The 66,880-nt window shown below is 46.2% G+C and overlaps 2 protein-coding genes and 1 long non-coding RNA gene across 3 annotated transcripts; all 3 read right to left on the minus strand.

Annotated features, from left to right (window-relative positions):
• Positions 1 to 973: 973 nt before the first annotated feature.
• LOC140214031 (uncharacterized) lies at positions 974 to 9,704 on the minus strand. The gene is made up of 3 exons (XM_072285268.1): positions 9,562 to 9,704; positions 5,450 to 5,585; positions 974 to 2,654 (listed from the first exon to the last, which is right to left on the minus strand). The coding sequence occupies exons 2-3, from the start codon at positions 5,539 to 5,541 to the stop codon at positions 1,814 to 1,816; spliced, it is 933 nt and encodes a 310-aa protein (XP_072141369.1). The 5' UTR covers positions 5,542 to 5,585; positions 9,562 to 9,704; the 3' UTR covers positions 974 to 1,813.
• Positions 9,705 to 16,644: 6,940 nt separating this feature from the next.
• Positions 16,645 to 21,320, minus strand: LOC140214056 (uncharacterized). Its single transcript, XR_011890971.1, has 3 exons — positions 21,212 to 21,320; positions 18,368 to 18,441; positions 16,645 to 16,780 (listed from the first exon to the last, which is right to left on the minus strand). It is a non-coding gene; the product is annotated as an uncharacterized lncRNA (long non-coding RNA).
• Positions 21,321 to 23,288: 1,968 nt separating this feature from the next.
• On the minus strand, positions 23,289 to 43,850 carry LOC140213973 (uncharacterized). The gene is made up of 4 exons (XM_072285170.1): positions 43,637 to 43,850; positions 41,329 to 41,399; positions 32,276 to 32,402; positions 23,289 to 23,361 (listed from the first exon to the last, which is right to left on the minus strand). Exons 1-4 carry the CDS (start codon positions 43,756 to 43,758, stop codon positions 23,289 to 23,291), a joined length of 393 nt encoding a protein of 130 aa, XP_072141271.1. The 5' UTR covers positions 43,759 to 43,850.
• Between the last annotated feature and the right edge of the window lie 23,030 nt (positions 43,851 to 66,880).

The raw sequence follows: 66,880 nt of genomic DNA on the forward strand, positions 1-66,880 counted from the left end.
ACACGTGTCAATATCTTCCGTGAAGTTCACGATGTGCTTATTCGGTAGCTGCACACAAGCTTATTTCATGGCTTTCGCCGGCTCCTTGCACATGGCAATCGTGAATGTTTGTAGGAAGCCCCTGCAAACAGCTCCCATGCTCTTACGTCGGAGGCTCGTTTTTTAAACCACGTCCTAGCAGTGTCCTTTAATGAGAAATAGTCCTAACGCAGCTAGTCGCGCTTTAATTTTTTATATGTGGCGATTTATGCTTCGGTTTGCAGTCAGCTTTCCGGATCTTAAACGATGATCTGTGGAAGAACGGTGGCTCCATTGGCTGTGGCAGCGTGATCGTTGCTGGCAAGACAAGGATTGTCATTGGGACGGCTGATTGGGCCATGGTGTTCCTAGTATTTTCGGCGACGTGAGCGTACACGTGCGGAAGCTGTATGTTGTGGCAAGCTGGCTACCAATGACAATGTTCACGTTCTTTTAATGGCTCGCTTTGTGTATCCGGTCACAACAAGCACCTCTACAAGATGCCACGTTGTAGTGACGGTGAACAATGCACTAGCAAGAACCTTCAGTCACGCAACTAACTCTTATCGGGAAACGGGAAGGCACAAAACGAGTTACATTCAGGCAGGAAGATAGTTGCGAGCGTAGACGTGAATCGCCGAATCAGTAATTGGCGGCTAACGTTTGTCGGATATTCATACATCATTCGTTTAGGAATGTAGGCTAAGCGTTGGTGCTTGCAAGCCTTCAAGAATGCACATTTGTATTCGTATTGAGCATGCAGTTGGGTTACGAAAGGTTCGACCACAGCACAGAAAAAAAATGTATGATTGGTGAGAAAGATGGGGAATGTTCTGATACACGCAGGCGCGTAATGCGGTGAGTGGTAACGTAACATTTTTTAGCCGAAAAAATGCGTTCACAGGACAAATATATAAAAGTAAGCGGATAAACATATATGAATACTTACTTGTCATGTCACACATTTATTGTCATTTTTGCACAGAAAGTTCTGTCCCTTCAGGCTAAAAAGATTTGACAGCTGCTACTAGAGAGCAGTCCGAGTCAAAACAGACGAATTTTGAGTAGATGAAAAGCCGTCTATTAAACTTCAGAAGTCCTGCCACAATAAAACAACTAAAAATTTTCTTAAGGGGAGACCATGTCATATCATGAATTTCCACATGATTCGAGTCCAATACTGTCTCAATATCGTCATCAGCCTATTTTATGGTATAGAAAAAAAACATTTTCGGTATGCATACAGGCGCCAAAGAACGGTCAATGCATTGAAGAAACTTTCAAGCGGATACTTTTCATACGCCTACGATGTAGTTAAGCATTGTCGTAAAAGCATCTGCAAGTGCTTCTTCTCGAAAGCAACTTTGCCTCAGGACCTCGATTAATGGCAGAAATTACTGTTTAGTTGACAAGAATACAATACGCCCTTTCTTAAATGCTTCCTAGAGAGATATTCCATTCTGTTTACCCTGGAATATCAATACGATTATGGTTCATCAAAGCTTCTTCGCTGGTACACTGTAAAACGACCTTCACAAGAAGTTTGCCAAACCAAATGGGGGTCAAGGATCTTTGGGGACATTTCCCTCAACCCTCTAGTTACGCAAAACACAATCTTGCAGTTCATTAAGGTTTGTCTTGGAATCAGTTTGTTTAAGCGACGTTCACCAACAACGTAGTTCACGGAACAGTGAGCGCTGGCCAGGACCTACAGTGTTTTTTGATATTGAAGCACCCCAAATAGTTCTGGTGATGAGATCTTGTCGCGCAATCTCGAAAAACCAGACGGAATCATTCACATCTTGCGTTCCTCCTGGCACAGATGCCTATCGCGTGTTTCTTTGTCTGCAAAACGACAACCGCACTGCATACACTCAAAAGGAGTTTCATCCACGTGCTTTGTTCGGCGGTGACGAAGAAGAGTCGAATTCTTCATAAAGAATCGATCACAGATTTCGCAAACAAAAGCGCTGTTTCCACATTGGGAGTCTACATGTCTCTTGAGGTCATATTTCTTTTCAAATGATTTACCACATTTTTGGCATGCATGAGGTTTCTCCTCTGCGTGAGTGTGCTCATGTGTACGGAGAGTTGCCAACTGTGTGTATGATTTACCGCATGTTTTGCAAATATATGGTTTCTCACCTGTGTGCACGCGCTTATGGTTATCTAGATGATTAGACTGCCTGAAAGATTTATTACATATTTGGCATTTGTAGGGTCTCTCGTCTGTATGTGTGCGCCTATGGTTTTCTAGATGACTAGACTGCCGAAACGATTTAGCACATATTTGGCATTTGTGGGGTCTCTCGTCTGTATGAGTGCGGTTATGGATTTTTAGATGACAAGAATGCCGGAACGATTTTTCACATACTTGGCATTTGTAGGGTCTCTCGTCTGTATGCGTGCGGTGATGAGTTAGATCATAAGCCCGGTGGAACTGTTTACCACAGGTTTCGCATTTGTGTTTTTTGCCAGTGCGGTTGCGGAAATGTTCTACAGATTTAGACATCTTCACAGACGATTGATCACAGGCTCTACAAATCTGGGCTGTGTCATCCGTGGGTTCCTTGGCGTGTCCGTGTAAGACACCACACAACTCTCGTTGTTCCCTTCCTACGGTTCCAGGAGCATTCCTGCAAGGACACGGACAAAGAAGGTGAAAACGGCCGGCTCTTGTTACGAAAGGACAAAAACACATCTTGCCAATTGAGAGGTTAACAAACAATCCTGCGGCAATGATAAGCCGCCTTTCTAAACCTTAGCGGCAACTTGCGGTAGTTAATTTTGGCGCTCGTTTGAGGCTCTAGGTTGGCGTAAACTGAACACTGCTGCCTTTGATGGTATATCTGTGTGGCTAAACTTGAAAATCAGAAAGACCCGCACCTCTATCACATAGGCTACATATAATGTAATAAGTAAAGCGTGATTGTGGTATTTCTTCCTACTCGAACAGAGAAGAAATGTCTGGTAAGGGTGGTTAAATAAGGAATTAGCAGATCCAAACACGATGATATTTTTATCTCACTGCACTAGAGCCGCTTTCTTGCCTTTATCAGGCACTGCAATTAGCCATTCGAAGCTCCACCTTAGGAAATGAAAATGGCGCAAAGGCGAACTGTTCGCTTTAATTCTGACAAGTGTATGTGGAACTGAAGTCCTTCACATCGAATACAATGAACAACTTCCCGGTTAAAGATTACCTGCAATGTTTGTATGAAGTCATTTAATATTTGACTCGCATTCGAATTGCACACCGCTCCTACCGAAGGTATTGTGAGAACGACCCACACGCAATCATTTCCCCCATACTAGCGAGCACAGATACATCAAATGCTTCAGTGTTTTCATGTACAATGGATGAAGTATGCTGCCTAAGAAGTTAGTATTTTCTTTTGTTTTTCTGGGTAAGATAATGAACACTGCAAGCGTTCTGTTAAGGCATTGCTGGTACGACATCTTTTCTACCGGTTAGTGAAGAAAAATACAACGGGCAGAAGAGCAGAGACAGCGCGTATGGTGCATGTTTTTTGTGCAGCCTGCTACTCATTTAAATATCTGCGCTAATCACTAGATGAACATTGGTCACTATCCTTGCGTTAATGGCTTTTTACTTGTGTATTTTTATTTATTCTTGTAGCGGTTGTTTACATAACTCATGCAATGTTATGGTTTGGTTCGAGTCATGTGGTGTTACCTTGTACGTCGTTTGGAATCATGCTAGCTTGGCCGGCATCAAGACCGGATTATTTAATGAAGAAATTAGAACTTTCATACAATAAAATTTCGTTTGATAGAGTCAGTTAAATCACGGCAAATTATTCACTCTGACATTTACTCAGGCTTGGAAGGGGGAAACTTATGAAATCAGTAAATATCCATTTCAACACTGATGGCGATTTGCTTTAGTGTAACATAGATAACCTGTATGTTTCTTTATTTTGCTTTAGTGGCACATACTTGTATTTGTTCATTAGGATAATGAACATTTCTAGCTATTATTTCTACCTTCAATATATGATACATTAGTATATGAACAAGAGGAACTGTAGGGCGAGTTTATGAGGTACCATAATTGTAAATCTGCCCTTGAGAGGCAGCGCGCCATCCCGTTGTCTTTCTCTGTGTGCGCCGCGTGCACTGTTTCAGAATTAGGTTTGCGTAGTCGCATTTATTATGCTACTTTTCTTTCATTTTTTGTTCGTTATTAGGCCGCAGTTATGCTGTCGCCATCGTGTCGGTATTATGCCGTCGTTGTCATGCCATCTTTGTCATTGCGTTGTCTTCACACAGACGCTATCATGCATTCGTTGTCATACGGTATAGTCATCGTGTCACATTGGTGGTGCGGTTGTCGTCATTGTCGCTTTTTCATGCGGTTGTCTTACCGTCGTCGTCACGTCGTCCATTTTATGCCATGATCATGACTTAAGAATGCACCTGTCATTGTCGTCATGTCGTCGCCATTGTACGACTTGACCATTACATCAATATCATTCCTTAAAATTAAAATTAGGTTATGAGGTTTTACGTGCCAAAACCACGATCTGATTATGAGGTACGCCGTAGTGCAATTTTGACCACCTGGGATTCTTTAACGTGCACTTCAATCTGACTACACGGGTGTTTTTCATTTCGCCCCCATCGAAATGGGGCCGCCGTGGCTGGAATGCAATCCGGTGACCTCGTAATATCATTCCTTCTTATTCCATCATCATTGCGTTAGCGTCAAACAGTCATCATGCCTCCAGGGTCATAGGTCACCTTGGTAAGCGAAAGTCATAAAGCGGCACAATATTTGAGCATGTGGCATATAGTCGAATAATCGGAAGTCAACGCTGCATTCTGAAATGAACGTCACTTAAGCAATAGGCCTGTCACTGCATTGCTCGATTGCTTTAGACACCTGCCGTTTTCGCTCAGTGGCTCTGGTGTTAGGCTGCTGACCACAAGGTCGCGGGGTCAAATTCCGGACACGGCGGCCGCATTTAGTTGGGGGCGAAATGCGAAAACACCCGCGTCCTTAGATTTAGGTGCACGTTAAAGTTTCCCTGATGATCTAAATTTCAGGAGTCCTCCACTACGGCGTGCCTCATAATCAGAAAGAGGTTTCGGCACGACAAACTCCATAATTTAATTTAATTTTGTCATTAGACGGACGCCTTTCTATTTTCTATCTTTGCAAACGAATATGGCGTAGTACGTACGTATATGACAAACTTGCAAGAGCGCTGAGCACGAAAAGCATGTTAGCACCGCATCCACCATGCGGTGTGTTTTGAATAAAGGTTGATTTTGTGCGCGTTTCACAAATCAGAGCTCTCCTCCATAGCGAAAGTGCCACAGTGGAGGCATAGTTGTACCACGGGCAGCATTACGCACCGTCTGTGATTTGCTTTGTGCAAAGAAATTTTTCCAAACGTGGGCTCACCTAGCGATGTTTTCCGTAACGACCGATGCCTCCTCCATTCCAGCGCGGCTTGTACTGGGCTGTCCGTGATTGACACTGCTGCTGGACACCATAGGTAGGGAACTGGTGATTCCGCTTTCAGTGACATGTGTATGGCCTGAGAGAATAACAGAGGTGTTAGCTAGTCACTGTGCAAGGGTCATTCAACGAGCGTGAACATGTCGCTCTGAAATAAAAACACGAGGATTTAGTTGAGGTTTTTGTGATAGGGTAACCTGATTTGAGTGCTTCCTTATGAGGTGCTCTTTCTGGAAATATGCCTTCAATATATATGACGAAAGGGACGTGCGTGACGGAATTTTTGCACTGTTGAATTTCTCCAAAAATATGTGCTGTGTTTAGTACAACAGAATAGAACACGACAGTGTTCCATGCCGAGTAAGAAAATAGGCATGTTTAACGCGATAGCGCTAAGGGCCTCGTGTAGCAGATAATTCGATGTCTGCGTCCGGCGCCGGCCTTGACCGTGTTGTGAGCAAAACATCATTCCGAATCAGACATACCGAATCGCGCAGGCCTTCCGTGAAGCACCAATGCGTTACTGAACTAAATGAATTTAAGTAAAATGCGTCAGAAACATAGTAAAATACGACTTACACGCAACCAACAGATATGATAGCACCAGATTGTAATTTTAATGTAAGAGAAAACATTTTTTTACGCGGAAACTCAAGCACAAAGCAATTTTCCTGCGTTTCTACCACTCTTGTACCACGGCCAGTGGCGTGCCCACCACCGAGAATCCACGGCGCACGAAATAAGCGGGGTTTCATCCAGAAAGCTCGCTTTCATGCATAGCTTTTGCCGCCAGCGTTTCCCAGTAAACACTACGGTTACATAAACTGCAGTTACCGGGAACCGCGAGAAGCAGCCAGGGATATTTGAATGGTATGGCGTTCCACTCTTAAAGGGAAGCTGATGAGTCTGTAGAATTCAATAAGACACTCATATACGGATGCGGGAACCTTATAAACCGTGTAGGTAAAATTTGTTTTTTTTTTGTTTTCAATTAGGAGCAACGTAGTCGTCGGTTGAAATTGCGCTGTAGCTGCGCACCCCGTCGAATGCCGCGCGCTGCTGCTGACGCTGACGATGCGAGCTGAGACCGGAAACTGCGGTGTTGTGACGTCAACTCTAGTGTTTCGTTCCTTCGCAGCGTCCGCGACCTTGCCTGACCGCGCTTGTTTCTGCGTGCGTGCGATCGTAATATGCTTCGATCGACCCTGCATTCCTTTGTTGGTGCGTCTGCGTGTATGTAGAGTGGTAGTCAACGTGGGTGGTAGTCAAAGTGAGTGGTAATCAACGTAAGTGGTAGTCAACAGATGAAGGTCACTACACGTACTGCAAGAACCGGCAAGCTTTTCACGCGTTTCAACCGTCTTTGTAGATTGCCGACAGCTTTGGACAGCGCACAAATGCCGATGGTCGCATCCCCGCTTACGTTCCACGAGGAGGCATGCACGAACACAACACTACAGTTGTTTGACCGGAAACAAGCTCATTAGATCGGCGAAATATCGGCGAGATCACTAGATCGCTTTGCAAAAAATCATACTCACCAAAGAACATTTCCAACACGAGGAGTTCCCAAGACTTTGCTTTCGTTCGCGTCGAAAGCACTGCTCGCACCAGCATCGCTTGCTTCTTCGAGAAGCCGGCTCTTCGCAATCGGCTCGTACATGTAGGGAGTAACGCCGAACTCCTCAGAAAAACGCCGTCTCTCTAAATTTTCCATTACCGTGTCAGAAAAACAGCACCAGACTACCTGGCACCGCGCGTCATGTGTAGCGGCAGCGGTCGGTTACTAGAGTTGACTACTAGGTTACTAGGTTACTAGAGGCTGATGATGATGGTGAGTAGAACTTGAGCTTTTGTTAACTTACGGCGTTTCTGATTAGTGCTTTGTAGTTGGGTGCAGGTGTTCAGTTTTCAAATTGTCGTGGCGTTGACTCGTGGAGGAGAATCGCAATGATAATTTCCGAATAGGCACACCGCAAATTTTTTTTTATCTAATTGTTCTATAAAATAGGGTGAGGCTCAAAAGAAGCTGCGTGAACTCCTTGCGTGCTTTGATTCAAAGAAGCGCTGTAATAAAAAGAGATGCTCCTTCCGCGTCAGATTGGATTCAAAATCGTCGTGCTGGTATTAGGATTTTCACAGCAATTTAAATTATGACCAATCATGGATCCGTGCCATGAGGAATCTATCTTGTAAATAATTAGTATTACGAGCAACATGGCTTCCACAGAAGTAGTAGAGAACCGACAGTTGCCTCTTAGGGAAGACTCAGTTTGAACACTTGAGAAGAAAAGGACGCAGTCAGTTGAAGTTAAGCATATGTGACAATCTGTTCTTGCCAGTTTGCTTCACGTGTGACCCGTGCAGCTGCCTTTCCGAAAAATTAAGTTGAGTTACAGGCTATGAATAAGGCGCAATTGCAGACATAAGAATCAGTAAGAAAACGTAAATGAAGGGACGTGCATCTGCAGTTGAAAACCGCAAATCATTCTAACATGCGACTTCTTTACAGTGGCAGCAAAAAAAGTAGTCGAAGGTTTACTCTTTCAAACCTGCTTTAGAACTTAAATATACTTATAACTTTCGCTTCAGCTAACGAAGCAAGACATCATCAAGGTGAGAGCCGCACGATGATGAGCGGCACGTGTGGACAGTTCGGGAGTGTTTTTAGGTGAGGTGTTGGACAAACTCTCGTATAGCGGGCGCGTCGGTCGGCCGTGACAGTCACGCATCAGGAGATTGCATTTCAGGAATCACCCGACGTTTATGCAATGGCGCGAGTAAAAGCGGGTGCGAGAGGGAAAATACGGGGGCTTTCGCTCCTTGAATATCCGACTTTGCCAAGTGAGAAAGGTAGAGGGTCGTAGAGATGGAAGCAAAGTAGTGGCCGATCAGGAAGCCTGAGGTGGTGGGATGGCCGTTAGGCCATCCGTCTTTGTATAAATGTCCTATACTCTCGCCGAGAGCACTGACGACACTTAGGAAGGCTGGTAGCTGATTACGACAGGGGAAGAGGATATCTTCATGTCGTGAACATGGGAGGCCCAGGCGGTGGAACTCTTGAAGAAATCGACCACGGTGCTGCAGGTGAGCAGGGCAGGCGAGCAGGAGGCAGGCCGCATGAGTTGCAGAAAATAGCGCTAGCCATTTCTCCTTCCCCACAAGAACCACTTCTCTCTGCCAAGGTAGTGCGAACGAGTAAATGCTTGGCTCGTTTTGTGTGCGTTTGTCCCGGTTTTGCAGGCATTGCGGAATGAGGTTGCGGGCTGGACCTGCCCATGCACTAGCTTACTTATGCTCAGACACTAGCTGCCGGTGCGGTAAATCAGGTGAAGCAGTGGGCACTGACGGATCATGTGGTGATCGCTGTTTCTAAAGGTACATCGGACGCACGCGAATCCCAGAATCTAAAGATACGTCGGACGCACCTGGTTTGCTTTGGTTTCGCTGGCTCCGCGACTCCCGCCTACCGATATCTTGCACATATTTTTCCTAAGGACATTTATTTAGCTCAAAGAGCAGCATTAGAAAAATATGCTCTTGAAAGGTCGCGGCGAGCAGCATTCGAAAAGCCTGACACGAACCAAATGATGCTTCATCGCCGTGTTTTCTATAACAGGCACGTAGACCGGTGAGTATTTTTGCATTTCACCATCAGCGATGATAGGCCGTCGTTCCAGGAGCATCATAGGTGACCTCGAACTCGGCAGGCAAATGCTGTACCCACTGTGCCACCGGAACAGGTGTGCGACACGGTGACCAAACACGAGCGACGAACATGTTCTTCCATAGAAGAATTTGCTTCCCGCAGTGACATAACTTTGGACCTTAACAATAAACAGCCGCAGCTATGCTTCCCGTGAAGATATTTTGGCATCACCCGTGCATCGGCGCGCTAAAAAAGCTAAGAATGTCGCCAATGTATGCAGGCTGAAGTTGTCTGTCAAAAGCCCATTTTGAAGTAAGAATAAATCTATAGCTATCAACGCCTGCGTTCTGGGAAATACCTACGGGAACAATATTCAGCGAGAATTGTTACAAGCGGCAAGACTCACGTGGTGCTACAGTCGGGAGTGCCCGAAGCGCCCTCGAATAATTCCTGGATTGTTTTCGGAGTTTTTTCTTCGCGGAAGGTAAACGCAGGAGGCGTGTTTCCACTGTTACTGTCTTCGGCCGTGACTGCTTCGGTGCCTCTGGAGCATTAGTGTCTGTATCGTGGAAGAAGCAGGCGGAATCATAGTGCATGCGCAGTCAGTGCCGATGAGTAAAGGAAACAAACGAAACAATTGGCGCTTTGGAAACTAGAAGGCAGCCATAGTGCTCAAGTGAAAAAAAAAGAAAGACGATAAAGTGACGCCACTATCTCGATGCTACAATGTTAATCTTTTAACGGTAGAAGAGGCGTTCTAATAACTCGCGCTGTCTTGCCACCAAATGATCAAAACCGTGTAACCCCCTCTCCCAGTTAAAGCCGTTGAAACTTCTTTTTAAGGGGAAAGCCCTTCATGGGGGTCATGGGTCGAATATTTGAACGTCCGGCGTTATGGCATGAACATTCAAGCGCATGCGCTAGTATTTCTTTACCAATAAAAAAAAAAGAGTTCGATCAGCTTTGTTCGCGTTGAACGGACCCCCTCCTAAATAAGCAGTGTGGTCACAAAAGTCTGTGCGTGCGGTTTCTCCGGTTTTATTCCTGCCTGGCGAGCAACGTACACGTACGTGTCTTATGTTTTGAAAAGTCTCAGTACGCCTGCGTGAACTGGAAATGCATCTGTCGTTGAAAGTTAGCGCTGTCTGTTTGCCTAATTTGCCTTTCCGTGTCCCTCTTTCTGTGCTAAGAGAATATATAAAAGTCCCTGTAGCTACCTTCGTCGAATTAAGCGCTAAAAATCATTCAGGGAACCAGCGTGTGCCTCCCAATGGTCTTCATAGACTTGCCACGGCCGTTCTAGCGGGTCTTTACCCACGCAGAAACTGTGGCGATGCATAGGCGACCGAAAAAAAGCACAAGAGAAAAACGAGTTAAGCGAAAGCAAGTAATAATAGAAAGTAACAACGCATTGCAGTGACAATGTCAAAGTAATTTAAGGAATTTCTTGCGAGCGCGCAGGCTTTCGCCTTCATCCTCTTTACCGTATGCTAAAGGGAGACCAATTTCATTTCCAGAACTATCTCGTAAAGCGGGCGCAGTTTGTCACCGGTCTGTGAAGGGCCGCTTCTGCGGTCGAGGGTAGAGAGGTCGTGCTTTCTCGATGTTGGTGTTGACGAGCTCTTCTTTTACCCTTCTTGCGTGGACAGCGGGCGTCTTTTGTTTTGTCTGTTGATTCTGTGAACACGTGGTGACCATCGACAACTTGAGTGCATTTTTTTTTGTTTTTTTTGTGGAAATATTGGAAGGTGCTTCGCGCCCGGCTATAGCCGTGAAGCTTACGTGGCTTTCATTGGTGTTACGTGGCTTGTGGTGTTTCATTACTGTCGCTTCTACTGGATGCCTGACACGTGGATGCTACCAGTCTTTGTTCAGGCATGTCCTAAGATGCGAATGGAGAACAGATGCCAGGTCCGGGACCCTGCTGCCCATTTGGAGTTCTTTCCAGGGATGGCATCACTGTCGTAAACTTCTTTCACGCTCGCTACATGGAACGGTGATCTTATAAAAAATGCCGTGCTGCCTGCATCGCGAGTGCGAAAAAGTTCTGTTGCACGCACTTTCATGAAATACGGAATTTACAAAACGCTGCAATAATTTTGACTATTGTTTCGTAATGGGTAGCCGTTCTTTGGCTCTGCTACTAGTTCGCTTTTTTTTACTTGCTTTTCGTACCTTATGCAAGTCTTCCTACCGATCGCTTTTCTGATGTCTAAAAATGCTTGCTCATTAGTAGACAATTCTCAGGGTTTCGGTAGCGTTTTGTGTTCTTTATCATGTGTGTCCTGCATAGACCGCATCATGCTACATAGTGAAACTCTCGGAGTGGAACTGGTTCAGCAAGCCACATTTCACCCGCCGTGGTTGCTCAGTGGCTATGGTGTTAGGCTGCTGAGTACGAGATCGCGGGATCGAATCCCGGCCACGGCGGCCGCATTTCGATGGGGGCGAAATGCGAAAACACCCGTGTACTTAGATTTAGGTGCACGTTAAAGAACCCCAGCTGGTCGAAATTTGCGGAGTCCCCCACTACGGCGTGCCTCATAATCAGAAAGTGGTTTTGGCACGTAAAACCCCATAATTTAATTTTTTAAAGCCACATTTCGGAAATAGCCAATACTTGGTTGGTTACTTGGATGGATACATGACTGTAGAGTGAGCACTACGAGATACGATGTTGGAGGAAACCAGCGACAACTAACCATTTGCTTTGGCCGCAGCTATGCACTGGTTAGCCTCACTGTACATGGTCTGAACTCTACCTTTGTTTAAGCGTTGCCTTTCAGAAACGAGAATTCCGTCATTGCGCTTATCTTTGTGGGATGAAATGTGAAGACATCCTTGGCATTTGTGAGATGCAGGCCTTCCAAGCTGGTTATTGTTTAAGGCACGACGTAGACAAACTTCAGAGGAGGAAAATTTTTTAGGCTACCAATCATCTACAATTACGCTATTATCGCATTTACCAACCAGACATTCCATGATTATTCATACTCCGCACCCCAAAGCAGGCTTCCTTGCAATGGAATATCTAATGCGCAAAAGTAAGCTTTCAAGGGGACGACAATTACGGGTTTCCTTTTCTTTTTGTCGTTTTCCATTGCTTCTTTATCTATTCTAAAGCGACCAATCATCTACATTTACCCAATTTTAACAGTAGGATGTGCTAACTTCCCCTCTTATGCATTTATTTTGCAGACAAGAGGTTTTGCAGACAAAAGAGATTTCGTGTTAATTACCGATTTTGCTGGGGTACTCAACAGGGAATGCTTACGCATTAAAATTGAGGAGTGCGCTTAAGCGAATAAGGCAGAGTTTATTGCATCGCCTCGTCTAGTTATACACCAGACGTGTACGGTTTATTGCACCTCTTCTTTATCGGTTGAACTAAAAGAGTAGGATGGGTCACTGATGCACGCTTTCAGCTCTTTACGAAAGAAAAATGCACGCACAACATAAGTTCCTGCTACTGTGCACTTCATTGAATGGAGAGACCATTTGGAGGCGATTCGTCGGTTGTTTGAACTGAAATCGATTTCTTACAGGTGCCCGTAATTTTCGATTGCTTCAACAGGTACGCAGCTCCCACTATGAAAGGGCATTTTTGTTCCTCTTTTAGTCTTTCCCTTCCCCTTTTCTCATTACACTGAGTGTAGGGTAGGAAACCAGAAGCTCGTCTGGTTGACCTGCATGCCTTTCCTATCCTTGCTTTCTCTCTCTCTCTCTCTCTCTCTTTCTAAGAATTTAGGAGCCAGGACTCTTGTACCTTTTGCTTCGGGCCATGACTTCTGCCTCTTCAACGACGGCTGTCCGACATTCTTGAGAGGGTCGTCGTACAGAAGCTGGCTCTATGTCACATTGGTCCCGCGATGCCTTATTTCCAGCAGAACTTCTTGCTCTGCGAGTTGGTTGAGATCTAACGAATACATTGCTGCGCCAAATGGAACGTAAATTATTTTGAGGGAGAGTAAGAAACTACTATTGACCGCCATCACGGCTCTCAGCGCTCGACCTGTCGCTTCTTACTCTCCCTCCTAAGTCTTTTTTTTCCTTTTGGCACAGCAATGTATTCGTTAGATCTTATTTCGAGCGTCGGTTTCGTGCAGTACGTCGACACGCTGAGAACAGATATAGACGCACGAAGTCGATTCTATACCTGAGGGAGGCCAGGCGGACGCAGAAGAAAATACACACCCACATGGACCAAATATACAACAAACAGTGGAACTTATTCTGTAACTAGTTGGACCCCCGCAAAGCACTGTCTCGCGTAAGGCTTAATCTCCAGGGCGTACGCGTTTCTGCTCGGCAACGCAACCACTTTAAGGCATAGGCTCTCCGCCAAGGCTGTCGAGAAGTCAATGTTGGAGAAGAATTTTGTGAGAGAATTGCAGGTGACAGAGCGTTACGAAAGGATCTTTAATTGTACGAAGTTCCCTTCACGCAAGCTTCGGCAACGGACGAACCTTTCTGCATGGAAGAATTGGAGGCTGCTCTAGCCATTTGCAGGCGTTCGTATTCGCCCCTGACTAGATGATATAGCGCACTCTGCTGTATGCCTTCTTGAACATGAAGAACGAGAGATCCTGCTGTGCCATCCCAACGTTCCTTGGAGTGACGGAAAGAGTCCCCTTGAACTCAAATCAGATTTGCCTCTTGCTCTCGCCAGCTTTGTTGGCAAAGTAATTGAGAGGATGATCCCCACGTGCCTCGATTTGTTTTTTGAGCATTGCAATGCTTATGCAGACGCGATTACCGGCTTTTGACGTGGCCTTTCGCCGGTCGACAACGTCATTGATTTTGCCTATTCAACAACAGCATACACCCAAACGCCTCTCCTTAGCGCTATCGTAAGACGTGACTGGCGCTCATGGTAACGTTTCGCGTAAAGCCATCGTTGGCGCGCTCGTGTACGTTCAAATCAGAGGTCACGCTATTCGCTGAATTGGGAGCAACCTGACCCGAATGAGCTTTTTTTTGTATTCACCGAGGATGGTGAAATTACCGGCCACTGCACCACGTATTGTTCAACATAGCTCTGATTTGGCTAGCGGAATCCCTGCCATACTCGGTCAGAATATCAATTTATGTAGATGACATTTGCATCTGGGCTTCAGGAGTAGCTGGTCCGCAGGCTCACGCAAGATTACAAAAGGCTGCAACGCTGACGTATGCTTATGTTAAGAGACAGCGCCTCGGCATCTTAACAGCAGAATGCGCATTAGTCACCTTAATGCGAAAATGAATGGCCGGATGCGCGGTGGCTACTAATGGCCAGCCTATCATGCACAAGAGAACCCATCAATGTTTGGAAATCATCGCTGACCGCGACCTCTTGTGGACACCACCATGAAACCTATGTCACCATTTAAAAGCAATGGATGGAAAACATGGAGACCGTCGATGTGTTCCGTGCTTCAGCTGTACAAATCGCTCTTCGTGGATTTCTAGCGTTGCAGCACTCCGCTGTTGTTAAGGGCCCGGAAGACAAATTTCAGAGTGCTTGGGAGCATGGAAGTTCGTTCATTCATTCATTTGTTCGAATAAAGTCACATAAAGCATATAAAGGTACATAGGACGACGAGGAAAGAAGATTGCCTCGGGCTCCTCCGCGTTCGCTTTCGATAATATTTGAGACTATATTGTAGCAGTGCTGGGAAGTACTAGGTAAGGACAAGAAGCACAGCACAGTTTAATTCATCATGCAGTTAAACAGTTCAATCAACAATAAGCAGCCCTTAGAAAAGAAACGTTTCTTCTAATGGCAAAGGTGAAGGAGCCTTGTTGCTGTTTTTTAGCGACGTCGACATGATAGCAAACTGGGAATGGCTGCTTACTCTCCTAATTACTGGCTTACTAGTACTGTCCTCAGCAGGAGTACAGTACCGTACAGACGCGAGTAGTGTTATCGCCGCAGCGATTCACCCATCAGATCATCTCAACCATGAGCCTAAGTTCACGAGGCAACATTAGAAACTATGTAGATGTAGAGCACAGATTGACAGGTGTAGAACCGCGCGCCCGTGAACCAGCGGCGATGCTCTAGAAATGTGTCGTATACGACTGCAGACAGATTGCTGAGTCACGTGCAAGGTGAGTCTTCCCACACCTACCGGAGACTGCAGTTGTGCCACAAGCCGCGTAGTACTGCATACTCCATGGCTCAGCGCCGCTGACGTCAGGAATTCTAAAATGCAAGAAAGATACGCACATGAACAGTGCGGCCTGCGATGGTGAACAAAGGTAGCTGAAGACTTTAGCGGAAGCCAACGCTTCGACAAGGGGGCGGAACTCATGAGGATAAGTGCCCTTTCAGAGGGAGACGTTTGCTTGCAGAATCCTTAAGGCACACAGGCGTGTTTCTCGGGAGCATATTCACGCGCGCCCTCTGCATGTATGCTTTACTGTCTCTTGCTCTTTTGAAATATCTGCGCTAAGCTTTAGGTGAACATTGTTTGCTATTGTGTGGGTAATGGGCTATTTCTATACCTATATTCATTGCTATTGTTGTTACAGCCATGTCACATATACCATGAGAAATTCATTGTCTAATTCATTGCCTGCATCATTCACAATGAGCCGCTAACATTACCTTTGTCATTGCGCTCTTTGGCCATACCTGGCCCTTGCGCCATAAAACACTACACATCATCATTGCTATTGTTGTTCACATGGCTAGTGGAATTTTATGGTGCTGCTCAACTCTTCTGGTTTACATTGTAAATCATGTCAGCTTTGCCGGCCTCTAGACTGGCTTATGTCCTTATTAGGTCAGAGCTTCGTGGGCAAATGAATAATGAAAACCCGTCAAGGCAAAGGAACAATGTTCTTTATTATCTTCCGTGTGAATTCCGTTGAAAGATATTGCATTTGATTGACGCAGTTAAATTCCAAGAATTGCCTGAATAAAAATTTTTGTTTTGGTTTCCAACTTGAAAAATTCTGAAATCACGAATCCTAAAATAGACACGTAAAATAGTTGGCATTTATGTGAACATTTCCAAAGTATTTACTCATAAAATAGTTTTTTTAGTGCTGTGTAATACATCTATTTTGGGAACTTTAGATGTAATATTAGGGCAGTTTAAATCATCATTATATTTTTTAAAGCTTAATTATGTTGTAATTTCCATTCTTGAGTTTCGATTTTCTTAACATATCGAAAATGAAATTTCTTTAATTTCAATATTATGATATTTTTTAATACAACACAAGGTTTACCAATGTTGTTGTGGTGGTTGCAGAGCAAGATGGTTTATTCTCTCGCATTTATGATCTAGGTGGCAGATCCCCAGATAAAGCTTCCTGTTAAAGCCAGCACCATATTGTGAAAGGAAGAGCTGATACTTGGAGCTTCAGGCATCAGAACTTCAATCCATCGCACAAGTTCGTCAATTCAAGCATAACTGTGCCATATACGGCGTTCCATGACGTCCAAATTAGTTGCTCTATTGAAAGGAATTCCTCCTGAAGTTTGGCTCACCTAGCATCATTTCTCAGAATGCCCGATGCTTCCTCCGTGCCCGCGTGGCTTGTACTGGCCACTGCGTATTTGCCACCGACGCTGCTGCTGTAGACTGGAAGTGTGAAACTAGTGCTTCCGGTTTCTCTGTTGTGTGTATACCCTGAAATCAGTGGTGTTGCATCCACACTGTGTCACATTCCCTTCTAGGAACGCCAGGGGTCAATAAGTTTTCGTAAGAGTCTTGATGCTAATAAATCCTAACAGCAGTGCTTCCTTCTGGAATGCTTCTCTAAATGAAAGCAACAAAAGCTGGAAGGCCCAACGTGGCGCTACGAAAAAGACAAGTATGCGCACTGGGAGTTATTCATTGTTTTATTCCTTGGCCTTCGATGACTAGACTAGAGCATTGTTGATCTTACAAAGCCTGATTTTGGTTTGCTAGCTTCTTCTGTTTGGATAATGCATTATCTCCCGGATAGGCTACTAGGCATTAACCATTGCTTTGGCTTATCACACAATAAGATTGAACGTGCATGTATAGACCAATGGCTACATACTAGTGTTCTGCTGTTATTGAAAACGTTAACCACAAGAAAACCGCATGGTTCTATAGTAATTTATTGCACTCGTATCAGCTGCTTATCTTTAGTTTATCTCACTAAATGGGAAAGCTTTGTGTAAGATCAACGGCTTTGGCTTAGGCGAACCCGAACATAAACTCTCCATCTTTTGCCTATGTGTTTATCTCGAAATGCAAGGAAAGGTTCATGAAGGAGAAAATTGTCATCCGCCAGGCCAAGAAAGATTTGTCCTCATCCGACATGCTGTTAAAAAAACAAATTTCTTTTGTAAACTGCAAAGCTTTCATTCTCAGAAACCAGCATAGTTTTCCCGTACATCTATTGTGTACGCGTGTGCGCAACAATTCATTCCATCAAGAAATTGAGCTTAGCTTCGGACACGTAGTCATGCGGATGACGGATCCAGCGTAGCCTCAGGTTTATAAAGCATTTTTTATCTGTAGAACGAATTGTCGAAATTGTTTTACAATAATGCACAGTTGTCTTCGTCTGCGTGTGGCGTTTCTACATTCCATCCAATTATTACGACTATTTTGTAGGATTTTTTTTCGTCAAGTCTAAGGTAACAACTAGATGCGCAGCCGAGTTGAATTCATCATGTGCTTATGCCCTTTATTAAAGAGCTCCAAAAACAAGCATTGCTACTAATGCAAGGCTTGAGAAGCGTTACCACCGATTTCATTCGCCGTGACGTGGACATATGTTGAACAGAAAACCGGGACAACCTGTATCGTAGTTGCGACAAATCTATCTCACATGGCCAGGTAGCGTCTTATAGCGCACGTTGCATTCCGCCTCTTTAATTGGGAACGCTAAACACTATAAATGCACATATAGCTGCCATAAGTCTGGTAAATGGGCATCAGGAATTGCTCAAGTATAATCTACAAACTATCCTAGCGATTGGAACAGCATCGCACACGTGCGTGCAGCTTGATCAACGCAGTAAATGTCTGTTCGATCTTGTCACAGGGGAACCTAATTTCATGGAATGACAGTTCAATTTAGAATATTCTGCTCAGATTTACACGCGCAGAACCATGCATCTGAGAGCAAGCGGGGATGTTGTATAAATGTATCTTGGCGATACCAGACATCAGGGCTTCCTCAATCACCTGCAAGGTGAGGCGTGGTACACCAACGTCTGAAAACCTTCCCACACGTACCCTGCATGGTGGATGTGCCTGCAGTCGGGTAGTACTGCGTGTTGCTTTGGTGAACCCGCGTGGTCTGAGGATTTCTAGAACAGAAAACAAACGAACAGTAAGGCCTGAGGTGATTAACAGTGGCGCAACAAAGGTTGTTTCCGAGGCCAACATTTCGGCAAGTTGATGCAACTCATGAGCACAAGTCCCCTTCTTGAAACGTTTGAGCCCTGCAACCATAAGATACACAGATACATTGATCTGATACAATATACTGCCAGCTACGAGGTCGATATGAACAAAAATGTTATTTGGCAAGACAAAGGGCCAAGCTATTACATCTATACCAAGGTATAAGATCAATCAACAAAGTCAGTATCATAGTATTACAGACACTGTATATTTAATAACGACTTGCGAAGAAGGCTACAGGTGCTTGTCCCAAAGTGAACGTTCCTTGATGCCACTCCCTATTACAAGTGATTTCCGAAGCACTGATCAGGCCACCTACAACAATGCATGATCGGGAAGACAATGTGTAACAAGGATTTCTCTGTTCGCCGCCTCTTGGTCACACTCCCACCTGCAGATGTTCACGGGACTTCCAGCAGTCTACCTGGGCTACACATGTGTCGTCATACTTCGGACATAAGGGCCTTGGTGATGATTACGTGCAGGCCTCGATAGTCCCTATCATAAGTTTTCTCGCAAGATTAACTAGAAGGACATCTGGCGACACCGTGTAATCGAGTTCTCGTCGGACATCGCGATGCCTATGGAATGTCGGGATATTATAGAGGTCCACGGCGTTATCTAGAACGTTGCATAACCTGAAACATGTTTATGGCTGCCTTGATATAGATTTCTTCAAAGGAAACATTCGTAAAATGTTTTTATTCACCGGCAAAGTTTCGATAAAGTTTTCTCACCTACAGTACATAGCATACGCTGACAAACTGTTGCAATGCTTACGGAAATCTGTTCTAGAACTTGAGCGACCTGCTGACACTCTGTGGTTTCGCATATTTGGACATAAAAGCACATGTCCTTCTGAATAATATTTTTGCGTATGGAGCAATAAAGAAAAAGCAGCTCGTCACGTACTGATTTAGGAAATGATTTTAACCGTCATTTTGCTTCGCTTGCCAGGCGCGCATTTAAACTGTCCTGGCTCTGCGAGAACGATGCCGATCCAAAGTAACCCCCTCGCGCATTACAATGCATTCAAAAAAACAGTGCAGCGCCAGTGTCTCTTCTAAGTAATATAGTCGAAACCTGCATAGCTTCTGTTTTGCAAGATCGCGCTCTTTCTTAAGCTCTTACTGAGATTTGTCTTCGGGTAAAAAAGTCAATATACAGAACTTATGGGTGTGCCAAGAGTCGCCTAAGCAGGCGCTCTTATCAATACACAGAATACACTTGGATGCGGGACCGAGGGTATAGACTGAGTTATGTATATCCGAGAGTCATCTTAATTCAGGTGCCTTTTCTGGGAGTTCACAACAACACACTTTGAATAAGGTAAGAGAACTGATGCAATGTGCACACAATGACGTTAAAAAAAGGGAAGCCAGGTAATACTCCACGCAAGTAGCTAGTAGCCCAGAACCTAACATAAACCATTCATTGGTCCCCTGAAACTGTCGAGACATTGTGGAATATGTTCGGCCTATGAACTCAAAGCTCGCCCAACGAAACAGTGACGCCTGTCATTTAGCGATTTTTCATGGCGGACACACGCACACAAATCTGACTATCAGGGAAACGAAGAAGAGCCATTTCTAAAGCGTCCCGGTCAACCTGCCACCGCCGGTTTTGTCACTCTAGCGCAAGTTTCTTTTTTTATAGCACACGCTACATTCACTCGGTAAACTTAGATACACTGTTTAATATTATTAGCCTTGATTTAAATTAACATCTTGCTCCTCACTATCCATATTTATTCCATAAGCTGGAGCAAGTAAACAGGCAACGAGCCTTCAACTGTGCCGCATAATGCAGCGCGATAACAGCATGGAACATCGGCCGATTTGTTATGGCTTCATGATTGCGCCGTTTGCTGTTGCACGCCTTTGTGATATAGTTTCATACAATAACCAGTAACCAATAACTCTTGCGCTAGTTTCTACGGGAGCATGGGAATTATGGGATGTACATGGATTTGCCCTAACTTCCCCCTTCTGGCTTCAAACGGCATAGTGACTTTGTAAACTGGTTATTTTCATCATTGTCCTGCTAATGAATAATTGAATAAATAATATTAAAATTGTCCGACGGCAGGATTCGAACACAGGACATCTAAGCACATGGGTCGAATATTGAAACTATTACGCCACGAACGCATGCATCGACAAGCAATGTGAAACGCATTTATATAATTATCGCGGGCAAGCCAGTGCATTGAGGCGCTTGGCGGGTTTCCATTTGGCCAAATCGACAAGCTCAGTCGTTTCCATTTGTACCCATTGTACGTATTTGCAGAGTCTTCCGCACTTTGAAGTGTATAGATTGCTCTCAAATTTACGACAAAAACGGCAGACAAATTCAGACAAATCAATGTACACATCATATCATTCACATCACATCACATCATTCCGACAGTGGCTCAACGATGGCAGCGCCCGAGTACTCTCAAGCATACTGTAGAAAACCCTATGCTTTCTGGTCTCTCCGTGTCGAATCGCTCTCTTGCAGCCAGGAAGTATGTTCAAATGCTCAAAACTGCTGATGCAGCTCCTGTTTCAGACATCAAAGCTAGCGCTCCCCTTGAACATTTAGAGGAGGCAGGCACAGTTACACTCCGGTAAGCATTCCCTGTAGTCTCCGAGTTCTGTAGCAATGAAACATTTCTTAATGTCACCTTACCTGGCTCCGTATTGTACACTTGCTGATGCCTCCACCATTCCAGCGCGGCTTGTGCTGGGCTTTTTGCGATCGATGCTGTTTGTGGGCCCCAGGTGCACGTGACTAAGGCTACCGCTGGAATAGACACCTGTATTTTATCAAAGTACACACAAAGTATGAATTCCCAGCTCTGCAACGCCAATTCATAAGAATGAACTTTTTTTATCGTCAATCCAAAAACATTCAGCGGTAGAAGAATCCTATTGCAGTGCTTGCATATGCGGTGTAATTTTCTTTATGAAACTCGGTATTGAATGTATGCAAGACTTCGTGGCCATAAAGGAGCTTACCACGCAAGATTCTGCAATGTTGGCCTCTTCGGAAGATTATTACGCTACATTACATACCTCGGGCAGAACAAGATATTGTTCGAAGCGAACATGAACATGTCGGTTTCTCCAGCGCGCAAACCTTGATCCACCATATTTGCTGAATCACCAAATATTTGCGCATCAGATGCTTCACAATGTTCTTGCTCTTTTTAATCTATTACGAGCAGCAGACATAGCCCGTTGTAGACGAAGACAAAGAAAAAATGAGAGGATGTATTTCAGACGAGGTACTACAATTTTTTCTTCGAAACCTGTGCAACCTCTGCAGAATTTGTTGACCTGCTATGATTCATACATGCGTCTGTCAACGACGTACTCGCATATCAGAAGCCGGTATCCGAATCACATTTGAGGACTCCGCTAGATAAAGTTCTTAAGGAAATACAGGCTACAAGCGATGTATTTTCATGAGCTCATTACGAAAGAAAATTGCCCATGCTTCTGGAATCTCGAGCATATGCAAGTATGAAATGGCTTACAGAAAGGAAGACTGGTTGAAGTAAGTACGACGTTTACTAAACCATTTTAACTCTCATAACCACGCGCGGCTCGCCCGACGGTGCCGGCCTGGCCACGCAGCGGCGCACCATCTTTTGGAGGCGGCGCCAAATCCGCGCCGCGTAACTCACGTCCCTCTGCCTTCGAAAACACTGGTATCGATATCTCAGCGCTGAATGAGTTAAATGAGCGGTGCTATTCGAACTGACCAAGTAAACTTCAGCGTACAAGAAATTGCAGCTTCACTGATGTTGCAAGCAGGCAAGAGTAAAAAATAGGAGTGAGTGATTGAGCACTTTTTTTAAAATGTTCGGCGAATTTCGCGGAGTGGATCTATAACCGCCCCAATCTTGGAGACGGGCAGAAGCGTTTGACACGGGGGTATCCTCGGTGTGCCGGACGCCCCAAAGTTGATCGGCGAGGTTGTGGCTGAGAAGGGCGACCTCCCATAGCACCCAGTGGTTCGAGACTGACATGTGTACCCCTTTCACCTGGCACTCCTGCTCGCTACCGTTGGAATCGGGAGAAATATCTTTAGGTTTTTCGCGCAGTAACTAGCCTATGTATTGCGGTCCTGTACAGAGAGTTGAAGGCAGGAGACTGCATTTTCTTAATTTTCGCTGGTTCCTCGGATGATCTCGTTTTCATCTCTCAACGATGCCCATTTGTTCTCGTTTTGGTCTCGCGCCATTCACCTCCCATTCCCGTCTTGATTTCCTGGATAACGGCTCCGGAGTTTTGCTCAATGTCTCCTGAAGGTTGCCAAAAACGGGAGCTGCATGTATTGTGTGCATGTGTGCGTGTGTGCGTGCGCGCGCGCGTGCGTGCGTGCGTGTGCGCGCGTGCGTGCGTTCAATGGGTTTAAGAGAAAAATTATGGTGCCAGCACGACGAACACAGAGATTCTGCTTGACAAATGAAAATTAAGATCAATGGTGATTTTAATGCTACTGAATTGATGACTGCGTAGAATGTACAGCCTGGGCCTCTGCCTCGATCACCTGGGAGCGTGTCTTTGCACTTCACTGACGTTAGAATAAATGCATTCAAACATTGGTGGTGTATGAATTTGCACGCTTCTGCAGACATTTCTTACTAAGGAGAGTGAAACGCGTCTTCATGCGCAATAAATGCACCACTGCCACGGTCGATGTGGGGCATTTTTCCCATATTTGTTGCAAAGGCGAATGACCATCGCCTACATGCCGTCTAGGTTGTACGTCGGTCGGCTATCGGCCTGTGCTGCGCGTTCCGCTGGCAACGCCAGGCGTCGTCAGAACAGCTGCAAATTAAAAAAAAAATATTGGTATGAGATACTTAAAGCTGTGACAAAAAGTTGAAATTATCTTTTATTATAAGCAAGTTCCGAGAAACCGAAGCTCTGTTTGGTAATCGAGCTGGTTCCAATGTTTCGGTCTCACTCGGAGCTGTTACAATTGGTCAGCCGGATGCCTAATTGATGGACAGGATCCGCATCATCGAGGCAGTATAAGTAGCCAATTGATACTTTTTAGCCCCGTAATCTAGGCATGTTCCAATTAGGCATTTGTAAATGTTTGAGGAAGTTCTTTTCACTACACCCCACGTTGTTTGCGACAGAATTTTAAGAATATTCATTGTTTTTTTTTTGCATTTCTTTTCAAGGTACTTCAGGACTGAGTAACCAACTGCGATATAGAGCAGAGAGCTGTGGCGGCGTCGGCGTTACCCACAGTAGATTCTCTCTTCTCTTAATCTGCCCCCCCCCCCCTTTTTTTTTTCCCTTCCGGAAGTGCAGGGTAGCCAACCGGCCTCATTCTTGGGTAACCTCAATGCCTATCATTTACGCTATCTCTTTGTCAGGCGTAGAATAAAGGTTAACTTCGGCCTAAAATGCTGCCTTAAAATTGAGTGCTCTCTATTCACAGGTAAGCGTTGCTCATGCACCTTAATATGGGAGACCGGAACGACGCCTCTATTTCTTGCAAAAATGAAGCAGGGGCTGTTCAAGAAATGTGGCCTAAATCAATACTGTGCTGATGTTGACGCTTTGGTCAAGCCAATTTCAACTTGTCTTTCGTAGAATTCAAGGTCACACGAGTTAGATCCAATCGGCAAGTCATCAACATAAATGGATTAAAGCATACGTTGCGGAATAAATGAACGTGCTAAATTCATTTTTCACAACAATGATACGAATAAGTCGCCCACACCCTGGTAATCCAGTATTCTGCCTGGATTACCACGGTGTGGGCATATTAGTGCCTGGACGGAATATTGCCAGCACTAATATGGTACGTTAGGTTCGATAAATAACTTTCTACTACATTAAGCATGTTGCCACGAATACCCATTTCCGAGAGCTGTCGCAAACTTCCGTAAGGCAAGGTGAACGTAAAGCGTTTTCGATATCAAGAAACAATGACAGAAATAACTGTTTTTAAGCAAAAGTTTTACGTATGTAAGACACAATCCGAACGAGGTGGTCAGTTGTGGATCGGCTGTCTTTAAAGCATCGTTCATAAACGTCAAGTAGTTTGTCTCATTCAACAAAGTAATAGCCCACGATTGATCACCTTTTGTTATAGATTAAACGAGCAGCTTTATGACGCCATAGGCCACTAACTTGCCATATAAGATGTATCCTAGCCTTGTTTCAAGATAGATACATAAATAGCCTCTTTCAGTGGTATGGAAATTTATATTGTTGTCCACATGGCGTTCAAAACTGGCGAGAGAAATATGCGTATCAGCGTGAATGTGTTTTATTATTGCGGACGTAGTCTGATCAGTTGCCGGAGCAGACTTCTCACGAGTTATTTAGGACGTTCCACTCTAGGTAGGGCATGAGTGTATATGATGCTGTGCTGATGTCTTTCGAGGAGAATGCTTTATCTCAAGCTGAAAAATTTCGGCTCGTTATCAATAAAGAGGATCCACAAGAGACACAATTACAGCGAGAATCTCCCAAAGGGGGCTACGTGCATTTTCTTCTCGAAATACTATGTGGGCTTCCGGAAGTTCATCCATAAGGCTCTGAAACTTTTTCGCAAATTTGGTGGTTGGGAGGCATGCAAATGGAAGTGATTCTTACCGGCCTGTCGAGCAGCAGTGTTCGGACATCAACAGTTTCAAAGGCCGTTCGGAATTCTAATTGATGGCAGGGAATTTATTTACTATTACAGCCACACAACCAGACGAAGTGAGACCTTCATCGCGGTCTCTCTTAAAAATGACATTCCCTAGGAAAGCTTGCGTGTAGATATTACGTGTTTCCTGAACACACAGAGCTTTTAAGAATTGATAAATTAAGGGGGTTTACGTGCCAAAGCCACGATTTGATTATGAGGCACGTCGTAGTGGGAAACTCGGGAATAATTTGGTCTACCTGGGGCGCTTTAACCTGCACCTCAATCTGAGAAAATAGGTGTTTTCTCATTTCGCCCCCATCAAAATGCAGCAGCCGTGGTAAAAATTTATTACCGTGATGTCGTGCTTAACCAGCCGAACACCATAACCACTACGCAACCACAGCGGTTCGCAGCACTTTTGCACTTAGTTTCTAAATAGGCTGTTTGACATCAAATTGTCACGTGGTCGTGACGGCAAAGAACACAGTAGCAATACTGTGAAAGGCAAAACTAGCTTTTATTGGGCGAACCTGTGCCCACAAAACAGGCTACACTTAAAGCACAACGAGAGCGGCGAACACAGTCGGCGATCGTCGAAAATCTGATCAGCGGGTCCAGCGCGTCAGCTTTTATAGAGCAGTCATCGAATATTCCAGACTAATCGTTGGGACCCGCGTGCCTTCCACAAAGTTCTACACCATTCGCGTCACGCGATGATATCAGATAACACAAGGTCCGGCGACAACATACAGCGGATAGAAGCATCGATAACTTTCCAGAAACTTCGGATACATGCAGGCGCGTCCCGCGCTGTGCGATAAGATTTGTTAGGCGGCGAATAGTGGTCGCCCGATAAATATAAGTACATGTGTCAATACCCCCCTCTTTAAAAGCATCGACCCGATGCTGCAAACAAACTAAAGTAATAAGGAAAAGTACTCGTAGCAAAGAAGACAACAAAATAAGGAAGTTCGTCAGCGTCCGTAAAAGGGTTTAAGGCGCACCACGTGGACCACTTCAGATCGTGCGCGGCGCCGCTGTGAATGCGAAATGCCGTCTGGCACGACCTCATAGTCCAGTGCGCCAATACGTCGGATAACCTTGTAGGGTCCGAAATAGCGTCGCAGTAGCTTCTCACTTAGTCCTCGTCAGCGTATCGGGGTCCATACCCAAACACGGTCGCCGGGCTGGTACTCGACGAAGCGTCGTCGCAGGTTGTACTGTCGGCTGTCGGTACGCTGCTGGTTCTTGATCCGTAAGCGGGCGAGCTGTCGAGCTTCTTCGGCGCGCTGGAGATAGGAAGCGACGTCAAGATTTTCCTCGACAGTGACGTGCGGCAGCATAGCGTCGAGCGTCGTCGTCGGGTTCCTGCCGTAAACCAGCTTAAATGGCGTGATCTGTGCTGTTTCTTGTACCGCCGTGTTATAAGCGAATGTTACGTACGGCAGGAGCGTATCCCACGTCTTGTGCTCGACGTCGACGTACATTGCTAGCATGTCGGCGAGGGTCTTGTTCAGGCGCACCGTGAGACCATTCGTCTGCGGATGGTAGGCAGTTGTCCTCCTGTGACTTGTCTGGCTGTATTGCAGAATGGCTTGCGTGAGCTCTGCTGTAAAAGCCGTTCCTCTGTCGGTGATGAGGACTTCTGGAGCACCGTGTCGCAGCAGGATGTTCTCGACGAAAAATTTCGCCACTTCGGCTGCGCTGCCTTTCGGTAGAGCTTTAGTTTCAGCGAAGCGGGTGAGATAGTCCGTCGCTACGACGATCCACTTATTTCGGGAAGTTGATGTCGGAAACGGTCCCAACAAGTCCATCCCGATCTGCTGAAAAGGTCGGTGAGGAGGCTTGATCGGCTGTAGTAATCCCGCTGGCCTTGTCGGTGGTGTCTTGCGTCGCTGACAGTCTCGGCATGTCTTGACGTAACGGGCGACATCGGCGGTTAGATGCGGCCAGTAATACTTTTCTTGTATCCTCGATAGCGTTCGGGAGAAACCGAGGTGCCCAGCGGTCGGATCGTCATGTAGGGCGTGCAGTACTTCTGGACGCAGCGCCGACGGAACAACAAGAAGGTAGTTTGCGCGGACTGATGAGAAGTTCTTCACGAGCAGGTTGTTTTGAAGCGTGAACGAAGATAATCCACGCCTAAATGCCCTAGGAACAACGTCGGTGTGCCCTTCCAAATACTCGACTAGGGCTTTTAGCTTCGGGTCCCCTCGTTGTTCGGCGAAATCTTCCGCGCTTATTATGCCAAGGAAGGCGTCGTCATCCTCGTCATCTTGCGGCGGCGGGTCAATGGGGGCGCGTGATAGGCAATCGGCATCTGAGTGTTTTCGTCCGGACTTGTATGTTACAGTGACGTCATATTCTTGTAGTCTGAGGCTCCACCGTGCCAGCCGTCCTGAAGGGTCCTTTAAGTTAGCTAGCCAACACAACGCGTGATGGTCGCTGACCACTTTGAATGGCCTGCCATATAGGTAAGGGCGAAATTTCGCTGTAGCCCAAACGATGGCGAGGCATTCCTTTTCGGTTGTAGAATAATTGCCTTCCGCTTTTGACAACGACCGGCTAGCGTAAGCTATCACGTGTTCATGTCCATCTTTTCTCTGGACTAGGACGGCACCGAGGCCTAGGCTACTGGCGTCAGTGTGAATTTCGGTATCGGCGTGCTCGTCGAAGTGCGCAAGTGCGGGCGGCGACTGCATGCGTCGTTTGAGTTCTTGAAATGCGTCGGCCTGCGGCGTTTCCCACTTGAACTCGACATCACATTTGGTTAGATGGGTTAGCGGCTCCGCGATGCGTGAAAAGTCCTTGACAAAGCGCCTGTAGTAGGCCCACATGCCAAGGAATCTACGCACTGCCTTCTTGTCGATCGGCTGCGGGAACTTTGCGATGGCAGCTGTCTTCTGCGGGTCGGGGCGGACTCCAGATTTGCTGATGACGTGGCCTAAAAATAGAAGCTCCCGGTAAGCGAAGTGGCACTTTTCCGGCTTCAGAGTAAGTCCTGATGACATGATGGCCTCTAGTACTGTTGCAAGCCGCCTAAGGTGATCGTCGAAATTGCCGGCGAAGACAACGACGTCATCCAAGTAAACGAGACAGGTCTGCCACTTCAATCCTGCTAAAACCGTGTCCATCAACCGTTGGAACGTTGCGGGCGCCGAGCACAGTCCAAATGGCATAACCTTGAACTCGTAGAGGCCGTCCGGGGTGATGAAGGCGGTCTTTTCGCGATCTCTTTCGTCGACATCTATTTGCCAATAGCCAGACTAGAGGTCCATCGACGAGAAGTACTTAGCGTTGCAGAGCCGATCCAATGCGTCGTCTATCCGTGGGAGGGGGTATACGTCCTTCTTCGTGATCTTGTTCAGACGATGATAATCGACGCAGAAACGTAGGGTTCCGTCCTTTTTCTTCACCAGGACAACAGGGGACGCCCACGGGCTTTTCGACGGCTGGATGATGTCGTCGCGCAGCATTTCGTCGACTTGTTCTCTTATAGCTTCACATTCTCGCGGCGAAACTCGGTAAGGGCTCTGGCGGAGTGGTGGAGTGCACTCCTCGGTGATTATGCGATGCTTGGCGACTGGTGTTTGTCGAATCCTCGATGATGTCGAGAAGCAGGCTTTGTATCGTCAGAGCAGACTTCTGAGCTCTTGGTGCTTGCCCATGGGGAGACCTGGATAAATGTCGTAGTTTGGTTCGGGAACCATGGTCGTCGGGGCAGATGCGGCGGAATCCGAGAGGACAAACGCATTACTGGTTTCCAGAATTTCCTCAATGTACCCGATCGTCGTGCCCTTGTTGATGTGCTTGAACTCCTGGCTGAAGTTTGTCAGCAACACTTCAGTTTTCCCTCCATGCAGTCGAGCGATCCCTCTTGCAGCGCAAATTTCTCGGTCTAGCGATAGACGTTGGTCGCCTTCGATGACGCCTTCTACGTGAGCGGGTGTTTCTGTACCGACCGAAATAAGAATGCTGGAGCGAGGCGGGATGATCACTTGATCTTCGAGCACACTCAAAGCGTGGCGACTACGAGGGCTCTCCGGCGGTGTCGCTTTATCTTCCGACAACGTTATATACTTCGACTGCAGGTCGATGATTGCGCCGTGTTGGTTCAGGAAGTCCATACCGAGAATGACGTCTCGTGAACACTATTGGAGGATAACGAAGGTGGCAGGGTAAGTCCGGTTATGAATGGTTATTCTTGCCGTGCATATTCCAGTCGGCGTGATGAGGTGTCCTCCAGCGGTCCGAATTTGAGGGCCTTCCCATGCGGTCTTAACCTTCTTCAACTGGGCGGCGATGTGTCCACTCATTACGGAGTAATCGGCCCCTGTGTCCACTAAGGCGGTAACTGCGTGGCCGTCGAGAAGCACGTCTAGGTCGGTGGTTCTTTGTCTGGCGTTGCAGTTAGGTCTTGGCGTCGGATCACGGCTGCGTCGCGTTAAACTGAAGCTGGAACGTCGCGTCGTCACGTGGTCTTTTGTCGGTGTAGTCTTGGCTTTCTGACTTCGTCGGGACGGCGGCGTGTCATTATTATGTCGTGGAGATGGTCTCTTCGGCGTCTCCGTCGGCGTCGGAGGATCTTCGTCAGTTCGACGAAAAGCAACCGCACCTCCATCGGTTGCTGCTTTTAGTTTTCTGGATATGGGCTCGCAGACCGGCCCCGGGCTGGGCCAGTGTATGGTCGGCGCTGCGGCGAGAGGTAACGGCCTGGTGACGGCGAACGGGACGGTCGTCTAGGGCTCCACTGAGTGGCGGTGAGGTAGTCGGCGATATCGCGAGGTCGTTCGCCAATCTGTGGTCGCAGCGCGTTCACGGCGAACCCTCGGAGTCCCATCTCCCGGTATGGGCATCGGCGGTAGATGTGCCCGGCTTCTCCGCAGTGATAGCAAAGCGGGCGATGGTCAGGGGCGCGCCAAACGTCAGTCTTCCTTGGAATGCCGCGTGGGGTGACGGGTTGGCGTGCTGGCGGCGGGGTTGGTGGTGGACGACGGAACTGTGTCGTCACTGGGCCCTGCCGTGGGCGCCAAGGGGGAACGTGACGGCGGGCTACAGCGGCGTATGTCATCGCTTGCGGCTGAGGCTGCGGCGATTGAGGGGCTACTCTGAGTTGTTGTTGGAGCTCCTCACGTACGGCGTCGGCAATCGAAGCCACTTGAGGCTGCGGTGACGGGAACAGCTTTCGTAGTTCCTCCCGCACGACCGCTCGGATAGTCTCGCGCAGGTCGTCGGTGGCCAGTGACTGAATTCCTGTGTAGTTGGTAGAGTTGGTGCGGCGGTTGAATTGCCGGTTCCGCATTTCGAGTGTCTTCTCGATGCTGGTGGCCTCGTGAAGAAACTCTTCTACGGTCTTCGGTGGACTTCGTATCATTGCTCCGAAAAGTTCTTCCTTCACGCCACGCATGAGAAGGCGGACTTTCTTCTCTTCGGGCATATTCGGGTCTGCGTGGCGGAACAGGCGGTTCATTTCTTCCGTGAATATGGCGACGTTCTCGTTAGGTAGCTGCACTCGGGCGTCCAGCATAGCTTCGGCCCTTTCCTTGCGCACGACGCTTGTAAAGGTGCGCAGGAAGCCGGTACGTAACAGGTCCCATGTTGTGAATGTCGACTCCCTGTTCTCGAACCACGTTCTCGCGGCGTCTTCTAGGGCGAAGTATACATGCCGCAACTTGTCGTCGGAGTCCCAGTTGTTGAAAGTCGAGATTCGCTCGTACGTCTCCAGCCAGGATTCCGGGTCTTCAGTTGCTGCTCCATGGAAGGTCGGTGGGTCCCGAGGTTGTTGCAGGACAACGGGGGTCGCTGGGGCAGGCATTGGGGTTGTCTTGGCCACGATCTTCTTGGTCTTCTCAGGTAGAAGTCCGTGTTCCGGGGGCAGCTGTTGTAGACGACGGCTTACTCGATGGTCCGTGACTACGTTGGTGCTCTCTTTACGGTCCGGGCTTGGATCACGGCTTGTCGGGGGCGTCCGGTACATGGACCAAAAGCACCTCCACCAGATGTCACGTGGTCGTGACGGCAAAGAACACAGTAGCAATACGGTGAAAGGCAAAACTAGCTTTTATTGGGCGAACCTGTGTCCACAAAACAGGCTACACTTAAAGCACAACGAGAGCGGCGAACACAGTCGGTGATCGTTGAAAATCTGATCAGCGGGTCCAGCGCGTCAGCTTTTATACAGCAGTCATCGAATATTCCAGACTAATCGTTGGGACCCGCGTGCCTTCCACAAAGTTCTACACCATTCGCGTCACGCGATGAAATCAGATAACACAAGGCCCGGCGACAACATACAGCGGATAGAAGCATCGATAACGTTCCAGAAACTTCGAATACATGCAGGCGCGTCCCGCGCTGTGCGATAAGATTTGTTAGGCGGCGAAACGTGGTCGCCCGATAAATATAAGTACACATGTCAATATAAATTGTGTAGAAGTCTCCTTACATTCCTCTGCAATATTAGTGTGTACATATTGCAGAATACATTTGTGCTGCGTGTCTAATATAAAACAGCTAACTTAGCTTACAGAGTCCTTTTGGTTCCATATGACGCAGGGTTACTGTGGATTATACGGCTCGAAGAGAAACGGTGGTGCCGTTCGACTAGTAATCGTGTTCAGCGCCATTCTTGGAAGTGGTAATTTGGCAACGCCTCGCCTTGAGTGACAGATATTTAAATGCCACAAACCTAGAAGTTGATGTGTTTTTCTTGGATGGCGGTGCAACGCTGGGCTGAACCCGCCGAAGGGACTTGTTGCCCAACATTGGCCGCGTTTTTTGTTGGCAAAGCTGCTGCGGCACTGTCCTTTTATACACCGCATCAGCCTACCCTATTGTATGGAGAAATAAGACGCGTGTTCACGCGTCTTTGAAACCCCTTCGCGCGTCTTTGAAACCCCTTCGCGCGTCTTTGAAACCCCTTCGCGCGTCTTTGAAGTAGACGTTTCCTTTTTATATTACAGTAATGAACTATTTTTCTATTTTCTATGCGGCATAAAATCGGGAGTGAGAGGCCCGGTCGCCGTCGAAGTTTGCCCAATGGCTAGGTTGTGTTATGTCAATAATTATTTTGATATGTTGGCTCACCTCGCGGTGTCTTTCGTAAGGGAGGATAGGTTCTCGATGTTAGCGTGGCCCGTTCTGGGCCAGGCGTGATCGGCAGTAGCGGTGGACACCACAGGTGCATAGTTGGTGCTTCCGCTGTCAGTGGCATCTGCACCGCCCAAAAAAACAGCAGAGGTGTTTACTCGTCGCTGTGCAGAGGTTGTTCAAAGAGCATGAAAAATAAATGGTGGCATGCAAAAACGTTTTAGTTCGACTTTAGGGATAGGGAAGGCTGGCTACTGTGTTGGCGTGTGCAGTGCGCTTTTTCTTTCCGGAATTCTAGGAATTCGGAGCTCAGTGTATGCAAAAGATTCACATTGACGTAAGAGGCAATCACATTGCAATTAATGGAATGTTGATTATTACAAAAATAAATACGCTGCAAATAATACAGCAGATTGGAACACGACCATTTTCTAAGCGAAAGACGACAGGTCGTATTCTGTTAGTGCGGTAGAAAGGTCAAACCTATGTTTCCAATTTCAAGCAAGAGGTGTGTTCCATGCTTCCTTAAGGTCGCAAAAAAAACGTGTGTTAAATTTAATAAGCAGGCTTTGTCACACGTCAAACTTGCTTTTACCAAGAAGGACGCGTTCTCGTTATTGCAAAGCTGCTTAGTTAGCAGCGCGCGAAAGGAAACTTCAGCGCAGAGGCTTCTGTCTAAGTACGTAGGAGCAGGGATATTGTTTTTCTCGGTCACGCTTGCACCAGATTTGATACAGGCCATTCAATGTGAAAAACAAATGATGAAACGCTGTAACTACCATAAACTAACATATTGTTGTGACGGTGAGTGCCTATATAAAAGATATTGAATGCGCCAAAATTTGTAAAGGAAAAGAATATCAAGCTTCCAACTAAGTAATAGAGCAATAAAAACGATATAATTCTGGAAAGCACATTGACTAATACCCGTAAATCGAGAAAAAATATACGCAGCGATTTGAATTTTACCAGAATCTTGTAGCTAGGACATTTGGAAAACGCTCGGAAACACTTGCCTTTTCTGTAAATTGTAAATTCATAAATCAAACTGGGTCGCTTTAGATATTCTATACCTTGCGGTTCACAGGACTGCTATGCTTGTTCTAGGATTAGAGTTACTAAATCGCATAGGTTGTGTTTCAAATTTCGGGGAACTTGCCAAGTTCCGGCAGTTATGGCATACCATCCAGGCCATAAATGTGTAATTCTCTGACTGCAGTAACTAGAACATTCTCAAATGCAACGAACATCGTTCATGTCAGTCTAAGAGCTGTTACTCGAAACATTTTGGCATTTAACGTGTTGAGCATGAAAATCTGAAATGTCCCCCGAGCTGAAGCTTCCCATTAAAAAGAAAATTGTTTCGAAAGCTTGGGTGGGGCAGACAAAGGATGTCTGCCGAATGATGGCACCAACCTGCATGTTGACACTTTCATTACTAATGTACCTCAATATCCACTAACTTGTATATGTCAACGGGTTGTGTGCAAAAGTGCACCTACAGGATCTGCATATCACGTATTCATTGTTAGCTGAAGACAGCCTGATCGGGTCTTGAACGAAGTGAAAGGTGACAGAACAAGCGTAAAAACTCCATTGAAGCTTGAATAGTCAGGAAAATCATGTCATGATGAGATAAATGCAAGCTTAAACCGATAGTGAACTATTTTTCAAGAGCCTGGCTATCCGATGCATATATTTACCTACGTCTGTATCTGAAGTTCCTAAGAATGGATTTACCGTTAGCAGTGCATGTTTATCAACTAATTATAAATAAAAATGGCTGTGATCCACTGCACGCCTTCGACACCTTTCACACTAATTAAAATAGGCCACCCAATGCACATATGTGACGGTCGTGTTACGGGCATCTGATAAGATTGGAAAGACTTGCATAATTACAAGTTGACAGGACAGTATCGTTGGATAAAGTAACAGCAGCAATCTCGCCACGCACTGGTAAACATAATGACCGCGTGTTTTCCAGAATACTAACAAGGTGTGGCTGGTTTTTCGTAAGGTAGACAGAGAGCTGTCTTAAAGGTCTTCTCACCAGGTTTGGCTATTGTAAATACAAAAGCACGGCTCGTAAATTAAGTGGTGGCTACCGCGTGTGAAACGTATAGGCGGCTGCGTGGCAGGAAATAGTTGCAATTTTCAACAGTAGGACACGTGCCCTTCATCTGGAAGGTGCTGAGCACGAGGTCGCGGGATCAAATCCCGGCCACTTCGGCCGCATTCCGATGGGGGCGAAATGCGAAAACACCTGTGTACTTAGATTTAGGTACACGGTAAAGGACCCCAGGTGGCCAGTCCTCCATTACGGCTTACCTAATAATCAGAAAGTGGTTTTGGCACGTAAAACCCCATAATTTTTTTTCATCTGGAAGGAGAGAAGAAGAAGAAGACGCAAAGTGCGGATGTGTGTCGTGTCGGCTTCGCAGATTTTGAATGATTCTCGGCGTACATTCGAAGAATTCACCAACGCCTTATTATCGAGAAGGAAGTGCATGTTCCACGGACCACCCTGATATCAATCTCAAGTAGGTGGACCGTTTATTTTCGGCACATCGACCACTTTATATAGCGCTACGCCGACACGGCCGCTAAGCCTGACCCAACTAAGCTGGGGGCTGGAGCCCCGGTGGCTGGAGCCCCGCCTCTTTTCGGGTTAGATCTGCAAGATGGCAGTGGTGAGTGTCGAAGGGGCTGATATAACGAGAGAAGAGTATTAGGTTGGTAGCGAAGCAGGTTGGCGTGTTGTGAAGAGAGGAAGATGTGCCGATGAGCGGACAAAATCTCACGGAACCAAGGATCAGGCAGCGCGCTTCTCCAGCGAGAACGCATTCAATAATAGGTTGAACAAGGGACAAAAAGCAAGACAAACCATGGCGGCAAGCAGGATGCCCAATTTGCCGAAGGCAGAGTACAAGATAATAGTGCGCCCACGTGACAGCTTCAAGGTCACCGATTATGGGATCAATCGCCTAGAATGCTGCGTCGCCAACGCCGCGGGAATCCCCAGGAAGGAAATCGGAAGATGACACGGTGTGTGCCAACTACAAACAGAACATTCTAATGATCAGCATGCCATCGGAGGAGCGCGCCAAAAAATACAGGACTATCACTCGACTGGGGGTGGGAGACAAGGAGTTCGAAGCCAACGCGTACGAGTCGGCTCCGGAGGATACATCTAAGGGAGTGATAAGAGGAGTAACGCACGAAGTGTCTCCTAGAGAAATAGTGGAGATGCTTGTAACACCAAGGAATCTGACGGTCCTCATGGCCAAAAGTATGGGAAACACCACGAACCTCATCATCCTTTTCGACGGGCATCTTGTCCCAAACTGCGTGAGATACGGAAGGGCACTGGTCAAGTGCTCACTATACCGGAAGCAAATAGACGCATGCTACCAGGCGGACGCCTCGGACACAGAGCCGATGTCTGCCCGAACCCGAACAGTAGGATATGCAGAGGCTGCGGGATGGAGAACCCGCCACAGGACCACGAGTGCGAAGCGAAGTGCCAGCTCTGCAGCAAAGACCACCCTACGGCGGATCGCCGATGTAATGCCATATACAAGTTACTGTACTTGATAAAGAGGCGCCGCTGGGGGCGAGTGAGACCACAGGAAGAAGAAGCGATGTACCATGAAAGGGAAGCTGAAAGACTGTACAGGCCAGGACGAGAAGACTGGAGACAGCGGTCGGAACATCGGACAAGGGACGGATCTGGACTAGAAGATTTCCCCAAGCTCCAGGCAAGGGAAAGGGGTCGCTCGACGTCGAACAGAACCAGATCGAGATCGCCGTCCAGATCGAGATCCAGACCCAAGATCTGTAATACCGAAACTCCCAGAGCACAGGGGGGAGGAACATTCTAGAGCCCAAAAGGAAAGAGCAACGTTAACGGCGACGCGGGACCCTTACAGGTGAGCTATGCGGACGCGGCTTCCGGGGTGCGTGCGGAAGCAGAGGCTGCTTTTCAAATAGAGTTAAGACGCTAGAGAAAGAATTGGCGCAGATCAGGCAGAGCAATGTTGCGTTTATGGATGAAATATAAAAACTCAGGGAATAGAACGACCGTTTGAGGGGCGGGAAAGTGCCACGCGACGAGGAAACCTCGGAGTTATAAGGAAGGAAAAAGACAGCAATGGAAGAAGACGTAGCACTCACCCCCGTTAAAGGTAAAACCGAGAACGCTCCGATTGAAACCGAAGTAAAGAAACCCAAGCCGCCCACGACGCTCCAAGGAAGACAGGAGGAATTTGAATAGAAAATCAAAACAAGCATCGAACAGAACGAAACAAAATTTGAAACTAAACTAGAACAACTGGAAGTGAGGCTTGAGGCAAAGATAGAGGCAAAGATAAAGGCGCTAGGAAAGGCGATACTACAGCAAGTGCAACAAACGATGGCTGACTTCGAAGCGAAACTAGCAATATGGGGACCGCAAACAAGTAGGGGGCCCCGGTACCCGTCGAGGGATTGGAGAACCTGTAACGCCGCCATGGACAGACGAATTAGATACAGGATTTGGCAATGGAATTGTAGAGGATATGATCCAAAAAGATATATTTTGCAACAACACCTTAAAGACAAAGAAAACCCGGATATTATAGTGAAGCAGGAAACAAACAGGCTGGCAAAATTGTCGGGTTACAAGTCCTTTGCTACTGCCAAAGGGGAGAAGGCGCTAACGACGTTGGTGAAGAGAAATCACTCGGTCGTTCAACATGACACGGAAGTTAAGTCAATTGATCACATTCTTTTAGAACTCATACCTATGCGGAAAACGAAGTACAGTCTCTTTGTACTAAATATTTATAGCAGTCTAAAGTTGAGACACCATAAATTTCGATCGCTCTTTAAGAAAACCCTACCCATAGCGGACCACCGAGCGGTAGTGATCGGAGGCAATTTTAACGCCCAACAGGCAGCATGGGGTTACAAAATCGGTACTCAAAAAGGCACGGACCTATGGCTAGATGCGCAACAGGAAGGCCTGACCCTCATGACCGACACATCGGTTCCCACGAGAATAGGTACCAGCGTTTGCGCGGATACTACGCCAGATTTAACATTCACCAAGAACATACGGGACACGCAATGGAAAAAATACGCAACACGACTTTGGGAGCAATCACAATATACTAGAAATAACGGTGTGGGCCGGACAGCGCAAGACAAAGGGTAGACTACTTAAGATCGTCGACTGGGACAAATTCAGGAAAATAAGGGAGGAGGCCGATGACACGACACAAGGTATTGAGGAATGGACCAAAAAAACTAAAGGGAGTTGTGGCGGCAGCTACGAAAACGGTCCCAATACACATTGTGACATGATGGCCGCATTTAGAGAACGCAGACAGTAAGCTTCTACACATGTGGGAAGCTAAGGCAGAGTTGCAACGGAGATGGAAATAACAAAAACACAACCGGACGCTTCGTAGAAAGATAGCCAAATTGAACAGGGACATAGAACAGTACGCCCAGCAGCTATGCAGACAACAGTGGGAGAAAAAATGCAACAACATGGACAGTCAGATAGAAATGGCAAAAATGCGGAACATCTTTCGATATTCGTTAGACCCGGTCGGGACAAAGTCGGCACATAGGCTAAATATAAATAGGCTAATACAAACGTACCGAGGGACAGAGCAGGACTTCCTCAAGGAAATCGGGAAAAGATACGTTTCGCAAGCGCTGCCCGTCATACACCCTGACAACACCGGGCAGGGAAATGACGAATTAGCAAAATTGGCGAGTCAGAGGTCAAGGCAGCCCTACAGAAACTCAATACCAAGTCGTCACCCGGACTAGACGGTGTAACGAATAAAACGCTAAGGAACTTGGACGATGAGTCTATAGCTAAGTTAACCGAATACATTAACGAATGGTGGGAGGCAGGGCAGATTTCGCAGCAATGGAAGACGGAACAAATCGTATTAATACCTAAACCGGGCAAGCGGCTTCAAATTGAGAACTCGAGACCCATATCTCTCACTTCTTGCGTGGGGAAACTCATGGAGCACGTGGTCCTAGCGAGGATAACCACCTACCTCGAATACTGCGACGCGCTCCCGCCCACGATGATAGGATTCAGGAGCAACCTCTCAGCGCAGGACGCTCTGTTACAACTAAAACACGAGATCATAGAAGATTCGGGCAGATCGACAAAGGCAATTCTCGGGTTGGACCTAAAAAAGGCCTTCGATAACGTAACACATGCAATGATACTATATAGAGTAGGCGAACTAGGACTGGGAAAACGCACGTACGGTTATGTACGCAATTTTCTAACGGGGAGAAAGGCAAAGATCACGATAGCGGACCTAGTTTCGGAGGAGATCGAGATAGGCAGCGCAGGTACGCCACACGGCTCGGTCTTATCACCGATGCTATTCAATCTGGCGCTAATCGGGCTGTCTGCCAAGCTACAAGAAATCGAGGGTCTAAATCATACCCTATACACTGACGATATCACCCTATGGGTGAAAAGCGGAAATGTCGGGCATATAGAACAAACGCTTCAAACACCGGTCGAAACAATCTAAAAACATCTAGAGGGGACAGGGTTACCATGCTCCACAGAGAAATCGGAGTTGTTGCTGTACAGACCGACTGGCAGAGGTCGCAAACCAGGCAACTACAGGGAAGATCTCACCCATACAGAGGAGATACAGTTAAAGACGGCCGATGGGGAACCCATACCCAAGGTCGATAGGATCAGGGTATTGGGGCTCCTCATTGAAGCCAAGGGCAACAACGGAGAAACCCTCCGAAGACTGGAGGGAACTGTAGCGCAAATCATGAGGATAATCTGTAGGATAACAAATAAACATAGCGGAATGAAAGAGGAAAGCACGATCAGGGTAATACAGACCTTCGTAATTAGTAGGATAGTATACGTAGCGCCGTACTTAAAATGGCAGGTCGCGGAAAAGACCAAACTCGAATGCCTCATTCGGAAAATATACAAACTAGCCATAGGACTACCGATCAGCACCAGCACGGACAAGTTGCTGCAATTAGGCCTACACAACACGATAGACGAGCTCATTGAAGCGCAATGTACGGCACAATATGAACGCCTCTCTAGGACTAGAGCCGGCAGACACATCCTAGAGAGATTAGACGTAGGTTACGACACACAGCGTGGTGTCAAGGTGGACATCCCGAGAGAGACGAAGGAAAGATTGGCAATACCTCGCATACCAAAGAACATGCACCCAGAACACAATAAGGACAAAAGAGAGAACAGTGCGAAGCAAATACAGAAAAAATTCGCCAGCGACAAGGACGCAGTGTTCGTAGACGCGGCTCGATACAGTCGCAGACGGGGATTTTCGACAGCCGTAATCGATAGGGAGAAACGGTGCAAGACGTGCGCGACGATACGCACCACAAGTAACGAGATAGCTGAAGGAGTAGCCATAGCACTCGCAGTAGCTCAGACTAACGCAACCGTGATAGTCAGCGACTCTCAGACGGCAATAAGAAACTTTGCCAACGGCCGAATCTCCCCGGAGGCACTACGAATTCTTCTGGCAGGAGTCTAAAATTACAAAAGAAAGATATACATCACCTGGACACCCGCTCACACCCTCGCGGAGGACGGCAACAACGAGGCGGCACACGACGTGGTTCGAGGGCTTACGGACCGAGCCGCAATAGCAAGTGACGCCCCGACACCCTCCGGACGTGACGGTGCGGTAAATGAGTGGGAGTGGGAGGACAGAATGACAACATATAATGACATTACGAAACATTATAGGTTACAGAGGCGCATATAACCCGCGACCTTGCGCAAAATTGACAAAAAGCAGTCTGTCGCATGGCAGCAGTTACAAACTAGGACGTATCCGAATCCTGCGCTCTCGCACATCATATATCCGGATGTATATCGTACGGACAAATGCAAAACATGTGAATCCAGAGCCACTCTGGAGCATATATTATGGGAATGCCGAGGGATAAATAACAATAATGAAACCGCGGCCTCTAGCAGCAGCTTTCGCACGCGCTGGGAAGCCGCGCCCCTCATCCCCGCCCTCGAGGATCAACTATAGGCTGTCCAGCGGGCCGAGGATGCCGCCAGGACCCACGAACTCCTGGCCGTCACCTAGGCGGGCCCTTTGGCTCTCCCCACCAACTCACAGAGCACACAATAAAGTTCTTTTCTCTTCCTCCTCTGGAAGGAGCCGCGCTTTGAGAGAGCCAGTCAACGTCCCGCTAACAAATGTATCTGTGCAATGCGAACTGCTTGCAGCGACACCCACTATGAATAGGAATTTGGTTGATCATCCAATGACGGAACGGCCACAAACAGATGCGTCGTGCGACAAAAACTTATCGGAATAAATAATAGTACAGGGGCTCGTCATGTTAACATGACGTAGGCCCTTTGCGGAGAAGGCAAGGAAGCAACGCCGCTTGAGGACGCCGTTCGAGGCAGAGAGGGAGACTGTCTGTAAGCAGTAACACTAGCCTGCTGGCGGCACAGTAGCACGACTGCTCGATGTCATCTACCCTCTCCCATAACGAATGTACTTTAACTATATTACCGAAACACTCCCTTGACGCAGCATTGCCAGTTTCCAGCGTATAATTTAAATTTGCCATGACGCCGCTAAGAGGCCTTTCAATGACAAGATCTTCTAGCAAGCATTTAGCATGAAGAATAAAACATGCGGTTGGCTTGCTACGCATTGGTAAGCTCGTTACTCTGACCCCATTTCAACACGACATCCAAGACATATCGAGAAGCGTTCATTGCCTTTACGAGTGAATTCATCGCGTTGAAAAGGAATTCATTCAAAACTCCAGGCACGTGGATTACGCGTAGTGATGTCTCTGTTAGCACTCAATTCATCTGCTTGAATATCACGATAACTACACAAGCAGCAACCGACATGGTGACGCTAGAGTGGTGTCGCTATGACCAATATATGCACCGCCGTCATGATCGATGGAAATGCTGCCTACTCTGGGCTTTGTTAAGCATGTCCGCGAGTGGTATTGATGGTTAAAGGCCATGCCGTACGTACCATTGACGTCAGTGGCATCGGTCTGGCGGTTGAACGCCTTCAACGCGTCATTGATGTACTCGTCAATATACCTGGAATGAGACATACACATGTGTTTTGGCTCGGTGCTCCTAGTTACGGCAGAATGTACCTGAAGAGTGTTTTTGCCAAACAGAATTTGAAACAAGGGAAGTGCTTCTTTGTTAATTAAGGTAAAACCTGTAATGTATCATTTTATCGGAAGTATAACTCTCTGGCTGGCATAGGTGAACGGCACACTCTTAAATTGCGTAATTTCTTAAATCATGATATGAAGCATGTAATATAAGAAAGCAACTAATGATGCTAGAACAAGGTAATTAAATTATGGGGTTTTACGTGCCAAAACAATTTTCTGATTATAAACTTTCTGAACAAACTTAAGAAGGTGCTAAGCTAGAAGATTACGATATAATCATGTATTGCCATCCTCTCCAAGGCACCCATTTTAGACTACGTGCGTATAGCTCTACGACGTCATGCGAGTCAACTGGAAAGTGCTAGTCATACACATTGTGACATGATGGCCGCACCATGAGTAGCGTGTGGAACTGGTGGATGAGAGCTTAAAATTATGCTTCGGGTAACGCAAGGTTATGTTAGGTTTGGCTGCATTATTTTACCTCTCGTACAAGGGCCGTGCCAGTCGGCCAAATCAGTCGCCCAGCCGCATCCGCAACAGCTGTGCCAGCGTGTGACCACGCATCTTAAGATTTGCAGTATGCAACTGTTCTCGCCATTTCACGATTACGTTCGCACGCTCTGCCAACGTGGCCGTTCAGAGTCGCGCCAAAATGACGTGGCCGTCACGGCGTCTCAGTAGTGCTTTCCGATTTGCCCGAACATACCGCGAAAATGAACACAGCGTTCACTTCAAAGACATATGGTGTTTCGAAGCGAAAAGCTTCACTACGCTAGTCAACACCGCGCTTCGCGCGAGCCGGCGTATGTCGGGATCGGCTACGTAAGCGTGTTCGGAGTAGGCGCATGTGGCCGCCGCCGACTTCGTCGCCTGACCTTTTGCCGCTGCCACGCGTGACGTCACGCGCGGCGCAGGTGGCCACTGCCGCGCGCTATGCGTCATCGTTTGACGTTCGGCGCAAGCGCGTGTTTATCTTGGAGGCCGACTATATAAACACATGCCAGTGAATAGGGTTGCGCATTCAACATGGAAGGAGAAGAGAGTGATACTACCGGTACAGAGACCTGTGTTTATGGCTGTATAGAAATCGCAAGACAATGTGGTGAACAATAATGAATAAAGAAGGTAATATTACTGCATAACTTGTGGTATATATCATTGATAAGCAATTTGCATAACTACACAAGGCACATGTATAGCATAACCATAAGCTAACCAAAGCATATCCATAAGTTAAACCGTAAGCATAACCTTAGGCTAATTCATAAAGCATAAGCTAAACCGTAAGCATATCCATAACTTAAACCAGAAGCGTATCCATAAGGTAAACCGTAAGCATATCCATAGGCTAAATCATAAAGCATAACCATAAGCTAAACCATAAGCGTAACCATAGGCTAAATCATAAAGCATAACCATAAGCTAAACCCTAAGCATCACCGAACATTTTCGCTTCGAGATATCCAGGCTTAACCTTAGCTAAGCCCCAGCCAATTTTTTCCTTCAAGCGCACCTTTTATATTTCCTGAAAAACAAGTAACAGCAAAAAGTTCAGTAGTGTTCTCACTTGGTCACACATCTCTTGTGTTTTTAGCAATTGGTACTATTTGTGCGATATTTCGTGAGGCTCCTGGAGTGGGCTCACTCGACCGCCAATGGAAGTGTGACGTACTGTTTTATTTATTTATATCATTCTATTCCACGTTTCAAAACCCTGATCTCGCTATGACGAACTCTAGGACGTATCACGCAATTAAATTTCACCACCTGGGTTTCGGTAATGCGCACGTAAATCCAAGTTACGGAGCCTACTTGCGTTTCACAATCGCTGGTGAAATGCCACTGCACCTGGATTATTACGCGTGATGTCGAGCTAAGCAACGCAACACCCCAGCCAATGGGCTACTGCTACAAGTGTGCGAGGCCCTGGTCAAACGAAGCTAACTTATGTATATACTTTGATCGAAAGAACAGGAGGCACTTCTCTTAATTATGGTCATAAACAGCCGCAGCCACGCTGAATCTAAGTAGTCCTCGAAAACGCCCACTTCGATGTGGAAACAAATGTATAACTGTTAAAAATTGTATTCCAGGTTGTTTCTGCGGCTGACAATATCCAACGAAACTTTTACAAGCGGGAATACTTACGCAGGGTAATCATCCGAAGGGCCTGAGGCATCCTCGCCGCCTTCGCGGCTTGTACCCGGGGTTGCTTCTTTGATGAAGGCAAACGCGGGAGGCGTTTGTTCACCGTTTCGTTGTTCAGTCATGGCTGGTGACGACGCTCCGGAGCACTAGCTTCTTTCTGAGACAGAACGTTGTTGAATGATCACGCATGCACAGTCTGTGCCAAGGATGAAAGAACCAGTAAAACGTCGGGCATTTGGGCAACTCGAATGAAATCGTAAAACACATCTGGAAAAAAGAGACGATATAGTGCGCCACTATGTCGACGCTAAAGAGCTAATATTCGAACAGCAAAGAGGCGCCCCAGTGACCCTTGCTTAATTGACACTGGATCATCAAATCGAATTTCAGTAACGCCCCAGCCCAGCCGAAAACTGTAGGCAGAAACATCTCGTTATTACTGCTTCTTTCAGGAGAAGTGCTAAGGCTTCCCCGGGAGATATTGGCAGTCGTGGCGCAAGTAGTGGATACATAGAATGAGCCAAAGCCAACATGGCGTTTTTAGGAGGGTGAATCAGAAAGTCTTTTCCCCTATATTTTAGGCTAAATTACGCCAATAAATGTGAAGACAACATATATGAAGTCAACATTGGCTGTATCCCTGGGGGTGTAGCTGTTCGGGCGACGATTGACTTTAGACATACAAGGCACGTATAAGTGACGTCAGTGCACTCCGTTAGCACAGGATTGCTCATGCTCGCTTCAGTGTGTTTTGGGTTGTACATAGAGCCTTCGCTTAATGCTACAGGACGGCTTCTTGCGAAAATACCTCATCCCAAAAGTCTTTTCCACCCAACCATGTTCGAGGAATTTAAGCGTAAGCGCCCCGAGGCCATTTGCAGTCATGCGGCTCAGTCACCACAGACCCTTCTTGCCACCCTGGAATGAAAATTATTTACGGAACCTAAACGACAGGTGCTCCGAGCTGACAAGCGACGTTACTCGAATATAACAAAATATTTCATCTACAACAGCCGCCGCGTAGTTCTTGCTGCACATGTGACCAGCTGGCACCACGTTACAGCGATCACCGTTTTCATTTCAGAAATTAATATGGGTTGCGGCTGCCAGAATTTCCTCCTAGTATGACAGGCCCTGCCATCAATTTGCACCGTTATCCACGAGGTACTGCTGCGTGAATTGCAAAAGTCCTGCGCAAGGAATAAACTTTTCTCATGTGTTTGCGTCACCACATTATTCCACTAGAAGATCATATTCTCTTCATATAATCAAAGCGACAATCCTGCAAGGTATGGCATAATCTTGATATCTGAACCATGCGGACAGGACCACATTCCACAACGGTATCTTGCAGTACAAGTTTACGGCTTGACAGACGTAGATGCCTTAGGAAGGAAAATTTCAAAATACGCGCACTCCTATCGCGTACAAGAGAAGGAATTTCTTGCGGCAACTAGAGTTGACAGAGCGTCGAAGTTTACACGCGGGAGTTCTGTACGTCAGCCTGAAGTGTATCTAGAGGCACATTTAAGGAGCATTGTTCAATGAGGTCGTTTTCCGGTATCAACTAAACGATTACCTAAGTAAATGCCCTCTTTGTTGCGACAGCTTTCGGTGCTCGCTAAGAGGACGAGCTTGCTCGGGTCGTAAAGGAAGGTGCTCTATGTAGACGCTGATTCATCATAAGAAAGCCAAAACAATGAAATACACTTGTATTAAACATTGTCCTTCCGGTAAACTTCGTTGTTACTGGCTCAATGACGCCTTTCTCCGCCTTGTGAAATGATGGGCCTTTCCAGGAAGAGCTTACCTTTTTGAGAAAGCATGCGATCTCTGAAGTACATAAACGCAAATTAGGTTTTCCTTTTTCTTCTACTTTGTGTGCCTCATATAGGGGCGATTTATTTAGATTCCCGTTTTGCCGCTAAATTTATTATATTGAAACCCGCCGTGGTTGCACAGTGGCTATGGTGTTAGGCTGCTGAGCACGAGGTCGCGGGATCGAATCCCGGCCACGGCGGCCGCATTTCGATGGGGGCGAAATGCGAAAACACCCGTGTACTTAGATTTAGTTGCACGTTAAAGAACCCCAGGTGGTCGAAATTTCCGGAGTCCCCCACTACGGCATGCCTCATAATCAGAAAGTGGTTTTGGCACGTAAAACCCCATAATTTCATTATATTGAAATTTAAGCATTTAATGCTCTAATATTCAAAGATGTAAGTATTTGGCGCCGCCCACGCATGTACGCGGCGATGCCGATAGAAGTTATCTTCGCCAAAGATTTGTTTTTTCGGTGTGAGCAAATCTTGATCAGAAGCAGTCTGCAATGCTATGCCTGCTTACGGTTAAAGATAAGTAAAGCAAAAGGAAATTACGCCCATCAAGTACACATGTTGGCATTGTGTAAGAACAGGTGTGTGCAAGATGAAGTATAAGACTCCAATGACAGGTGTAAGGTAGCCTTCTTTTATTTCTCAGTTCATCCTTGTGCTTGTCGCGTAATGGCAACTGCAGAGCGCACGCGTGCGAGGAGACGTGACGCACGCATATTTTGGGCAACAGAGCAGCAGCCACAGTCAACAACAAATTTCGGGATGGTTCGCCTAAAGAGCTTTAGTTTAAAAACAAAAAAGACCACAATTGCATGGGTTTACCCTGAACTGTCTTTCGATGTGGTTTAGGCTTCGTGAATACGTACTTGGCCTGTGCTTGGAGTGATACTACTCCTGCACACGCGAGACGCATTTGTCATGTTTCTGTGTTTATCCGTGTCTAACGCTACGAATCAAGAACACGTGCCAAGCCATCGACACTGAAGCCAGGTTGCTATACTTGAAGTGATGCCGCCATAGTGGTAAGTTATGTTTCACACTCAGCACCAGTGAAGTGAGCTGATACATAAAATGACAAATAAGTAAACAAGCTCTGACATGCTGCTCGGCGAATGCCCGAAGGATCACATTTGGCTAGTTCGGCTGGACGACGACGCCGCCAAGACTCAAGGTGCGGCCACCAGCTGAGGAAGGGAGGCTGCGGTCGGGCTAGCATCACTGCCGCCCGCCTCCCTTGACCCAAGCCAGGACAGTGAATACAGTTTTCCCTCTCTCTATCACCATGATACAATTGCAGGGTGCACGGACAATTGCTTAAAAGCCTTAGTTGATTAATGTACAAGTAAGCCAGTTGAAAACGCTGCAAAATTAGTGTGCCGGAGCTAAGAGAATTGGCCTTCGAAGATTACAAAAGCTGTAATGCATCTCAGGGAAAAGTTAGAAACGGTTGAATTTTCGGTATAGAGCTACACTCATGCTCGATGTGTTTACCAAGAGTATATGCATGATCTTCTAGGCTCCTGCCTCTGCCATTCATGAGGGCCTACGGATGAGTTTTCTCCCATTGTACACTTGTTAGCCCATACCAGACTTGCATCTATTCTGTGCAGGACCTTATGCTAGAGAGAAACTGCCCCAGCTTGTTCTCTAGCTTGTCCTTACGTTGGTCTATCCTTTGACTTACTTTCTTCAATTTGATACCATATTACGTATTTGGGTATCGACGAAGTGCGCCCCATGCTTTCATGCTTTTCTCGCGTAACTTCTCAGTCCTCATTTCCTCACTCTTTCACGTACCCTGCGGCATCAGTAATAAAAGGGCTAAAGTACGTTATTGCGTCGTCTAGGCCAAGTTTGCTTAACAAAACTCGAATTAGACATGTTGCATTTTTTTTAAATACGAGCAATTGGCCGAAGCTAGCTTCAACATAGGAATATGCCGAGGACAGGCGTGTTGCTGCATTAAAGTAGACGCTAGTGTGAAGTGGTCATTGCCTAAAAAGTTTTTATAAAATTCCTTTCCAAGTACGGAAGAAGCGCAGATGTGCCATGCGCCTAATCAACAGAACAATATTATTTATGTGATACATTACATGGCCTCCTCTTTTTAAGCACTCACCTTAGGTTACAAAAGTTGGTCCATGTCCTTACCTTTGGCATCGCACCGAGCGTCGCGCTACAAATTGTTGAGCATTCACCACCATTATTCACTCACCAGCCATAAAAAACGTATTTGTAATAATACGCATTTATATTGAAGGTAAACAGAAGGAATTGTAACCAATCTATAATTTAGAAGTACTTGTACTGACACTGATTCGAGGGGCTTTTAAGTTGTGGATTATAAGTGACGGACTTGTCTGCAAAATTATTGCCATAACACCCAATGAGACAATGACGTCGTCACGATATCTTCAGATGGCCGATCACAGGAAGGTTGAATGGTCAGAGTTTAAATGCCTCTCCTGGTCTCAAAAATACCCCCCCCCCTTACGTATCCCATCAGCAAAGGCTGTGAAAGAAAAATATTGCGCCTTTTATGGGATTACTGAAGCGAGATATTCTCTTTGGCCTTTAGGGTGATGACCTTTTTCCATCTTTTTCATTTTACACGTGATCCTGGTTATGCTGCGTGGTCACCTTCGCAGATGACTTCTTGCAATGAGGTGTGTCAGCACACTGGAACGAGCGTTGGCTTTGGACACCACCTTTTGCTCAGGTAGGCTTGCCATTGCAGCAATATTTATCCGCGCGCATTTTTTATGCATCGGTGTGGTATGTTAGTCATCAGAATTCCTCCAACTTTCACAACACTGCTTAGCATCTCGTACTCTTGTTTGTCACGAAAGAACAGAAGGTCTCCGCTCACCATATTAAACACATTAGAGCCCGTGCCTAGAGTGTAAGTCAAAGAATTGCCCGTAACAAGAGGAGAAAGTATCCTAGCTTGGTTTTCAGTTTTATCGCAGTTTGCTACATAGAAACGGCGGAAAGTCTATCAGAGGAGTGAAAGAGTTGGTAAGCCTCCATCAGTGCGTCAAGTTATTTGGAGAGTTACGGTAGAGAAGAAGAAGATGGGGTTCTCATAGTCTTGTATACTGTTTAGATTGCAATGACTATGAGAGGTTGCAAGACTTAACCTGTAAGAATGCATACGTGAGTCGTACAAACAAATAGGAAGGTTGGAGTTGTTACGAGTAAAAGGAAGCACGACAGTAGAAAAAGCACGCAATCCGAAAAGGGGAGAGGAAAATGGGAACGCCGAACACCGGAGGGCCTTTCCGAAGCGTAACTGCAAGTTTAGTGTGCACAAACTTCCAGTCATCAGCATTGACAGATACATCTGGTTTGACATCACCAGGCGACGATGCTCGCCTTATATTGCGATATTTTCTCTTCTCTTTTGTTCCTCTTTAATTTCAAATGCAGAAAACAAAAATCAAAGAGAAGAGATGCGAAAATATCGCGGTATAGGGCGAGCACCATCGCATAGTCTGGTAAAACCGGATGTGCGAGCCTGTCAATGGTGATAACTATCTGACGGCGACTTCAGTTATGCTTCGGTCACGGGATCCGCTGCTCGTGTTTGGTTTGATACAGATGGCACATCGCCAAGTAAAGTAATGCGAGTCAACGCAGGCACAGTCCATCTGGATAAGAGGTTTTTGCAGTGCAGCTGTTACCACCTCGCTGGTTTTCTTTTGGCGTTCGCAGCTTCGCCGTGCTGGGGGAGAGATTGCTGAGAGAGAATGAAAGCAATGGTATAAAAAACAGCTTCGCGCAGCATAGCGACGCGGCTAGGGTGGGTGGAGACTAGTGAGGGAGAAGGAGCTGCGCCAAAGGGACACAGGTGGCGTGACGTCACTGCTCTCAGATTTAAAGAAAAGAAAAAAAAAAACAGAAACCATGGGCTCGTTTGGTTCGACGCTTCACTCACGGGTTGCAGAATCAAGCGTCTCTCCTTTCTTTAGATCACTATATCATCGCTTCGGCGGATTTCAAAACGCCACCTGGTACACGGCGTCCGAGCTAGTATGCATCAGAGCTAAGGGGTGGCGGTGCTGCTTCCGGCATACGACGCCCACGCATATCACGTCTCAACAAATCGATTCTGTTGGGGCAGACGCCTTAAATGGCGCGTCGTCCCAACCGAAGCCTCTCACAGAGGAGGACGGCATCAATTTGTCTGTAGCCTGAACTTCCCTCAGCTTCGCTGGTCTGCGATGTTTGCGATAGCAGAGCAACGCACAATTTTCTGTTACTGTCGACGAAAGTTTCACTAAGACACGGTTCAATCTTTCATATTTTCACGTTGCAGTGACCTTCAGTGAAAAACACAGTAGCAAGAACCACGAGTCACACAACTAACTCTTTATTGAGCGAAACTTTGCCCACGAAAGAGTTACACTCGGGCTGAATGATAGTAGCGAGCACATGAGTCGACCTACGGAAAACTCTTCTGCGGCTCAAGCGAGTCGGTTACTTAAAAATATTTAGTCGAAGATTCCCGTCTAGCCGCATGGGCTCAAGCTCCTTACAGTATGTGGAACACTATTCTCGTCAAGCAAGCAATCTCATTAAACAAGGTTCCACTATAACATAGACAGCCGGCAAAATCAGGGAGGATGACCCAGAAGGTTCTGATACATTCAAGCGCGTCCTGTGCGGAGCGAGATCTTTAGGCGCTGAAACACTTTATGCGGTGAAACCGGTTCGCCGATAAAAGACAAAAAGTACACGTGTCAATGCGCCCACCTTAAAACTATCCTGCCAGGGCTACAAGCACCAAATGAGAGTAAAGACCAAAAGAGCAGGTAGTAAAGAAAATTAAAGCAACGAAATAATAGTTGGTTAGCTGCGGTAAAACCGCTTACTGGTGCGCAAGTTGGTTGCTTACACGCAGGTTACGGCCTTACGGCACGTGCACACATTCGCTGGATTTTCATGTAGGCGGAAGAGTTGTCGTGATCCTTAGACACAAGGGTGATTCTTGCGATGCAAGGGTGTCTAGCACCTCTTGTGTTCGACGTACATGCTTATTCCAGTCATCCTTGTCAGGTGACCTCCAGCTGGTCGGATTTGGGGTCCTCTCTATGTAGTCATTAATGTTATCGAATGTGCGGTTAAGGATTCATTCATGACGGAGTAGTCGGATTCTCTGTCCACTAAAGCGGCCATAGCACGGTTACAGCGTCGATGTTGGTGGTTCCTAGTCTTACCTTAGGCTTTGCGACGCGTCTGATCATGGGACAATGGCACAGTCCCACTGTTTCGTGGCGTCGTCAGGTATCATTTGTGCAGCGTAGTTTTTCTTCGGAGCTTCGTCGAAATTGCAGCGCGTCGTTTCTTTGGCCTGGAGACTTATTTCGCGTTGGCGGCGGAGGACCTTCGGCACTTCAATGAACAGAAAACGCACCTCCGTAGGTTGCTGTGTTTAGTTTACCGGAGATGGACCCACATATCGGCCACGTATTGCCCTAGTGTACCCTCGGTGCTGCAGTGAGACGCAGTTCCTTGGCAAGAGAGATCGAGAAAGTCGTCGGAGTTGGAGCTAAGCAGTCAGCGATTTCTCGCGGTCGTTCATGTCCCTGTGAACGCAAATATTTGAATACAAAACCTTTTAGTAGCATCTCAAGGTATGGGTATAAGCAATTGACGTGTTCGGCTTCTCCGCAGTTTCAGCAAAGCGAGCAGTCGTAAGGTGCGGGCGCGAAGGCGTACGCAGACGGCTTAAGACTGTGACGTAGGCCATCACTCCAGGCTTCGGCTGCGGCAATTCAGTAAAGGCTAATGGCTGCTGGAACTGCTCCAAGACGACGTCAACAATTAAGGCTACTTGAGGCTGCATCGAAGAAGACATCTTAAGTAGTTCTTCGCGTGCAACTGTTCTAGTGGTCTTTCCGATTTCGTCGGAGCATAGTGCTTGAATTTTTCACCTCGGGGAGAACGCTAGGTGACAATGTCGCCGAGTGCGCTCTTCCAACGTCTTTTCGATGCCCGTTGCTTCCGTTAGGAATTTCGTAATGGTCTTGGCCGGCTTACCTATTAGTGCTGCGTAAACCACTTGCTTCAATACCGCAGATGAGGAAAAACGCATTTTTTCTAACATGTGCGGGTCGTCGTGGCTGAATTAACAGTTGATTTATGCCCTCAAGATAATGGTTTTTTCATTGAACTTCAGCCCGCTCCTTAAACATGACGCTCCCGAGTGTTTGGGGAAATGTAATTCGTGAAATGGCGCAATACAAGTAAGCTGCGAAACCGCCGCTTTTCACAGTTTTTGTTAAACATAGCGGGTTTTAAGTAGGTTTCCGGTCAGCAGTTTAGCTCTCCAAACAGTGATCCGCGAATGATCGGTGGCTTCCTGGGCTTTCCCAGCAAACTTCGCTGCAGGTGACATGGGCACTCGTTGTTGCAGTTGTCTGGGCCACGATCTTCGTAGTCTCCTGGGGCAGAGATCCGTACTCCGGCGATGGTCGTAACCTGCGGCTAGCTCCCTCGTCCATAACGATGTTCACGTTATTTTCATCGCTGGTAAGGTTTATTTGGTTTGCACGAAGCACCTATACGAAATGTCACGTTGTAGTGACGGTGAACAACGCAGTCAGAAGAACCGTCAGTCATGAAATACTCTTTATTAGGTGAACCGGAACCAACAAAACAAGTTACATTCGGGCACAAAGATAGTGCAGGGTAGATGAGATGATCATTGAACAAATGATTTGCGATTAACGAGTATCGACTATTCTCACTTTTTTTCGTAGAAGATTCCAACGTTATCATTCGCGCTCGCGTGCCATCCAGAATGCACAACTGTATTCGCGTTGCTCGTGCAATTTGATTACAAAACGTTCAACTATTGCAGAATGTTCTGATACACGCTGGTGCTTCATTCCCTGAGCTGTAACTCAACATTTCTTATTCGGTGAAACACGTTCAGTCGAAAGAGGTATAGAAGTACGCGTGTCAGCAATATAACTATGAACTATCACAATCGTCTGGCATTGCTCGCAGAGATACGTTTGTCACATCAGGCAAGAAAATTCCACTGCTGTAGTCAGAGCGGAGCGCAATTCAAAAGAGACGACTTTCGAGTGAATAAGAAACTGCACTTTAACACGGATAGACCTTCCAGCTCAATAGAACAATGATTAAAATAGTCGCCGTGGAGGAATATATATAGTTAAGCTCCATATGGTTTGAGTCCAATACAGTCTTACTGTCGTCATCAGCATGATAAAGAACAAAAATATTCGGTATGCATACAAGGGCCAGAGAGAGAACCAATACATTACGTGCATTGAACAACTTGTAAGGTAAGTAAATTTTCCAATGGCTGTGTCTACATATTGTAAATGGTGGCTCTGAAAGGCAGCAAGGCCTAAGGGCCTCATTTATTAGCAGAGATTAGTTTTTATTTGACAAGAACACAGTGCCCCCTATTTTAAAGGGTTCTTCATATGAGGTAGTCCCTTCATCTCGCACTGCAGAATCATTAAAATCATGGTTAGTTAAAGCTTGTTTACTAGTACACTGTCAAAACGGTTGCACAAAACTAAACGATGTGTCAAGCATCTTGTGCGAACATTCGCCCTTCTAGTTACACAAACACAAAGTTGCAGCCGATTAGGGTTTGTCTAGAAATGAGTTTGCTAAATCTACGTTGGCCAACAACACCGTTTTGCAAAAATTCAGCCCTAGCTAGGACCTGCAGTTTACTTCGACATTGAAGCATATGAAATTGTGGTGGAGACGACGTTTTGTCACGTAATTTCGAAGAATCAAGGGGCATCCTTTACGTCTTGCATTTGACTCAGCAGTTTTAAACGTCAAAGGAAGCCCGTATCTACACATGATGCCTTCGGCTATTTTCTCGCTCCTGTAGGAGAATGTTAGCGTTATTTCCTGAACGGTTTCATGGTCACATTCCTATGCAAAACCCGTGGACGATTTACTTCACTTGCGCACTAGTCACACCGTTATGACAGCCCACCCGTATGCGTCAAGTGATGTGCAACCAGTTGAGCTGCATCTCTAAACGAATCTCCACACAATTGGCACCTAATATTCTCGCACAGATGTGCGTCGAGGTTTTCTTTCTTTGCGAACCGAGTCCACACTGCTTTCATTCATGCGACATTTTACCCTCGTGAGTTCTTTTGCAGTGTCTTCTTAAACTTGAGTTGCTCTTAAAGGAGAGATTACACATGTCGCAAATGAAAGGTCTGTCCGTACTATGTGATTTGAGAGGACTCTTCAGTTCCGATTTGTTTTTGAATGGTCTAGTACATATTTGGCAGATATGGGGTTTCACGCCTGTGTGAATCCGTTGATTATTACGGAAAGTCAAACCATCCGCGAGTGATTGCTGGCATATTTCACATTTGTATGGTTTCTCGCCGGGATGAGTGCGGTAATGTGCAGATAGATTGCGAGGCCGGCTTATAAATTTACCACATGTTTCACATTTGCGGTTCGACTTCTTGACCGACGATTGGTCACATGCTCTGAACATGTGGGCTGTACCGTCCATATGTTCGCTGGGCTGCCCGTGTGAGGTGTCCCGTCTGCTGGAAACCTTTCCACTGACACCGCAGGATACTTGCTGTTCTCTGCCTCCGGTTCCAATAGCGTTCCTGCAAGGATATCGACAAATTAGCTCAAAATGGCCGGCTCTTTTTATGGGATGACAAAAACAGATTTTGACCCATAGAGAGGTCGACAAACTAAATTGCACCTTAATGGTAAGGTGGCTCGCTCAATTTTAGCGCTAAGTTGCTGCATTGGTATTTAGCGCTCGATTTGGGCTCTAAATTGGTAGAAATTGAACACTGGTTCTTTTGGTGGCATGTGATGCTAAAGTGGAATGAATGAATGAATGAATGAATGAATGAATGAATGAATGAATGAATGAATGAATGAGTGTTTTTTAGTGGCGCAAGGGCCAGGCATGGCCAAAGAGTGCGCCGACTGATAACGTTGTGTTAAGCGCTGATTGGTGAGTTGCGATGCTAGGATATAACATGTCTGTAAAGTTGCCTAAAATCAATCCCTATCTTAGAATCGTAAAACAATGTATAGTATAAAATAATGATAGTGATACGTGTAGTGGCCTATAGGTATAGTACGCATGATAACTGGTGATGGGGCTAAGATTCAAGAATATGGAAATAACCTGTATGCCTCCTGAAGGCCTTTGAGCCCAAAGGCTGGGAGGCAGGTGCTTTCTTTCAATGCAGCTACCACTGCACAAACCTCTCACAGCACAAACCTCTGTTAAGAAGCCATGCTACGGATTTCCTGCGGCTATAACAAGAAAACTATGTACATGTTTCAAAAATTCGTGCAAGGAGTGATATTTAGAGAAGCTCTATAGTTATGATCATTAGAGGATGGAGTGAAATTTGATGCTGGTGTGGTAATGGGAAATGCTTTTTCCTATTATCGTCCAATTCAGTGCATTGCAGTAGGATGTGAAGCACGGCAAGTGGCTCACCACATTTATCACACGTGTTTGGATCACCACCGGATAACAGGTATGCCTGCGGGCTGTATGTGTGTCCCATCCTAAGTCTGCATATTGTTACTTCAGTATGGCGGTTCTTTGATAACGGCGGCCAGTTGCCAAGATATGGCTTGATACCATGCCGTTTATAATCTGTTTCGCTATCTCACAACCACTGCCAGTAAGCCCTGAGCTTCTTCTTTAGAGAGGGCTTGAGGTCCATTACAGGGACAGCCGTGGAAGAGTTGGAAGCATTCGCGAGGACGGATGTGACTAGCCGCTTAGGCAACACATTTCCTTCAATCTTTCGGTTCCCCGGCACCCAGCATACCATGATATGCTGCTTGGACGCATAGATGGTACATAATACTGAGTAAAGATATATAATTACAGGGTTTTGATATTTTTGACAGTAACCAAAGCGTTTACGACGCTCAAAGAGACTGTGTATATAACTACCTTTACGGTAATAATTTCTTTATTCTGTTTAACGGTGGCCAATATCGCGTAGGCCTCTGCTGTAAAAATACATGTGTTAGGGTGCAGAACACTGGCATCCAAAATGGATGGACCGACCGCTGCGTAAGACACATCAGAATAACGCTTCAATGCATCTGTCAAAATTTAAGGAGGGGAGTATTTATGTTGTAATTCTAGGAAGTGCATTCGGATATGCGCGACAGGCGCGCGCTTTCTAACAGCTACGTAAGATGTATCACAGTGGCGGTTTGAGATATTGGTATGACACTGCCACTGCGGGGGCCCAATAGCAGGGGCATAAGGTGGTATTAAAGCATTGAAAACCCTGTTTCTTCAGCTATGTCTCTAACACGCAGTGCGAAAGGCTTTGCCACTGTGCGCCAGTTGCGAAAACGTTGGGAACTAAACAATCTGTTTATGGTGGCATACGTGGGGTTCTGACTGTTTCCATTCACTCTAACAAAATAAATTGAAGACGAATGTGTGCTCTACAGATGAAGTGACCACTCATATGATTCAACTTAAAGGCTTTCGACGGGGCTTTTTCTAAAGGCGCCTGTGGACAGGCGAATTCCTAAGGGCTGGACAGGGTCCAGCATATTTAGAGCAGTTAGAGTAGCCGACTGGTAAACTACGGCTCTATAGTCTACTCGTGTGCGTATGAGGCTTTTATACAAGTTCATGAGACTATTTTCTATGACGGCCCCTGGTTGTGCGTGACAGCATCTTTAGGATATTCATTGTTTTCATACATTTGTTTTTAAGATACATTATGTGTTGTAGAAAGTTTAATTTCGCGTCTATAATTATGTCTAAAAATTTATGTTCCCTGTTTACAGGAGGACGCTCACCATGCAACACACTTTCAGCATCAGGGTGCAGGCCTCTTTTTCTAGAGAAAACGACACGTTTGTTGGTTCAGTCAGAATCCGTTCTTATCAGCCCATTTGGAGACCTTGTTAAGACCAAGCTAGACCTGTTGCTCACAGATTGCGAGATAACTTTATTGAAATCATATCTGCACTTCGTCAACATATGTTGAATAGAAGATTTTACGTGGTATGTGTAGAAGAGAATTCATTTTTACTATAAAGAGCGTGCAGCTGAGCACCCGTTCCTGCGGCACTCCAGTTTCCTGTACAACTTTCCGTGACAAAACATTGCCCACTAGGAATACGGAAAGTGCAATTAGACAAATAACTTTCTATAACATTGAACTTATTACCGCGTATATCGAAGTGTGAGAGGTCTCTCAATATCCCAAAGTGCCAGGTAGTATCATAGGCTTTCTCCATATCAAGGAATACAGATAAGAAAAACTGCTTATGGACAAAAGCTTCACGGATACATGCCTCGATACGTATAAGATGGTCACTGGTAGATCAACGCTCCCGAAACACGCACTGGTATGGGTCGAGCAATTTGCTTGGTTCGACGAAGTGTAGTAGGTGACAGTTAATCATTTCTTCTAATACTTTGCAGATGCAACTTGTTTATGCTATAGGTCTGTAACTTGATATAGGGGAAGGATCCTTTCCGCGCTTCAGAATTGGAATTACAATAGCCTTCTTCCAACCAGGGGGCATCTCTCCGGAAAACCATATAACGTTGTAAAGGGAAATGAGGGTTTTTTGTGTTTCGGAGGGTATTTATGTCAACATCTCATACATTACGCGGTGTGAAGCTGGAACGGATGTATTACAACAGTTCAATGCTGACTGCAGTTCTGCTATGCAGACTGGTTCGTCGTGCGCCACACTTCTTGCGCATTTTCTTTCTAACTTTTGCTGCTCAATTCGCTTTTTGTACTTTAGGAAAGTTATTATTGCGAGGAGCTCGGTATTTGTTCAAAATGTAAAGGAAGAAAGTTGGCTTGAACTTCCAGGCTTTCTCCATGGCTATTTACTAAAGGCTGGGAATACGTTTCACTTTCTTCACTCTATTCCAGACTTTTCTCTCCTCTGTGTACGAGTTGACGCTTGATATAAACTTTGCCCAATTTTCTTGTCTTGCTTGTCGGCGTGTTCTCCTTGCCTGGGATTTAACATGTTGAAAGCTTTCCAGGTTTTTTACTGTTGGAGAATCGCGAAGCAGCGCCCCCGCTTTGTTCTGGTTCCTCCGTGCTTGCCTACATGCATCGTTCCACCAGGGCACACGCCGCTTGGGACCCATGCCGGTCGCTTGACTAATACATTTAGAGGCGGCATCAATTACCAGTTATACCAGACATCTCAGTCCACGTCATTTGTATAAGGGTTCGGCACCGTTCCCAATCGGCTGAGTCAACCTTCCACTGAGGGACCTGCGGGGGAAGCTGATCTTTTTTCGGTGTACTTAGGATTGTTGGGAAGTAGTCACTCCCATACGGGTTGTTAAGCACATCCCAATTAAAATACGGCAAAAGGGTCAGCGATAATATACTAAGATCTATGGCAGAGTGTGACGTGTTGGCCAGGTTAAAATACGTGTGCTCCTTCGTATTGAAGAGACATGCGCCAGAGGAGAAAAGCACCTGTGCAATGACGCGACCTCGCGCATGAGAGCGTGAATCGCCCCACAAACTACTATATGCATTAAAATAACGAATAATCAGACCGGGCTCTGTGAGCTCATCTATTAATGATTCCAAGTTACGTCTGTGAAGCTGATAGTGTGGTGCTATATACAAGGAGCCGATAGCAATGAGTTTACTTAAAAGTACGGCTCGAACGGCCACTGCCTCAAGGGCCGTTTGGAGCTTCAAATGGTGGCGCGCTACACTTCTATCAGCAATGATGACTACAACGCCAGATGATGCGACATCATCCTAGCGGTCTTTCCGGAAAGTCATGTATTGTCGGAGGGAGTTGGTGTGCTTGGAAATTAGATGTGTTTCTTGCACACACATCACTTTAGGATTAAACTTAGAGAATTTCTTGGACGTCATCTAGATTTCTTAATAGTCCTCTAACATTGCACTGTATGATGTCGTTCATGCTGAAAAAAATATTGTGCTGTGTGTCTCAAAAAGGAGGGGAGTGACATTACTTTACAGAGCCTTTGTTAGGCCCTGTAATTGGTGTTTTGTCTTTTTTTTTGGAGTGGTCAAGAGAACCTCACCGCTCCTTGGACGCTACCTGCCGTTTGGCTTGAACTGGTGTCCATAGCCTTTTGCGAGGCACTGGACACCTGCTCGAGAGAACTATGTGTGCGTCGAGTAGACTTCATCTCAAGCTACGAAGTCTTCGTCCCCATGGGGCCGGAGGTTGACAGGACTCCTGTGGCCTCTGCGGTGCCCTGGCTGCTGCCGGACCCTGAAGAGGCCACTGGTGTGGACATTTTGAGAGATGGCAGGGCAGCGTTGGCTGCTTCCACCGTTGGGGTGCGGGACGTTAGCCTCGGCATGCTAGGCGTGGTCCGGGATGCCGCCAGAGGCCGTTGTGGTGCCACTCCCCATCGCACCACTTCAGCGAAAGATGCTTTCAATGTGAATAGCGAGGACATCTGTTGCGGTGCTTCATGGATGTTATATTCTCCTTAAATTTTACAGTAAATATTTCCTTTTGTTTCTTCCAGGCTGGTCAAGCTCTGGAGTATGCAGGGTGACTGCCGTCGCAGTTCGCACAATGTATCTCATCGTTATTGCAGTCGTCAGCAGAGTGACCGGTGGTGCCGCAGTTTGCGCGCATAAGCTGCCGTCGGCAGCTCTGGGATGCATGACCACATCTCTGACATTTGAAGCAACGTCGTCGGTTCGGCATTTAAGGTCAAACATGAAGTCTTAGATAGCCGGCTTCAAGAGTTTCTGGTAAAGTAGTTGAACTGAAAGTGAATGTTAAATGCCTTGTTGGGATTTCGTTGTCGTTCCGTTTCATTTTGATGCACTGCACATGGATTACGCCTTGTTCATTACATCCATCAAGGAGTTCTTATTCAATGCCACGAAATCTTCATCTCATACAACGCCTTTGAGTGTGTTCATAGTACGATGTGCACTAACAGAAATAGGGATGTTACCAAAGGCAACGAGGTGTGCGAGTCTGTTGTATTGTTCTTTGTCTTTTAGTTCGAGGAGCAAATCCTCACTTGCCATCTTTGTTACCTCATAACTAGTTCCAATGATCTCTTTTAGGCACTTGGCCACAAGGAATGGGGAAATTGCTCTAGCTTTTGTAGAACTTTGTTCACAGTGAAGGACGTGGAATTTCGGGAAAGTTTCAGTTTTTCGGCAAGAATAGCGAGGTTGCGTAGGTGCGTACCCTTTCGAGGCACGATCAGTTGAAGACGGGTTCGGTGATCCCATAGCAAGAAGTGATTTGTTCGGCAATGGCGTCTACCACCCACCACGGAGCCCAACAAGGAGACGTGGCAGAACAAGTAAACAAGCCTGCACAGCGCCAGCAGTATGTCGTCACTGTAACCCAGTATGGTATACCCAAGGTAGGACAACCACTCCAAGTTAACCCTTGCCGCCCAGAATACGGAAGTGAGAAGAAGTGATAAGAAGACAGGAAAGACCAAACAGCGAGAGAGAAACCAAAAGGTTGAAGAGGTGGACAGGAAAAGGGGAGTGCCGATTTCCTCCAGGTTGGTCAGTCAACAGGTGCCATCTGTGTCAAGCAGAGGTCAAAGAGGTGTGTTGCCTCCACCGGGGGGCATTAGAGGTCCAAACACCCGGCATCGGCTCAATCCGCAGGATCCCCGAGACACAGCTAAGCCGCGCACTGCTACAAGCGCGAACGCCCGACCCTCGTGTGCTCGGTTACGTGGTGTCGCAACACGCCAAACGCCTGCTGACGCCGACGCCCCTGCGGAGGAGGCTAAACTGGAAATTAAGAACTTTCCTCGTTCGAGATGCAAGCATAACAGAAGACTTGCATTACCTAACACATCATGTATATCCTACAAGAAACAGGTGCAGGAGAGTACACATATCTCTCAGTGATGGTAAGTTAAAAAAACTAGCCGGTCTAAGTATTAAAAATACAACTCCGTCTTCAACACGCTCACAAGGAGTATTCAGGCAAGAGTCGAGAAACGTGCCCTCGGAAGTGAGACATTTGGCATTGAGAAAGACGGTTTTGAGTTGGCTGAAAAATACGTCTACTTTTTATGGCGCAGCTCTTAGTGCCCCCCTCCTGCAGCGAGCGTCGGCGGCGTAACCGAGTGAACGAGCACGAGAGCGAAAGATGAAAGAGCGAACGCGGAGCGGAAGAAGACGCGAGCCTTCAACGGTCGAGAGACGGAGACCAATAATAGCTGCCCCTTCATTGATATGAGTGCGGAAAACTGGCTTCATGCGGATCCGCCCGACCGGTTCTTTCGCACTAGCATCTGGTCTCAGCCAGAGCACTAGTTTCGTGCTATAATCAGCTCGTGTAGGTTCTCGCTATCGCTTGTTTGGATTGATTGGTTAGGTTGTCCTCGTTTGCGATTGTTTTGCAATCGGATGTTATGCGTGACGCCAATCATTTAGGATTTGATGGAAGCCAAGCAGCAGCAGCGATTACACTGGATCTTTCGTTCAGTCATTTACAAAATCCGCGGCGCTTTACGTCTGCTACGTTTCTCAAAAAAGACCTTCGCCTTGATATATCGCGAAACCAAAACACGTGCACAGCTGCTCCCAAATTTCGCATTCTGGGCTATCCTAATGGTCGGTAAATTTTTCACGACGGATTGTAAGCTAGGAATAGTAAAAAGGTTCGGCAGCATGTTACACTCTAACACCTGAAGACGAAAGCCTGCTGCACACCTGCTAATGCCTTACGTTGTACGATCTGACGGGTCAGAAATTATGAGCCACAGTACGTACTAAATATTAGGCACTGTAGGTTGACCTCCTCTAAGTCACATTGAAGAACCTAATGCACTGCCTAAAAGTAATTTCGTTCTTGTTTTCATTGGCTCTCTTTTTTTCAGTTGCTCTTTCGTTCGCTCGTGCATTCCTTCGATGTTTGTTTCTTTACTTCGTTCACATTCAGCCATTACATCCTTGCTTGCTTATGGGGGCATGAGCCATTCCTGATGATGATATTTTGCTCTAAAAAAGCCGGTTTTTTGCGGGTTTAAGCCATTGCAACTCGGGACTTGAGATTCTCGCTTTAAGAAATTGAAATGGCGGAAAGAGGAACTATTCGCGTTATTTCTGACATGTGTAGGTGGAATGACTCCCCGTCGGACATCATACGTTTTACCTCAAGCTCTACATATCGAATACGAAGAAAAACTTCCGGGTTAAACTTTTCCTGCAGTGTTTGTATGAAGTCATCTAACATTTGACTCACACTCGAACAGCACACCGTTCCTGCCGAGGGCATTGCGCAAACGACGCGCACCTAATCTACTCCCCTTTACGCAACAAGCACAGAAACGACAAATACTTCAGTGTTTTCAGGTAGGCTGGATGAAAGATTTAGCCGAAATATTTAGTATCATCTGTTGTTTTTCTCGGTAAGTTTATAAGCGCTGCAAGCGTTTAGTTAAGACATTGCTGGTACGACGTGTTTTCTACAGTTTAGTGTAGAAAAATACATCCGGCAGTATAACAGAGACAGCGCGTATGGCGTACGTCTTTTGTACAGTCTGTTGCTCGTTTGAAATGTCCGCGCTAAACACCAGATAAACATTGGTCACTATTCTTGCGGTAATGTGCTTTTGTTCACTTGTATAATTTTATTTATTCTTGTAACCGTTGTATACATGACTCATGCAATGTTATGGGTTAATTCCAGTCGTGTGGTGTTAGCTTGTACGTCATTTCTAATCATGCCAGCTTGGCCAGCATCAAGACCGGATTATTTATTCAATAAATTAGAACTATCAAATTATCAAATTTCGTTAGATAGAGCCAGTTAAATCCCGGAAAATTACCCATCATAATTTTTATTCAGGCTTGCAAGTGGGAACACTAGGAAATCACTAAGATTAAAAATAATCGAAGCTTACAATTTACAAAGTCAACTACATGAAACAATATAAATGTCACAGTTCTATTATCTGCATCACTTGGAGCATCCTAAGCGAACAACTTTCTTTATATTCATTTGCAATTTTCTTGAAATCGTTACATGTCCGAATACTGGGGAATGATCAAACCATGCAAGAGAACATTTCAGTGCGCTGTGTAATACATTAATTCTGAGCGCTTGAAGGCGTAATTTCGTGCAGTTGATTGAATTGTGGCGTTGTTTTCATTAAGCTATAGATTGTACTTTTGTTACTTGAGTTTCTCAACGGTTACCTAAGTATTTGAGACGAATCTAAAATGCAACTGGCTCAGTTACGATATTACCACATTTCTTTAAACGCACAAGCTTCAATACTCGTACAATGTGTTGCCAAGTACATTCATTTCTCTTTTCCAAAGAATTTATGTAGCATATCCTCAGCTAAAGCTTCCTTTTTTTACGCCGACATCATATTGTCTGAACAGCAGCTGATATTTGCAATTTAAATAATCGGAACTTGTATCCCTTGCACAAGTCCGTCAATGCCAGCGTAATTGTTACAGGAATTTTGCAGGAAAACAAGAATACCCTGTTTCGTTTTGTTAGCCTTGACTCCGATGAGCGCCTTTACTTCACATTCTTTACATATTCCATAATGGGCTGTGAGCAAGCAGGTACCCTGCAAGTGTACCGCACATTGCGGCATGTTAACAGTATGGTAAATCGGGTGAGCTTGTGTAGCTTTGTGTATGCGGCATGAGGTGTGCACCCCGCTGAGATGTGCCCGGTCGCACTGTTGGAAGCATGAAGTTTGTCAAGGCTAGCCGCGCCGGCCGAACGCTCAAAACTCCCAATGCAGTACCAGTTTCAGCCGTCAGAGATAGCCCTACTAAAGAGAAATTACCGAGTAGAGGCACCATATTTGTACCGGGTAAACAGCCCTCGCCTCTTGAGTTGCTTTTAATGGAACTTTTATAAATGTGAACATACGTGGTGCCGTCTTCAAAATTGGCTGATGCTTCCTCCATGCCAGCGCGACTTGTGCTGGGTATTGCCTTATCGGTGCTTCTGAGGTACCCCAGGTACTGGCAACTTGTCCTGCCATTGTCAGTGAGACCTGTATGACATAAAAGTACAGTGAAGGTGTTCATTCGCCATTGTGCAAGGGCAATTTATGGGGAATGGATATTTCGTGCTTATTGTGCCAGGCAAGAAGCTTTTACAGGTAGGGAAGCTTTACTGTTGTGCTTCCGTACGTGGTGATCTTTCTTTCTGCAACTATGTCTTGAATGCATGCAAGAACTTCGTGGCCATGAGGAAGCTGAGCACGAGCAAGATTGTGCACTGTTGTTGGACTCTTCTGAAGATTATCACGTTTTGTGTGAAACCAGGGAGAGAGCACGGCAGTGCTCGACGTCAAAAACGATATACTGGTTTCATGTGGGGGGAACACCTGACCCAATATATTTGCTCTGTTATCCAGTAATAAGCACACTAGATGCCTCACGAAGTTCTTGCTTATCGTTCATCTATTACGAGCCGCTGACATAGCCCGCCGCACACAACGACAAAGAAAAATTCAGAGGATGCATGTCTACGGAGGCCTTTTAAATTTTTGGTTTACGTATGCCGCAATTTATGGATCTTCTATGATAGATAGGTGCGTCATGGAAATACGTACTCGCCTTTGAGAAAGTGGTTATCCGAAACCGGTTCCGCGGCTGCGGTAGCTGAAGTTCCTAAACACCGGCTGTAAGCGCTGCAGGTTTAGCAGCTCATTGCGAACGCTAAAACGGCCGTCCTCGCCAATGTTCCTGTGTAGGCCATCAACAGCCTATAGGATAACTATAAAAAAGATTCCTCAATGCGCATGAGTAACAGTTGTATTGCGGATACCGGATCAGCTTGGAATGAAATGCGGAAGTGTTAATTCATGGGGTAATGCCACTGAACTATGCAACGGAAAGCCTCAAAGCGCGATAAGAATGTGGACTGCATAGATAGCGCTGCAAGTATTGTAGCTCGGTGCACATCTTCCCTACAACTGCGCAAAAATTGCGTGAAAATGAAGAAAGGAAAACTCGAGAGACCTAAAAAGGCGGAAATTGCGGTAGAACCCTCCTCAGGAGGTGCATCGGCGCTAGTTCATATAGGACAAAAACTGCAGGGACGCGCGTATTGCAAAATGCAACTTTATCTACAATTTAAAGGGGGGTGGTGGAATCGGCTAAGAATGTTTATGGCATTATTCATCCCACATGCCTTAGTGTCTACACCTTCGTATACCAAAGAAAGCATTAAGCGCGGATTCCCAACCACCGGAACAAAAGATTTGACATATCTTTGACGATGAATGAACTACGGTGTGATTGCATCGGCGTAATTTAGGGAATTCATTTTTATTGCCCAGCATTCTCAATTTTATCACTAGTGCCTTTAAAGTCGCAACGTTTATCAGTCAGGTGTGCAAAAGAGGCTGCACAGATACTGGCAGACCCGAATAATGCTTGATGCATGCGAAGGAGGCTATTCACTTTAAAAAAAAAGAACATTCAGTTCGGAAGTCCCGTGTCTCAGCATGGCATAAATTTTCTTATTAACAAAGCTTCGAAGTAGTGGCAGCCTCACTGGAAATAGTTGCGTGCTGTGATTGTTAATCTGCCAATACGAATAATGTTGATGCTGTAATCGTATATTACGGTGATTTGGTAAATATTTATGCCAACATAGGGCCAATTACCTACCAATTTTGTGCGCTCCTTGCGTTGCATTTTCATTATTTTTTAAGGATTTTATGCTGCGGCTGTGACTTGGTTTTTTGGTATGAAAGAACCAAGTGCTTCAATATAAACTGTCTTGGGGAGCCCCAAATTATGTGCTGTAAGTTTCGCATTCGGCCGCAGCGGGATATTTCTGCTGCTCGTAACATGCTATTGGTGAGCAATACTGACGCTGTGCCGCAAACCTAACAGCACCGTTACGACCCTCCGGTATATACATCTGAAAGGCCGGACTAATTGCACATCGCACACTGCATTCGTATCAAACCGCTTACTTTGTCGACCAGCTTGATCGGTTTAAGGTTGACAATGTCACGCTGTTAGCAAGTCAAACCCACCGAGATTCTACTCGGCAAATAAAATTGTAGGCCAATGGTCAAGCGATGCTTCCATTTACGAGTGAATCAATCATTGCGTGGAATGTACAGTCTCCGCTTCTGCCCTTATCTAGGAGCGTGCTTTACCAGCTCACTGATTCAAGAACAAATTCATTCAAAAACTTCTACTGCATAGGTTATGTATGAATTTCCTTAAGTTCAGATAAGCACAAATGTCTTATTAAGGACAGTTATAAGCTGGCTCATGCGGAAACCGTCTTGGTGGTGGTGGTAAAGTACATCTATATACGCAATAAATGTAACGCTACCACGGTAGCCGTCGGGGCTATCTGCTATGGTTATGGTAAAGGCGAGTGACAATCGCCTATGTACCGTCGACGTTGCAAATCTCGTCGGTCGTCGGAACGTGCTGCGTGTTCCTCTGGTAGCGCAAGGCCTCGTCGGAAATACTGCAATTATTAAAGTATTGTTCAGACAGTTGCTAGCTGTGAGAAAAGAAAAGGTGAAATTATGTTTTAATAAAGCAAGGTTCGGAAAAAAAATAGGCTTGTTTTGTAAATGCGCCACTCGCAATGGTTCGTTCTCATTAAATACCTTCTATACTGGCTGGCATATTATGAGCGGCACATTCGGGGCAATACATGGTGGAGAGCACTCATCCACCATAGACGAAACGGCGCATTGACTGGCACGAATGCTGTCAGTTTAACTGTGAAAGTACTTACAACTTGTCGTATGTAGTTTGCTATGTCAAATTCTTCCTTCGTTTGCTGCAGTGACAGAATCCTAACAATAATTTCGGAGTAACATCTCTTAAAGGGTAGAACATGTTTCTGCATCAATGAAACAGGTTGAAGTATTACAGTGGCACTGGGCAGATGGTGTCTGCAATTATGATGCAAACCAGCGCTGATGTTAGAATAATTAGTATTTGTGGCTCCCTGATGCGATTCGGCAATGCCGTGGAGAATGCGGCGTTTTCATGCCAATTACAATCATGACTCGTTGATCCGGCAGCTATGGGGAATATATCAAATTTCAGGTAATATTTGAAATTATGGGCTGAAATGACTTGCTCTGATGAATACAAACAGGGTTCTGCCTCTTCGCCTAGTATTGATTTGAATGCTTGCGAACAAAATGACGAGCTCCAATGAATAATAATGAACTAGAATCGAGTTCCTAAATGGTTTTTTTTTTCAAGCTATGGTAAGTTTGCTTTTATGTCACACGCTGAGGCCTCTATAAGACCTCTTCGAAGGATGAAGATTATTGAGAGAAAGCATGAAAAATGTCCTAAGAATGATGCAGTGCTTAGCAAGAAAATAGCTGAAACGTGACGTGCAACTGCATTCGTTCACAGATGGTTTAGGGTAC

This window comes from Dermacentor andersoni, chromosome 11, assembly GCF_023375885.2.
Source record: "Dermacentor andersoni chromosome 11, qqDerAnde1_hic_scaffold, whole genome shotgun sequence".
NCBI lineage: Eukaryota > Metazoa > Arthropoda > Arachnida > Ixodida > Ixodidae > Dermacentor > Dermacentor andersoni.

Bases quoted from the DNA above. Each gene is read 5' to 3' on its own strand.
- LOC140214031 (XM_072285268.1), bottom strand. From the start codon at position 5,541: ATGGTGTCCAGCAGCAGTGTCAATCACGGACAGCCCAGTACAAGCCGC. The intron at 2,655-5,449 runs GTGAGCCCACGT...GTGTCCTTGCAG, and splicing joins GTTACGGAAAACATCGCTAG to GAATGCTCCTGGAACCGTAG.
- LOC140213973 (XM_072285170.1), bottom strand. From the start codon at position 43,758: ATGACTGAACAACGAAACGGTGAACAAACGCCTCCCGCGTTTGCCTTC. The intron at 32,403-41,328 runs GTACGTACGGCA...TGGGCGGTGCAG, and splicing joins CGATGCCACTGACGTCAATG to ATGCCACTGACAGCGGAAGC. The intron at 23,362-32,275 runs GTGAGCCAACAT...TTTAATTTGCAG, and splicing joins CTTACGAAAGACACCGCGAG to CTGTTCTGACGACGCCTGGC.